General features: G+C 40.2%; 8 protein-coding genes across 19 annotated transcripts in view; all 8 read right to left on the reverse strand.

Moving 5' to 3' along the window:
* The window catches only part of LOC143501972 (uncharacterized), a 55,329-nt gene extending 45,325 nt beyond the window's left edge, over positions 1-10,004 (reverse strand). Inside the window, exon 1 of the mRNA XM_076995143.1 lies at positions 9,876-10,004. The gene's annotated coding sequence lies outside the window, so the exon portion shown is untranslated. The remainder of the gene's footprint in view (positions 1-9,875) is intronic.
* Positions 7,060-10,924, reverse strand: LOC143501969 (uncharacterized). 2 transcript variants are annotated; one of them, XM_076995141.1, is made up of 5 exons: positions 10,837-10,924; positions 9,536-9,770; positions 8,323-8,517; positions 8,170-8,246; positions 7,060-7,964 (listed from the first exon to the last, which is right to left on the reverse strand). In XM_076995141.1, the coding sequence occupies exons 2-5, from the start codon at positions 9,632-9,634 to the stop codon at positions 7,310-7,312; spliced, it is 1,026 nt and encodes a 341-aa protein (XP_076851256.1). In that variant the 5' UTR covers positions 9,635-9,770; positions 10,837-10,924; the 3' UTR covers positions 7,060-7,309. The 2 variants fall into 2 exon arrangements, with proteins under 2 accessions (XP_076851256.1, XP_076851255.1); XM_076995140.1 differs by lacking the exon at positions 10,837-10,924 and adding an exon at positions 9,880-9,999.
* A 4,445-nt stretch (positions 10,925-15,369) lies between these two features.
* Positions 15,370-18,362, reverse strand: LOC143501986 (uncharacterized). 3 transcript variants are annotated; one of them, XM_076995162.1, is made up of 5 exons: positions 18,146-18,362; positions 17,802-18,036; positions 16,589-16,783; positions 16,436-16,512; positions 15,370-16,230 (listed from the first exon to the last, which is right to left on the reverse strand). In XM_076995162.1, the coding sequence occupies exons 2-5, from the start codon at positions 17,898-17,900 to the stop codon at positions 15,576-15,578; spliced, it is 1,026 nt and encodes a 341-aa protein (XP_076851277.1). In that variant the 5' UTR covers positions 17,901-18,036; positions 18,146-18,362; the 3' UTR covers positions 15,370-15,575. The 3 variants fall into 3 exon arrangements, 2 of the variants coding, with proteins under 2 accessions (XP_076851277.1, XP_076851276.1); XM_076995161.1 differs by having other exon boundaries at positions 18,142-18,362; XR_013127043.1 differs by lacking the exons at positions 15,370-16,230; positions 16,436-16,512; positions 16,589-16,783 and adding an exon at positions 17,406-17,667 and having other exon boundaries at positions 18,142-18,362.
* A 5,271-nt stretch (positions 18,363-23,633) lies between these two features.
* On the reverse strand, positions 23,634-26,626 carry LOC143501984 (uncharacterized). 3 transcript variants are annotated; one of them, XM_076995160.1, is made up of 5 exons: positions 26,410-26,626; positions 26,066-26,300; positions 24,853-25,047; positions 24,700-24,776; positions 23,634-24,494 (listed from the first exon to the last, which is right to left on the reverse strand). In XM_076995160.1, the coding sequence occupies exons 2-5, from the start codon at positions 26,162-26,164 to the stop codon at positions 23,840-23,842; spliced, it is 1,026 nt and encodes a 341-aa protein (XP_076851275.1). In that variant the 5' UTR covers positions 26,165-26,300; positions 26,410-26,626; the 3' UTR covers positions 23,634-23,839. The 3 variants fall into 3 exon arrangements, 2 of the variants coding, with proteins under 2 accessions (XP_076851275.1, XP_076851274.1); XM_076995159.1 differs by having other exon boundaries at positions 26,406-26,626; XR_013127042.1 differs by lacking the exons at positions 23,634-24,494; positions 24,700-24,776; positions 24,853-25,047 and adding an exon at positions 25,670-25,931 and having other exon boundaries at positions 26,406-26,626.
* A 5,712-nt stretch (positions 26,627-32,338) lies between these two features.
* Positions 32,339-34,892, reverse strand: LOC143501975 (uncharacterized). The gene is made up of 6 exons (XM_076995146.1): positions 34,676-34,892; positions 34,332-34,566; positions 33,119-33,313; positions 32,966-33,042; positions 32,416-32,760; positions 32,339-32,366 (listed from the first exon to the last, which is right to left on the reverse strand). Exons 2-6 carry the CDS (start codon positions 34,428-34,430, stop codon positions 32,339-32,341), a joined length of 744 nt encoding a protein of 247 aa, XP_076851261.1. The 5' UTR covers positions 34,431-34,566; positions 34,676-34,892.
* A 5,579-nt stretch (positions 34,893-40,471) lies between these two features.
* On the reverse strand, positions 40,472-43,464 carry LOC143501983 (uncharacterized). 3 transcript variants are annotated; one of them, XM_076995158.1, is made up of 5 exons: positions 43,248-43,464; positions 42,904-43,138; positions 41,691-41,885; positions 41,538-41,614; positions 40,472-41,332 (listed from the first exon to the last, which is right to left on the reverse strand). In XM_076995158.1, the coding sequence occupies exons 2-5, from the start codon at positions 43,000-43,002 to the stop codon at positions 40,678-40,680; spliced, it is 1,026 nt and encodes a 341-aa protein (XP_076851273.1). In that variant the 5' UTR covers positions 43,003-43,138; positions 43,248-43,464; the 3' UTR covers positions 40,472-40,677. The 3 variants fall into 3 exon arrangements, 2 of the variants coding, with proteins under 2 accessions (XP_076851273.1, XP_076851272.1); XM_076995157.1 differs by having other exon boundaries at positions 43,244-43,464; XR_013127041.1 differs by lacking the exons at positions 40,472-41,332; positions 41,538-41,614; positions 41,691-41,885 and adding an exon at positions 42,508-42,769 and having other exon boundaries at positions 43,244-43,464.
* Positions 43,465-48,736: 5,272 nt separating this feature from the next.
* LOC143501980 (uncharacterized) lies at positions 48,737-51,729 on the reverse strand. 3 transcript variants are annotated; one of them, XM_076995156.1, is made up of 5 exons: positions 51,513-51,729; positions 51,169-51,403; positions 49,956-50,150; positions 49,803-49,879; positions 48,737-49,597 (listed from the first exon to the last, which is right to left on the reverse strand). In XM_076995156.1, the coding sequence occupies exons 2-5, from the start codon at positions 51,265-51,267 to the stop codon at positions 48,943-48,945; spliced, it is 1,026 nt and encodes a 341-aa protein (XP_076851271.1). In that variant the 5' UTR covers positions 51,268-51,403; positions 51,513-51,729; the 3' UTR covers positions 48,737-48,942. The 3 variants fall into 3 exon arrangements, 2 of the variants coding, with proteins under 2 accessions (XP_076851271.1, XP_076851270.1); XM_076995155.1 differs by having other exon boundaries at positions 51,509-51,729; XR_013127040.1 differs by lacking the exons at positions 48,737-49,597; positions 49,803-49,879; positions 49,956-50,150 and adding an exon at positions 50,773-51,034 and having other exon boundaries at positions 51,509-51,729.
* Positions 51,730-57,013: 5,284 nt separating this feature from the next.
* Positions 57,014-60,006, reverse strand: LOC143501979 (uncharacterized). Of its 3 annotated transcripts, none has more exons than XM_076995154.1 (5): positions 59,790-60,006; positions 59,446-59,680; positions 58,233-58,427; positions 58,080-58,156; positions 57,014-57,874 (listed from the first exon to the last, which is right to left on the reverse strand). In XM_076995154.1, exons 2-5 carry the CDS (start codon positions 59,542-59,544, stop codon positions 57,220-57,222), a joined length of 1,026 nt encoding a protein of 341 aa, XP_076851269.1. In that variant the 5' UTR covers positions 59,545-59,680; positions 59,790-60,006; the 3' UTR covers positions 57,014-57,219. The 3 variants fall into 3 exon arrangements, 2 of the variants coding, with proteins under 2 accessions (XP_076851269.1, XP_076851268.1); XM_076995153.1 differs by having other exon boundaries at positions 59,786-60,006; XR_013127039.1 differs by lacking the exons at positions 57,014-57,874; positions 58,080-58,156; positions 58,233-58,427 and adding an exon at positions 59,050-59,311 and having other exon boundaries at positions 59,786-60,006.
* Between the last annotated feature and the right edge of the window lie 6,056 nt (positions 60,007-66,062).

Below are 66,062 nucleotides of genomic sequence, written 5' to 3' on the forward strand. Positions count from 1 at the left end.
TTTTCTTAATTGTTTTTTTGTGTGTACTAATACTCGGCTGTTATCCACGGGCGTGCGGCATCAGATTACAATACCCTGTTGTCAGTTATTGGTGTTTTTATTGCCCAGCTGTGCGTGTTCTAAGTTATATGAAGCCTGCAACTTATGCTAGCTTTGGTTTTTCTTGGGTTTGAGTGTTTTACATGGGTTTTACTGTGTTAGGTTTATTTTGGCTTTAAGCTTTCGTGTTGTGATATTTTCTTGTGTATGCACAGCTAGTGCAGTATGTTCATATAGCGACATCATAGGCAAAGCAATCTTATTGACCATTACTGACGAGAAAGCGGTGAATTTATCTGATTGCCCACGCGCCGGTGTATAAATACTGGCTTTATGTACCTTTTTAGTTTGATGTTTTATGTCTTATCATAATATTTTAATACTTGTTACTAAATAAAATCTTTTGACGTGTGGAACAGCTTGCCTACTCATTTATTTGGGTATCTGTGGTGTGGGAATCTAACCCCCGGTCACACTATTCTTGTTAAAGAGGCATAAGGGCTACACATTTATCAGTTATATTACCCTGAATACATTAAGTAAACTGCATGTAAGAAATAAATCATCTAATGTATCTGTTATTAGGCTAGGCTTAAGGTATTAGGTTACAAGCATAGTAAGTAATTGGAGGAGGAGTAGTATTTTCCAAAATATACAAAGGTGTTGTTATTTACCGGTCATTTTGCCGTAAAACTTTAAAAACCACATGACCTATAAGAGTCCGTAAATGCTATGCGCTTCATGCTAAAGCTAAAAATGTAACATGTAAGTCGTTCCAATATACTCACCAATAACAAGCTGTCCACAGGCTGTCTATTTTAATACTCGCTTGTGTCCCCTGCCACACCAGTTAAGGCTTTTTGCCAGGTTTGGGGTGAAGATCTTGCTGGAGATCCACCATATCGTTCTCTTTATTGTGTGGCCTCCACTTAGTGACAGCATGTTGGTCTGAAATAAAGCACAATAAAAATAGAAATGGATAAACAGCAATCTCACTGCACCAACTGCACCTTCATAACATATGTCCTAGGAAATGTACATTCTGTTTTGCATTTTGTAATCAGGGTTCTTATTTAAAATCAGTTCCTATCTTATTCATTGTATTGACTTAAAGTAAGTGATTAGAACGTTTTTGACTAATAATATAAAACTGTATACAGTCTTGGCTAAAATATTTGCACTTCTTTTTAGAAAATATTTAGATGCAATATTGACAGATTGGTGAACCTCTACCCATCTCTGGAGAGAGAGAGAGAGAGAGAGAGAGATAGATAGATAGATAGATAGATAAAGAGAGGGAGAGAGAGAGAGAGATAGATAGTCAAGTCAAATTTATTTATATAGTGCATTTTACAAAACATGTTGTCACAAAGCAGCTTTACAATCATATGGGTCAAGATCCCTAATGAGCAAGCCAAAGGCAACAGTGGCGAGGAAAAACATGATGGTGGAGATTAGGAAGAAACCTCGGGAGGACCAAGACTCTAAAGAGAACCCATCCTCCACTGGGCGGCCCTTTAGCACAAGTCCATATTTGTGGAGATAGAGAGTTGGTGGTAGCTAGATTTGATTTACAGTTTTTCTCAATCGATTTGGTACATTTCTTTCATCATGATTTTCAAAACAGTTGCAAAGCACATAATTCACTCAAAATTCTTTGTTTTTGCTTCAAAAGCAAATATTTAGGTAAGTCAATTTGTCAGTGCCATCAGAGTATCTAGTCTGTGTGCCATTGCCTATGAACAAGGCAGTCAAAATAATTAGTCATGTTGTCAGTGCAACTATAAGTCAAAGTCAAATTTATTTATATAACGCTTTTCACAACACATGTTGTCACAAAGCAGCTTTACAGGATTTACATGGTTAACAATACTATGGGTCCATATCCCTAATGAGCAAGCCAAAGGCGACAGTGGTGAGAAAAAACTCCCTATGATGGTGGGGAATAGGAAGAAACCTCGGGAGGACCAAGACTCAAAAGGGAACCCATCCATTGGGCGGCCCGTTACACTCACAAGTCACAGTCAGTGCAGACTGTAAGTACATTCTGATGGAAACTAGCTAAGCTTTTGATTTCAAGAATGCTGCACATGCTGTGGTATATCAAATGAAACAATACATTTTACACACAAAATACAAAGTTACACAGAACACAAAGTTACACATGACTGTATGTGGGAGACTGATAGAAAGAAATTGGGCTGGAATCAATTTTGTACAGCAATATTGTTTGACTGTATTGTTTGCACTGCAATTTGTTGACAAAAACAAATCTGATTGAAATTCAGAAAAGACAGACAGCTGACTGGAAAAACTGCAAAATTAGAAGAAACTTATTCTACACATTCAAAACAACCTGAGCACATACAGCCTCCAGAGAATATACACATTTCTGAATTTACATACATTTTCTCTATGAAATGTTTGAACAATTGAACACAGACACAGTTGTTCTTCCAATATTCAGCTGCACCCAGTGACCAGCTTCAGCCATTGTAAAACCATGACTTACATGTACAACATGGTCCACAATTGTTGCCCTTATTTCACTGTTTTGTCCCCTCAGCCTTACACCACACAGTCTTACTCCTCTTCTTGGCTGTTCACCCTGCACATGGCCTTGTGTTTCCATTATGAGACTGTGATACTGCAGTGTTTAGCCTCTATAAATGTTTGCCAATTACAGTAAAGGTTCATGAGACGCACCTCTGACCTGTAGTTGAGACCATTGGTTGATCTAAACCTTCACAAATTCCCTTTTTTACTGTATCTGAATGTTCACCTGCGAATAATTTAATCAAGTTAGGAAAAAATTACCAAAATGTAACGACAAAAAAAAGAAGTAAAATGATGCCTTAGAGATTATGACGACATGTTCAGCACTTTTGCATCTAATGACCCAGGCGTTGGGTCTAAATGTTTTGGAGAGTAAGACAATACGTACAACACATTTTGATAAACATGACATAAGCAATAATGTATTTGTTCTGTCCCGCACACTTGCAGCGGGATTTGTTAGTTTGTTTAATCCCAGTTGGTGAACATTTTAATTCTCTTTTGCGCCACAAGGGGGCAGCCTTGCTAAATTTGTGCTCCTGTTTTTGCTTAAATCGCGCCATCTAACGGTTAGTGGCTATAAGCAGCAAGGAGATTAGGAAACAGCCATTCGAGCACAAAAAATCCAACTAGAGATAGAAGGGCACCAAATTACCTAGGTGACTACGTAACTGAAGACGAGGATAGTGATGGAATGCATATCACAGTAGACTACTGCTGTAGAGCAGTGTGTGGCATTCCACAGACTTATGATGAAGCAATGCAATCAGACAATTCAAAAGAATGGAGAAAAGCAATGGATGAAGAAATCCAATCTCTAAATGAGAACAAAACCTTCACCCCGACAACACTAGCAGTGGGCAAGAAACCCGTGGGGGGTAGGTGGGTTTACGCAATCAAGTCTGGTGTAGATGGGAATGACCAATACAAGGCTCGATTTACCGCTAAGGGCTACAGCCAGAAAATGGGAGTAGACTATGGGGAAACGTTTTCACCAACAGCAGACCTAACGAGTAATAAGAGTTGTGTTACAAAAGGCAGTACAGGAAAATTTACTGGTCCACCAGATGGATGTGAAAACGGCGTTCTTACAGTATATAAGCTGGAGAAATCACTTTATGGACTCAAACAGTCTGGACGAAATTGGAATAGGGTTTTACATAATTGTTTAACAGAAAATGGATTCACACAAAACCAAGCTGACCATTGTGTATATTCTCAAGAGCCAAAAGAAGGGAAAGTGATCATAATTTTATGGTTCTATGATCTAATCATCGCTGCAAGGGATGGAAATTAATTGAAAAGAGTGAAAGGGATGCTTGCACAGCAATTCAAGATGAAGGATTTGGGGCAACTCAAGCATTTTCTTGGTATACATTTTGATTTTTCTGGTGGGTGTATTAAGATGTCACAAGAAAAGTACACGAACAAAACTCTACAGCGTTTTAACATGTCAGAATGTAGGGTAAGAGAAACTCCTTGTGAGCAAAAGCTTGAATACAGTGATGATGCAGTTAAAATGACAGACATCAGAATGTACAGAGAGGCCGTGGGCAGTCTGATATACCTGACAACCTGCACTAGGCCTGATCTGAGTTTTGTGGTGAGCAGGCTGTCACAGTACCTAGCTGAGCCTACACAGGAGCAATGGGTCACTGTGAAACATGTCCTGCGATACCTTAAAGTTACATCAAACAAAGGTTTAACCTTTAGGAGAAACAACACTGAGAATCTTGGTATACAAGCCTACAGCGATGCAGACTGGGCGGCTGATACCAGTGATCGCCGCAGTACAACAGGATACTGTGTGAGCCTAAGTGAGAACAGCGCACTTATTTCATGGAAGACGAAGAAGCAACCTACTGTTGCACTTTCCACATGCGAAGCAGAGTATATGGCACTTGCTTCTACTGTTCAAGAGTGTCTTTACCTAGAACAATTACTGGGGAATATGGAAAGTTACAAATACACACAAACAATAATACATGAGGACAATCAGGGGACAATGGCATATGTGCACGCTGTTAAGTGACGTAATTTCTGCTAAAAGTTTAGGATGGTTGTTGACATCCGGTAGCCATTGAAAGCGTACACTGTGCTAGCTATTCACCTCACCAGTCTTGTAACGAGCATATTTACCGTTATTTACTTGGAAGTTTCCTTCATCTCCTGTCCGTTTACGTGTCCTAAACATGACAGTTAAACAAAAAAAAGTATCGTTTCAACAACGTACAGACAGCAGGTCCAACCACCACTGCTGTGTACCATTGTGCACAGCATCGACAAGGTGTAATTCCTACCTGAGCTTCCACACCTTTCCAAAGGACTCAGAACTGCAGAAACAATGGATCAGGAGAGATCATTTTATTATCACGAGTACTTCCCGTGTGTGTTTGCGATATTTTATCGCTGCTCGAACCTCCCAATCCTACTGGACGACGACGACTGCGACCTGGAGCTTTTCCTGTGCTATTTCAATGGAATAACTATACTATTCCAACTCCACGACCTGGAGTATGGGAAAGAACAGAGCGTCCACCCAACACTGATCTAACAGAGATGCAGACTGACCATGATGATGATGATGACCCCTTACCGTGTCATGAACATGACTACTGCGTCAGTAATGAGCCTGCTGCGCTTGATCTCTCCCTCAATGAAAATGAAGAGCTACGCGAGGAGATACCAAGGCTCCGAAAACAAATCGAAGACTTAACTGTCAGCAGCAAGTTCTGTTTGGAGCGGTTTTCTGCCTCTGATGATGACATACGATTCTTTACCAGGTAAATAAAAAATATGGCAGGACACAGTACACGGATGGGCCTTCTCTGGTGTCTGAAATACATTGTGAATGAATTAGCCATTATATAACTTTATATATAACTTTTATATTCCACAGATTTGCAAGCCATGCACACCTGATGGGCTTTTGGAAGCAAATAGAGCCAGCCACCCACATCATACGGGTTACAAGAGCACAGACTGTTGAGAAGACTGATCAGGTCCCTCACTCTGCCAGTGCAACGGTAAATGTTTTCGTCTTGTCCATACAAAGCATGTTATGTCATCATTTTCAAATTAATCTTTACATCAAAAGAAGTTTTGATAGTCATAATGTAATATGACAATAGGATAATGTATTTTTTCCCCAGGTTCTTCAACCAATTGATGAGTTTTTTCTCTTCATGAACTACCTGTCATTGGGACTGATGCAAAAGGATTTGGCCCACAGATTTAGAATACATCGGTCAACTGTTAGTCGTATTATTAACACCTGGGCCAACCTCCTTTATACTGTATTGGGAGCTGTTTCTATTTGGTTAGATGTGGACACTGTGAAAACTCACCTCCCAGATGTGTTTCAGGACTACGCTGACACTCAAATAATTTTAGATTGCACAGAACTGAGATGTCAAACTCCAAATTCCCTTCTCCTCCAGAGTGAAGTGTTTTCCACTTATAAATCACACTGTACATTCAAAGGGTTGATTGGGATAGCCCCTCATGGCGCAGTGACCTTTGTGTCTTCTCTTTATCAAGGTGCTATCAGTGATAAAGAGATCTTAAAGCAGTCTGGCATTGTGGCCCTCCTTGACCCATCTATGGCCATCATGGTGGACAAGGGTTTCCTTGTTGAAGACTGCGTTCCATGCAAAGTCCACATACCCACGTTTCTGTCAAAGAGAGCTCAACTGTCTAGGTCAGAGATCAGAACGTCACAGTCCATTGCAAGACTGAGAGTCCATGTTGAGCGTGTGATTCGCAGAGTCAAAGAACATAAAATATTCAGCACAGTGATCACCCTTTCAATCACAGGGAGCATAAACCAAATTTTTTACTGTTGCCTGTCTTTTGGTGAATTATCAAAATGGCCCCTTGGTAAAAGCCTGGGCAAACAATGGCTAATCTCAATCCAGAATTAGACAGATGATGTAATATGAATCATGGTGATTTATTATTATTTTATATTTTCTCCAACCTTAAAATGATCCCTTTAAGGTCAGGGGTCGGCAAGCCGCGGCTCCAGAGCCGCATGCAGCTCAGCTTTTGAATAGAATTAATGAGTATTTAATTAACGTATAATATTTTTGAGACTTAAAAAATGTTCGGATGGAATTTCACAAATGTCCAGTATTTAGTTTCGGTTCGCTTGAGTGACATGTCATCGTCACTGAAATAAATTTCCAATTATTTTGCTTTTGTGGCTCCGAGTCAAAAAGCTTGCCGACCCCTGCTTTAGGTCATGCTAGTCTGTAAATATTGGCTGCAATGTTAAGGTTTAGTGCAATATGATAAATAGTATAAAATGCTTTCACTTTTATATGTAAAATTGACAACACAATACAACATTATGTATTTCTTAACTTTTACTGTATTTGTAAAAATGAAATGAATACAATAGTAATACAATTGACAGAATAATTTGAAATTGTTTTAATTGTTCATGAGTTCATTATGATTTTCTATTGCTTGGGCATAGAGGGGTATTTTGGCATGTAAGTGTTAAAGAAAAACATGTCACACCTCCTTTTCACCTCTTCTAATACACTGCTATCTCTGTAAACTCGCTGCACAAAAATATCATCATGGGCACAGATAACTAAATCACACCACTGCATACCAGTAATCAATAACTGGCCCTGGATTTGCCAATAATAACAATGGCTCTCCTTCAATCTGTGTAGGCCTTGTGCCACTTTGAGGAATTTGCAGTCTACATAGCTTTGTGCATTTGGGCACTTAATTTCAACAAGCCCAAATGATGGACGCTCAAGTGGTTCAAGTTCAAGTTTTTCAGAACTGCATAGTCCTTTAAGGCCCCCGTTTCCATTTCAAGTCCCCTCTTCATGTGTGCTGTTTGTCGTGTCCCTCGGATTATCCTTTCTGCCAGGCTTTCTGCAGCACCTGGACCTCTAACGTGGCTCACCTCTCTGAAATGTGAGGCAGTCACTCTTTCTCTCCTAAGTGAATGCCACTCAGGTGTAGCACTTTGGGATCTTGTTGCCTCCTCAATAAGGTGTGACTGTGACAAGGTCACAGAAAGTGAGCTTAGGTGTAGCTGTTCTTGGTGTGTTGGCACAAATGAATATTCAGGTGGGCTTAGATGGTAACATTCTAGTGGCAGACTCGGGAATGGGGGTGCATCCTCATGTATGACAACACTGTCAGATGGAGGTGGTGGTTGTTGATAGGACAATACACTGCCAACTTGTACCTTCCCAAAGATGGAGTCCACAAGTGGCTTGTCAGGCGAGATGTTCATTGTGCAGATGAGTGGAAGAGAATCTGCTTTCATTCCAGCGTAGACTGGTCCAGGATTGAGGGTGGCCCGGTGTGGGAGCTCACCGCTGTAGCCCTTGAAAAGTGTACTAAAAGAAGAGTGAATAACATTTATTTTTACACATTGTAATCTGTTCACCAGCACAACTGATTGGGAATCACATATCACATGTCATCTGAAGTACAACGAGGCTAAATTAAATTTTGAAGAGAACAGGGTCTTATCAGATGATCAAAAGCATTTATTTTTTTACCACACACTGTAATCTGCCTATTAAATTTGGTACTACATACCTAACTCCACTGGCTGTAGTAGCACCTGGTTTTGGCTTTAGGACAACCATGGCATCCACGGGTCCAGGCTTCACCCCCTATTAATTTAAAAGATGGTGTTAGTAAAGTGACTGTGATACAGTAACTAACATTAAATAATGAAATAAGACAAACCATTGTTGGTGGTTTATGCCACTTCTGTTCTGTCTGTGTGCATGAAAGGACAGGAGGCACGACAGACATGCCAGATTCAGAATAATGAGCAGTCTGGAAAAGCAATGCAACCAAGTGGTTGCAGATTCCGCAACCAGCAACACAAGAGCAGTTGCTGTTAATGAGCACAACTGGCATTGAATCACGTAATGTCATCTGAAATACACAAGAGGCAAAATGTAATATCTTGAAAAGAAGACTTCAGCAATGTCAATAGGCGCAATTTCTGTCCCATCATGTTGTTAGTGGTGAATGTCACTTGTCTATTGTCTCATGTAACGTTTGTGCTGTTTTGCATCACTCTTAAAACACTTGGCTATACTGTCGTTCTATTCTACAGTGTTGTGCATGGTTCAATCTACTAGTTCACTGAGCAACTATAAACTATAAAATATATTTTAGATTTAAACTTCATTTTCACTCCAGATGAAATGCTTACACATAGGAGTGAAACAGGCCTACTTATATTTATATTATTTTGTTGTTTCCACCACCAACAACAGAACAGTGCAGGTTTTACTTCAACTGCTTCTTGAAGAGTGTTATCAGAATATGTTAATAGGTGTAAGTGTTGAAGCCATATGTTAATAAAGAAGATAAAAGTTTTGAAAGACAGATTGGCAGATTTTAGAAAATGCAGTTTGAAGAATAGCTGAGGTGGACTATATTCTGCTTTTGAGTCATAGAGGTAGATAACAATAGCTCGAACTGTAAAATAAACTCCCATTTGTTTACTATAGGCAAAACAGACTGCTAATGATTCCCACTCAGCTACTCTGCATTTGGCTACCATTGTAAGCTTTGAAAACCAATGCCTATGGCTATCACAGCTTACGTGAAGTAAGAGCAAGGATAAAAGATTGAACTTGTGTTGAACTAACTTTTGAACTTGTTCAACAGAACTTTGAACGTGACACTGAACAGAACTCGTGTCATTTTAACCAGTCCTGCTCTCAGCTGGTGTGGCGTATCTGTTTTCTTCATAGATCTGTAGCAGTGAGCCCTCACTGTTATCTCGTTAGCCTTACTTTTGCCTGATACTTCCATCAGAAATACAAACATGTTTTTAAAAGGCATTTCTAGTACTAGGACAGGTCGGTTCGTTACTAAAAACAACATCACTTCATTAGACTGCCACCTCAGGCTAGCTAGCTAACTAGCGTCAGCCACTTACCTTCAAAATTGCAGAGGTAGGATGAAACGTAGAACTTGAAACCCTTTTCAAGTTTACTCTGTGGCGTTGTACTTGATGCTCTGACAATACGACGCACATCGTTGACGGTAAACTTCGGAAACTCCAACAGGCACCTTGTGAATTTCATAGACTCGGCCATAAACATCTGCACTTCCGCATACCAACCGGAAATATGGTACCATCCTTACACCAAACGACGAAGTGGTGCGTGCACCTAAGCCATTAAAAAATAATAAATAATAAAAATTGAGACGACATTACAGCTTTAAAAACGCAATAAACCAATAACATATGTACTAGATAAGCAAAAATAAGGTACCAACAAAATAAGGTTCACAGCTCCGTGTTCCTCGGGAGCGGAATATGTAAACAACGCGAGTGGAAACTATCTAACGGTGGTACGCTAACGACAGCTAGCGTCGCCACAGCGGGCTACAGTTAAGCTCGCCCATTAAGACGGAAGATATGATTAGTCAATTTAGCTGTCATTTGAAACTGGTATTGAGCTGAATTATAACTGCGTGGCCCTCTGTAAACGAACAGCGGGCATCACAGTTAGCTCGTTAGTTTCCTGTTTACTTTCTAGAAACGTCAGAGGGCGTAATATGGCGACTTCAAGCTGATTGGTTTAGTAGCCTCAATATGCAAAATAGTAACGCATTCTGGTAGCGAAATCTTATTTTGCACAGGGAAAAAATAAAATAACGTTTGAACAGTTAATGTAGAACTAAAATATATGTAATATAGAACTATTCTGTTTCCTAATATATATTTAGGTTAATATATTTTTTGGCATACCGTCATCGAGACATATATTAATTTATAGTGCTATATATATTGTACAAATGGCCAACGTTAAATGTGTTGTTAGGAAGCACTAGATGTTGCGCTCCCTTGGAAAGGAATCGTATGGTAATGGCATGCGATTGAAGGGTTGAAGGGCTCCTAGTGACCTGCAACCGATTTTTTTTACAACCTTTAGCACCACCTGACACAGTGCTCTCCTATTTTGTCCGCCTAAGCATGAAAGCCTCATATTGGACCTTTGGGTTTACCCTAAGGTGTTTAACAAGATTTCTTGTGTTGCCACAACTCCTTATAGTTTTTTTTTTTACACAAATCACAAACAGCATCTTGGCTCTTTGTGGGGCTGAAATAGCTCCACACATGACTTCTCTTGCGTTCCGCCATAGCGTACGTACAGCGCCCTAGTACACTGAGTGAGCGTCTGTGTGTGTGTGTGTGTGTGTGTGTGTGTGTGAGCGTGCCGCAGTACTTACGCATTATGCACTGACCCAGGCGGAAGAAAAAGTAGTTCCCACCAACCGCATATCATTTAGACAAGATCTCAATATTTTTGTTACTTCCACAGTGTTCCTGTTAGTGCTTTGCATTACCTCAAATGACTGAAGTATCAAAAGTATGGATATTCTGATTTGAAAATCGATTTTACAACATAAAGACCTGGTATCGATGGAATGGATATTTCAGTATCGATCCGCGCATCACTAACTAGAGCTGCGTCAACAAGCCTAATTACAGGATTAGGGCTGCATGTATGAACATCACACACTGACAGAGGTGGGTAGAGTATTCAACAATTTTACTCAAGTTAAAATACTGTTACTTGAACCAAATGTTACTCAAGTAAAAGTAAAAGTATGCATCCAAAAATTTACTTGAGTAAAAGTAAAAAAGCACTTTGATAAAAAGCTACTCAAGTAGTGAGTAAATGCATGAGTACTGTCTCATGTCAATAAATTACATCATGGGAAATTGAATTACTGGAAACTGACTTTTAATGATAACAAAAATAATTTATTATAAAAAAAATATAATATATAAAATGTATTTATTATAAATAATTTGTATTTTAGTTTGTTCCTAATTATTAGACCTGTGTAACTTTATATCCTGAGAGTAGGCGGTATCCAACTAGAGATAGAAGGGCACCAAATTACCTAGGTGACTACGTAACTGAAGACGAGGATAGTGATGGAATGCATATCACAGTAGACTACTGCTGTAGAGCAGTGTGTGGCATTCCACAGACTTATGATGAAGCAATGCAATCAGACAATTCAAAAGAATGGAGAAAAGCAATGGATGAAGAAATCCAATCTCTAAATGAGAACAAAACCTTCACCCCGACAACACTAGCAGTGGGCAAGAAACCCGTGGGGGGTAGGTGGGTTTACGCAATCAAGTCTGGTGTAGATGGGAATGACCAATACAAGGCTCGATTTACCGCTAAGGGCTACAGCCAGAAAATGGGAGTAGACTATGGGGAAACGTTTTCACCAACAGCAGACCTAACGAGTAATAAGAGTTGTGTTACAAAAGGCAGTACAGGAACATTTACTGGTCCACCAGATGGATGTGAAAACGGCGTTCTTACAGTATATAAGCTGGAGAAATCACTTTATGGACTCAAACAGTCTGGACGAAATTGGAATAGGGTTTTACATAATTGTTTAACAGAAAATGGATTCACACAAAACCAAGCTGACCATTGTGTATATTCTCAAGAGTCAAAAGAAGGGAAAGTGATCATAATTTTATGGTTCTATGATCTAATCATCGCTGCAAGGGATGGAAATTAATTGAAAAGAGTGAAAGGGATGCTTGCACAGCAATTCAAGATGAAGGATTTGGGGCAACTCAAGCATTTTCTTGGTATACATTTTGATTTTTCTGGTGGGTGTATTAAGATGTCACAAGAAAAGTACACGAACAAAACTCTACAGCGTTTTAACATGTCAGAATGTAGGGTAAGAGAAACTCCTTGTGAGCAAAAGCTTGAATACAGTGATGATGCAGTTAAAATGACAGACATCAGAATGTACAGAGAGGCCGTGGGCAGTCTGATATACCTGACAACCTGCACTAGGCCTGATCTGAGTTTTGTGGTGAGCAGGCTGTCACAGTACCTAGCTGAGCCTACACAGGAGCAATGGGTCACTGTGAAACATGTCCTGCGATACCTTAAAGGTACATCAAACAAAGGTTTAACCTTTAGGAGAAACAACACTGAGAATCTTGGTATACAAGCCTACAGCGATGCAGACTGGGCGGCTGATACCAGTGATCGCCGCAGTACAACAGGATACTGTGTGAGCCTAAGTGAGAACAGCGCACTTATTTCATGGAAGACGAAGAAGCAACCTACTGTTGCACTTTCCACATGCGAAGCAGAGTATATGGCACTTGCTTCTACTGTTCAAGAGTGTCTTTACCTAGAACAATTACTGGGGAATATGGAAAGTTACAAATACACACAAACAATAATACATGAGGACAATCAGGGGACAATGGCATATGTGCACGCTGTTAAGTGACGTAATTTCTGCTAAAAGTTTAGGATGGTTGTTGACATCCGGTAGCCATTGAAAGCGTACACTGTGCTAGCTATTCACCTCACCAGTCTTGTAACGAGCATATTTACCGTTATTTACTTGGAAGTTTCCTTCATCTCCTGTCCGTTTACGTGTCCTAAACATGACAGTTAAACAAAAAAAGTATCGTTTCAACAACGTACAGACAGCAGGTCCAACCACCACTGCTGTGTACCATTGTGCACAGCATCGACAAGGTGTAATTCCTACCTGAGCTTCCACACCTTTCCAAAGGACTCAGAACTGCAGAAACAATGGATCAGGAGAGATCATTTTATTATCACGAGTACTTCCCGTGTGTGTTTGCGATATTTTATCGCTGCTCGAACCTCCCAATCCTACTGGACGACGACGACTGCGACCTGGAGCTTTTCCTGTGCTATTTCAATGGAATAACTATACTATTCCAACTCCACGACCTGGAGTATGGGAAAGAACAGAGCGTCCACCCAACACTGATCTAACAGAGATGCAGACTGACCATGATGATGATGATGACCCCTTACCGTGTCATGAACATGACTACTGCGTCAGTAATGAGCCTGCTGCGCTTGATCTCTCCCTCAATGAAAATGAAGAGCTACGCGAGGAGATACCAAGGCTCCGAAAACAAATCGAAGACTTAACTGTCAGCAGCAAGTTCTGTTTGGAGCGGTTTTCTGCCTCTGATGATGACATACGATTCTTTACCAGGTAAATAAAAAATATGGCAGGACACAGTACAAGGATGGGCCTTCTCTGGTGTCTGAAATACATTGTGAATGAATTAGCCATTATATAACTTTATATATAACTTTTATATTCCACAGATTTGCAAGCCATGCACACCTGATGGGCTTTTGGAAGCAAATAGAGCCAGCCACCCACATCATACGGGTTACAAGAGCACAGACTGTTGAGAAGACTGATCAGGTCCCTCACTCTGCCAGTGCAACGGTAAATGTTTTCGTCTTGTCCATACAAAGCATGTTATGTCATCATTTTCAAATTAATCTTTACATCAAAAGAAGTTTTGATAGTCATAATGTAATATGACAATAGGATAATGTATTTTTTCCCCAGGTTCTTCAACCAATTGATGAGTTTTTTCTCTTCATGAACTACCTGTCATTGGGACTGATGCAAAAGGATTTGGCCCACAGATTTAGAATACATCGGTCAACTGTTAGTCGTATTATTAACACCTGGGCCAACCTCCTTTATACTGTATTGGGAGCTGTTTCTATTTGGTTAGATGTGGACACTGTGAAAACTCACCTCCCAGATGTGTTTCAGGACTACGCTGACACTCAAATAATTTTAGATTGCACAGAACTGAGATGTCAAACTCCAAATTCCCTTCTCCTCCAGAGTGAAGTGTTTTCCACTTATAAATCACACTGTACATTCAAAGGGTTGATTGGGATAGCCCCTCATGGCGCAGTGACCTTTGTGTCTTCTCTTTATCAAGGTGCTATCAGTGATAAAGAGATCTTAAAGCAGTCTGGCATTGTGGCCCTCCTTGACCCATCTATGGCCATCATGGTGGACAAGGGTTTCCTTGTTGAAGACTGCGTTCCATGCAAAGTCCACATACCCACGTTTCTGTCAAAGAGAGCTCAACTGTCTAGGTCAGAGATCAGAACGTCACAGTCCATTGCAAGACTGAGAGTCCATGTTGAGCGTGTGATTCGCAGAGTCAAAGAACATAAAATATTCAGCACAGTGATCACCCTTTCAATCACAGGGAGCATAAACCAAATTTTTTACTGTTGCCTGTCTTTTGGTGAATTATCAAAATGGCCCCTTGGTAAAAGCCTGGGCAAACAATGGCTAATCTCAATCCAGAATTAGACAGATGATGTAATATGAATCATGGTGATTTATTATTATTTTATATTTTCTCCAACCTTAAAATGATCCCTTTAAGGTCAGGGGTCGGCAAGCCGCGGCTCCAGAGCCGCATGCAGCTCAGCTTTTGAATAGAATTAATGAGTATTTAATTAACGTATAATATTTTTGAGACTTAAAAAATGTTCGGATGGAATTTCACAAATGTCCAGTATTTAGTTTCGGTTCGCTTGAGTGACATGTCATCGTCACTGAAATAAATTTCCAATTATTTTGCTTTTGTGGCTCCGAGTCAAAAAGCTTGCCGACCCCTGCTTTAGGTCATGCTAGTCTGTAAATATTGGCTGCAATGTTAAGGTTTAGTGCAATATGATAAATAGTATAAAATGCTTTCACTTTTATATGTAAAATTGACAACACAATACAACATTATGTATTTCTTAACTTTTACTGTATTTGTAAAAATGAAATGAATACAATAGTAATACAATTGACAGAATAATTTGAAATTGTTTTAATTGTTCATGAGTTCATTATGATTTTCTATTGCTTGGGCATAGAGGGGTATTTTGGCATGTAAGTGTTAAAGAAAAACATGTCACACCTCCTTTTCACCTCTTCTAATACACTGCTATCTCTGTAAACTCGCTGCACAAAAATATCATCATGGGCACAGATAACTAAATCACACCACTGCATACCAGTAATCAATAACTGGCCCTGGATTTGCCAATAATAACAATGGCTCTCCTTCAATCTGTGTAGGCCTTGTGCCACTTTGAGGAATTTGCAGTCTACATAGCTTTGTGCATTTGGGCACTTAATTTCAACAAGCCCAAATGATGGACGCTGAAGTGGTTCAAGTTCAAGTTTTTCAGAACTGCATAGTCCTTTAAGGCCCCCGTTTCCATTTCAAGTCCCCTCTTCATGTGTGCTGTTTGTCGTGTCCCTCGGATTATCCTTTCTGCCAGGCTTTCTGCAGCACCTGGACCTCTAACGTGGCTCACCTCTCTGAAATGTGAGGCAGTCACTCTTTCTCTCCTAAGTGAATGCCACTCAGGTGTAGCACTTTGGGATCTTGTTGCCTCCTCAATAAGGTGTGACTGTGACAAGGTCACAGAAAGTGAGCTTAGGTGTAGCTGTTCTTGGTGTGTTGGCACAAATGAATATTCAGGTGGGCTTAGATGGTAACATTCTAGTGGCAGACTCGGGAATGGGGGTGCATCCTCATGTATGACAACACTGTCAGATGGAGGTGGTGGTTGTTGATAGGACAATACACTGCCAACTTGTACCTTCCCAAAGATGGAGTCCACAAGTGGCTTGTCAGGCGAGATGTTCATTGTGCAGATGAGTGGAAGAGAATCTGCTTTCATTCCAGCGTAGACTGGTCCAGGATTGAGGGTGGCCCGGTGTGGGAGCTCACCGCTGTAGCCCTTGAAAAGTGTACTAAAAGAAGAGTGAATAACATTTATTTTTACACATTGTAATCTGTTCACCAGCACAACTGATTGGGAATCACATATCACATGTCATCTGAAGTACAACGAGGCTAAATTAAATTTTGAAGAGAACAGGGTCTTATCAGATGATCAAAAGCATTTATTTTTTTACCACACACTGTAATCTGCCTATTAAATTTGGTACTACATACCTAACTCCACTGGCTGTAGTAGCACCTGGTTTTGGCTTTAGGACAACCATGGCATCCACGGGTCCAGGCTTCACCCCCTATTAATTTAAAAGATGGTGTTAGTAAAGTGACTGTGATACAGTAACTAACATTAAATAATGAAATAAGACAAACCATTGTTGGTGGTTTATGCCACTTCTGTTCTGTCTGTGTGCATGAAAGGACAGGAGGCACGACAGACATGCCAGATTCAGAATAATGAGCAGTCTGGAAAAGCAATGCAACCAAGTGGTTGCAGATTCCGCAACCAGCAACACAAGAGCAGTTGCTGTTAATGAGCACAACTGGCATTGAATCACGTAATGTCATCTGAAATACACAAGAGGCAAAATGTAATATCTTGAAAAGAAGACTTCAGCAATGTCAATAGGCGCAATTTCTGTCCCATCATGTTGTTAGTGGTGAATGTCACTTGTCTATTGTCTCATGTAACGTTTGTGCTGTTTTGCATCACTCTTAAAACACTTGGCTATACTGTCGTTCTATTCTACAGTGTTGTGCATGGTTCAATCTACTAGTTCACTGAGCAACTATAAACTATAAAATATATTTTAGATTTAAACTTCATTTTCACTCCAGATGAAATGCTTACACATAGGAGTGAAACAGGCCTACTTATATTTATATTATTTTGTTGTTTCCACCACCAACAACAGAACAGTGCAGGTTTTACTTCAACTGCTTCTTGAAGAGTGTTATCAGAATATGTTAATAGGTGTAAGTGTTGAAGCCATATGTTAATAAAGAAGATAAAAGTTTTGAAAGACAGATTGGCAGATTTTAGAAAATGCAGTTTGAAGAATAGCTGAGGTGGACTATATTCTGCTTTTGAGTCATAGAGGTAGATAACAATAGCTCGAACTGTAAAATAAACTCCCATTTGTTTACTATAGGCAAAACAGACTGCTAATGATTCCCACTCAGCTACTCTGCATTTGGCTACCATTGTAAGCTTTGAAAACCAATGCCTATGGCTATCACAGCTTACGTGAAGTAAGAGCAAGGATAAAAGATTGAACTTGTGTTGAACTAACTTTTGAACTTGTTCAACAGAACTTTGAACGTGACACTGAACAGAACTCGTGTCATTTTAACCAGTCCTGCTCTCAGCTGGTGTGGCGTATCTGTTTTCTTCATAGATCTGTAGCAGTGAGCCCTCACTGTTATCTCGTTAGCCTTACTTTTGCCTGATACTTCCATCAGAAATACAAACATGTTTTTAAAAGGCATTTCTAGTACTAGGACAGGTCGGTTCGTTACTAAAAACAACATCACTTCATTAGACTGCCACCTCAGGCTAGCTAGCTAACTAGCGTCAGCCACTTACCTTCAAAATTGCAGAGGTAGGATGAAACGTAGAACTTGAAACCCTTTTCAAGTTTACTCTGTGGCGTTGTACTTGATGCTCTGACAATACGACGCACATCGTTGACGGTAAACTTCGGAAACTCCAACAGGCACCTTGTGAATTTCATAGACTCGGCCATAAACATCTGCACTTCCGCATACCAACCGGAAATATGGTACCATCCTTACACCAAACGACGAAGTGGTGCGTGCACCTAAGCCATTAAAAAATAATAAATAATAAAAATTGAGACGACATTACAGCTTTAAAAACGCAATAAACCAATAACATATGTACTAGATAAGCAAAAATAAGGTACCAACAAAATAAGGTTCACAGCTCCGTGTTCCTCGGGAGCGGAATATGTAAACAACGCGAGTGGAAACTATCTAACGGTGGTACGCTAACGACAGCTAGCGTCGCCACAGCGGGCTACAGTTAAGCTCGCCCATTAAGACGGAAGATATGATTAGTCAATTTAGCTGTCATTTGAAACTGGTATTGAGCTGAATTATAACTGCGTGGCCCTCTGTAAACGAACAGCGGGCATCACAGTTAGCTCGTTAGTTTCCTGTTTACTTTCTAGAAACGTCAGAGGGCGTAATATGGCGACTTCAAGCTGATTGGTTTAGTAGCCTCAATATGCAAAATAGTAACGCATTCTGGTAGCGAAATCTTATTTTGCACAGGGAAAAAATAAAATAACGTTTGAACAGTTAATGTAGAACTAAAATATATGTAATATAGAACTATTCTGTTTCCTAATATATATTTAGGTTAATATATTTTTTGGCATACCGTCATCGAGACATATATAAATTTATAGTGCTATATATATTGTACAAATGGCCAACGTTAAATGTGTTGTTAGGAAGCACTAGATGTTGCGCTCCCTTGGAAAGGAATCGTATGGTAATGGCATGCGATTGAAGGGTTGAAGGGCTCCTAGTGACCTGCAACCGATTTTTTTTACAACCTTTAGCACCACCTGACACAGTGCTCTCCTATTTTGTCCGCCTAAGCATGAAAGCCTCATATTGGACCTTTGGGTTTACCCTAAGGTGTTTAACAAGATTTCTTGTGTTGCCACAACTCCTTATAGTTTTTTTTTTTACACAAATCACAAACAGCATCTTGGCTCTTTGTGGGGCTGAAATAGCTCCACACATGACTTCTCTTGCGTTCCGCCATAGCGTACGTACAGCGCCCTAGTACACTGAGTGAGCGTCTGTGTGTGTGTGTGTGTGTGTGTGTGTGTGAGCGTGCCGCAGTACTTACGCATTATGCACTGACCCAGGCGGAAGAAAAAGTAGTTCCCACCAACCGCATATCATTTAGACAAGATCTCAATATTTTTGTTACTTCCACAGTGTTCCTGTTAGTGCTTTGCATTACCTCAAATGACTGAAGTATCAAAAGTATGGATATTCTGATTTGAAAATCGATTTTACAACATAAAGACCTGGTATCGATGGAATGGATATTTCAGTATCGATCCGCGCATCACTAACTAGAGCTGCGTCAACAAGCCTAATTACAGGATTAGGGCTGCATGTATGAACATCACACACTGACAGAGGTGGGTAGAGTATTCAACAATTTTACTCAAGTTAAAATACTGTTACTTGAACCAAATGTTACTCAAGTAAAAGTAAAAGTATGCATCCAAAAATTTACTTGAGTAAAAGTAAAAAAGCACTTTGATAAAAAGCTACTCAAGTAGTGAGTAAATGCATGAGTACTGTCTCATGTCAATAAATTACATCATGGGAAATTGAATTACTGGAAACTGACTTTTAATGATAACAAAAATAATTTATTATAAAAAAAATATAATATATAAAATGTATTTATTATAAATAATTTGTATTTTAGTTTGTTCCTAATTATTAGACCTGTGTAACTTTATATCCTGAGAGTAGGCGGTATCCAACTAGAGATAGAAGGGCACCAAATTACCTAGGTGACTACGTAACTGAAGACGAGGATAGTGATGGAATGCATATCACAGTAGACTACTGCTGTAGAGCAGTGTGTGGCATTCCACAGACTTATGATGAAGCAATGCAATCAGACAATTCAAAAGAATGGAGAAAAGCAATGGATGAAGAAATCCAATCTCTAAATGAGAACAAAACCTTCACCCCGACAACACTAGCAGTGGGCAAGAAACCCGTGGGGGGTAGGTGGGTTTACGCAATCAAGTCTGGTGTAGATGGGAATGACCAATACAAGGCTCGATTTACCGCTAAGGGCTACAGCCAGAAAATGGGAGTAGACTATGGGGAAACGTTTTCACCAACAGCAGACCTAACGAGTAATAAGAGTTGTGTTACAAAAGGCAGTACAGGAACATTTACTGGTCCACCAGATGGATGTGAAAACGGCGTTCTTACAGTATATAAGCTGGAGAAATCACTTTATGGACTCAAACAGTCTGGACGAAATTGGAATAGGGTTTTACATAATTGTTTAACAGAAAATGGATTCACACAAAACCAAGCTGACCATTGTGTATATTCTCAAGAGTCAAAAGAAGGGAAAGTGATCATAATTTTATGGTTCTATGATCTAATCATCGCTGCAAGGGATGGAAATTAATTGAAAAGAGTGAAAGGGATGCTTGCACAGCAATTCAAGATGAAGGATTTGGGGCAACTCAAGCATTTTCTTGGTATACATTTTGATTTTTCTGGTGGGTGTATTAAGATGTCACAAGAAAAGTACACGAACAAAACTCTACAGCGTTTTAACATGTCAGAATGTAGGGTAAGAGAAACTCCTTGTGAGCAAAAGCTTGAATACAGTGATGATGCAGTTAAAATGACAGACATCAGAATGTACAGAGAGGCCGTGGGCAGTCTGATATACCTGACAACCTGCACTAGGCCTGATCTGAGTTTTGTGGTGAGCAGGCTGTCACAGTACCTAGCTGAGCCTACACAGGAGCAATGGGTCACTGTGAAACATGTCCTGCGATACCTTAAAGGTACATCAAACAAAGGTTTAACCTTTAGGAGAAACAACACTGAGAATCTTGGTATACAAGCCTACAGCGATGCAGACTGGGCGGCTGATACCAGTGATCGCCGCAGTACAACAGGATACTGTGTGAGCCTAAGTGAGAACAGCGCACTTATTTCATGGAAGACGAAGAAGCAACCTACTGTTGCACTTTCCACATGCGAAGCAGAGTATATGGCACTTGCTTCTACTGTTCAAGAGTGTCTTTACCTAGAACAATTACTGGGGAATATGGAAAGTTACAAATACACACAAACAATAATACATGAGGACAATCAGGGGACAATGGCATATGTGCACGCTGTTAAGTGACGTAATTTCTGCTAAAAGTTTAGGATGGTTGTTGACATCCGGTAGCCATTGAAAGCGTACACTGTGCTAGCTATTCACCTCACCAGTCTTGTAACGAGCATATTTACCGTTATTTACTTGGAAGTTTCCTTCATCTCCTGTCCGTTTACGTGTCCTAAACATGACAGTTAAACAAAAAAAGTATCGTTTCAACAACGTACAGACAGCAGGTCCAACCACCACTGCTGTGTACCATTGTGCACAGCATCGACAAGGTGTAATTCCTACCTGAGCTTCCACACCTTTCCAAAGGACTCAGAACTGCAGAAACAATGGATCAGGAGAGATCATTTTATTATCACGAGTACTTCCCGTGTGTGTTTGCGATATTTTATCGCTGCTCGAACCTCCCAATCCTACTGGACGACGACGACTGCGACCTGGAGCTTTTCCTGTGCTATTTCAATGGAATAACTATACTATTCCAACTCCACGACCTGGAGTATGGGAAAGAACAGAGCGTCCACCCAACACTGATCTAATAGAGATGCAGACTGACCATGATGATGATGATGACCCCTTACCGTGTCATGAACATGACTACTGCGTCAGTAATGAGCCTGCTGCGCTTGATCTCTCCCTCAATGAAAATGAAGAGCTACGCGAGGAGATACCAAGGCTCCGAAAACAAATCGAAGACTTAACTGTCAGCAGCAAGTTCTGTTTGGAGCGGTTTTCTGCCTCTGATGATGACATACGATTCTTTACCAGGTAAATAAAAAATATGGCAGGACACAGTACAAGGATGGGCCTTCTCTGGTGTCTGAAATACATTGTGAATGAATTAGCCATTATATAACTTTATATATAACTTTTATATTCCACAGATTTGCAAGCCATGCACACCTGATGGGCTTTTGGAAGCAAATAGAGCCAGCCACCCACATCATACGGGTTACAAGAGCACAGACTGTTGAGAAGACTGATCAGGTCCCTCACTCTGCCAGTGCAACGGTAAATGTTTTCGTCTTGTCCATACAAAGCATGTTATGTCATCATTTTCAAATTAATCTTTACATCAAAAGAAGTTTTGATAGTCATAATGTAATATGACAATAGGATAATGTATTTTTTCCCCAGGTTCTTCAACCAATTGATGAGTTTTTTCTCTTCATGAACTACCTGTCATTGGGACTGATGCAAAAGGATTTGGCCCACAGATTTAGAATACATCGGTCAACTGTTAGTCGTATTATTAACACCTGGGCCAACCTCCTTTATACTGTATTGGGAGCTGTTTCTATTTGGTTAGATGTGGACACTGTGAAAACTCACCTCCCAGATGTGTTTCAGGACTACGCTGACACTCAAATAATTTTAGATTGCACAGAACTGAGATGTCAAACTCCAAATTCCCTTCTCCTCCAGAGTGAAGTGTTTTCCACTTATAAATCACACTGTACATTCAAAGGGTTGATTGGGATAGCCCCTCATGGCGCAGTGACCTTTGTGTCTTCTCTTTATCAAGGTGCTATCAGTGATAAAGAGATCTTAAAGCAGTCTGGCATTGTGGCCCTCCTTGACCCATCTATGGCCATCATGGTGGACAAGGGTTTCCTTGTTGAAGACTGCGTTCCATGCAAAGTCCACATACCCACGTTTCTGTCAAAGAGAGCTCAACTGTCTAGGTCAGAGATCAGAACGTCACAGTCCATTGCAAGACTGAGAGTCCATGTTGAGCGTGTGATTCGCAGAGTCAAAGAACATAAAATATTCAGCACAGTGATCACCCTTTCAATCACAGGGAGCATAAACCAAATTTTTTACTGTTGCCTGTCTTTTGGTGAATTATCAAAATGGCCCCTTGGTAAAAGCCTGGGCAAACAATGGCTAATCTCAATCCAGAATTAGACAGATGATGTAATATGAATCATGGTGATTTATTATTATTTTATATTTTCTCCAACCTTAAAATGATCCCTTTAAGGTCAGGGGTCGGCAAGCCGCGGCTCCAGAGCCGCATGCAGCTCAGCTTTTGAATAGAATTAATGAGTATTTAATTAACGTATAATATTTTTGAGACTTAAAAAATGTTCGGATGGAATTTCACAAATGTCCAGTATTTAGTTTCGGTTCGCTTGAGTGACATGTCATCGTCACTGAAATAAATTTCCAATTATTTTGCTTTTGTGGCTCCGAGTCAAAAAGCTTGCCGACCCCTGCTTTAGGTCATGCTAGTCTGTAAATATTGGCTGCAATGTTAAGGTTTAGTGCAATATGATAAATAGTATAAAATGCTTTCACTTTTATATGTAAAATTGACAACACAATACAACATTATGTATTTCTTAACTTTTACTGTATTTGTAAAAATGAAATGAATACAATAGTAATACAATTGACAGAATAATTTGAAATTGTTTTAATTGTTCATGAGTTCATTATGATTTTCTATTGCTTGGGCATAGAGGGGTATTTTGGCATGTAAGTGTTAAAGAAAAACATGTCACACCTCCTTTTCACCTCTTCTAATACACTGCTATCTCTGTAAACTCGCTGCACAAAAATATCATCATGGGCACAGATAACTAAATCACACCACTGCATACCAGTAATCAATAACTGGCCCTGGATTTGCCAATAATAACAATGGCTCTCCTTCAATCTGTGTAGGCCTTGTGCCACTTTGAGGAATTTGCAGTCTACATAGCTTTGTGCATTTGGGCACTTAATTTCAACAAGCCCAAATGATGGACGCTGAAGTGGTTCAAGTTCAAGTTTTTCAGAACTGCATAGTCCTTTAAGGCCCCCGTTTCCATTTCAAGTCCCCTCTTCATGTGTGCTGTTTGTCGTGTCCCTCGGATTATCCTTTCTGCCAGGCTTTCTGCAGCACCTGGACCTCTAACGTGGCTCACCTCTCTGAAATGTGAGGCAGTCACTCTTTCTCTCCTAAGTGAATGCCACTCAGGTGTAGCACTTTGGGATCTTGTTGCCTCCTCAATAAGGTGTGACTGTGACAAGGTCACAGAAAGTGAGCTTAGGTGTAGCTGTTCTTGGTGTGTTGGCACAAATGAATATTCAGGTGGGCTTAGATGGTAACATTCTAGTGGCAGACTCGGGAATGGGGGTGCATCCTCATGTATGACAACACTGTCAGATGGAGGTGGTGGTTGTTGATAGGACAATACACTGCCAACTTGTACCTTCCCAAAGATGGAGTCCACAAGTGGCTTGTCAGGCGAGATGTTCATTGTGCAGATGAGTGGAAGAGAATCTGCTTTCATTCCAGCGTAGACTGGTCCAGGATTGAGGGTGGCCCGGTGTGGGAGCTCACCGCTGTAGCCCTTGAAAAGTGTACTAAAAGAAGAGTGAATAACATTTATTTTTACACATTGTAATCTGTTCACCAGCACAACTGATTGGGAATCACATATCACATGTCATCTGAAGTACAACGAGGCTAAATTAAATTTTGAAGAGAACAGGGTCTTATCAGATGATCAAAAGCATTTATTTTTTTACCACACACTGTAATCTGCCTATTAAATTTGGTACTACATACCTAACTCCACTGGCTGTAGTAGCACCTGGTTTTGGCTTTAGGACAACCATGGCATCCACGGGTCCAGGCTTCACCCCCTATTAATTTAAAAGATGGTGTTAGTAAAGTGACTGTGATACAGTAACTAACATTAAATAATGAAATAAGACAAACCATTGTTGGTGGTTTATGCCACTTCTGTTCTGTCTGTGTGCATGAAAGGACAGGAGGCACGACAGACATGCCAGATTCAGAATAATGAGCAGTCTGGAAAAGCAATGCAACCAAGTGGTTGCAGATTCCGCAACCAGCAACACAAGAGCAGTTGCTGTTAATGAGCACAACTGGCATTGAATCACGTAATGTCATCTGAAATACACAAGAGGCAAAATGTAATATCTTGAAAAGAAGACTTCAGCAATGTCAATAGGCGCAATTTCTGTCCCATCATGTTGTTAGTGGTGAATGTCACTTGTCTATTGTCTCATGTAACGTTTGTGCTGTTTTGCATCACTCTTAAAACACTTGGCTATACTGTCGTTCTATTCTACAGTGTTGTGCATGGTTCAATCTACTAGTTCACTGAGCAACTATAAACTATAAAATATATTTTAGATTTAAACTTCATTTTCACTCCAGATGAAATGCTTACACATAGGAGTGAAACAGGCCTACTTATATTTATATTATTTTGTTGTTTCCACCACCAACAACAGAACAGTGCAGGTTTTACTTCAACTGCTTCTTGAAGAGTGTTATCAGAATATGTTAATAGGTGTAAGTGTTGAAGCCATATGTTAATAAAGAAGATAAAAGTTTTGAAAGACAGATTGGCAGATTTTAGAAAATGCAGTTTGAAGAATAGCTGAGGTGGACTATATTCTGCTTTTGAGTCATAGAGGTAGATAACAATAGCTCGAACTGTAAAATAAACTCCCATTTGTTTACTATAGGCAAAACAGACTGCTAATGATTCCCACTCAGCTACTCTGCATTTGGCTACCATTGTAAGCTTTGAAAACCAATGCCTATGGCTATCACAGCTTACGTGAAGTAAGAGCAAGGATAAAAGATTGAACTTGTGTTGAACTAACTTTTGAACTTGTTCAACAGAACTTTGAACGTGACACTGAACAGAACTCGTGTCATTTTAACCAGTCCTGCTCTCAGCTGGTGTGGCGTATCTGTTTTCTTCATAGATCTGTAGCAGTGAGCCCTCACTGTTATCTCGTTAGCCTTACTTTTGCCTGATACTTCCATCAGAAATACAAACATGTTTTTAAAAGGCATTTCTAGTACTAGGACAGGTCGGTTCGTTACTAAAAACAACATCACTTCATTAGACTGCCACCTCAGGCTAGCTAGCTAACTAGCGTCAGCCACTTACCTTCAAAATTGCAGAGGTAGGATGAAACGTAGAACTTGAAACCCTTTTCAAGTTTACTCTGTGGCGTTGTACTTGATGCTCTGACAATACGACGCACATCGTTGACGGTAAACTTCGGAAACTCCAACAGGCACCTTGTGAATTTCATAGACTCGGCCATAAACATCTGCACTTCCGCATACCAACCGGAAATATGGTACCATCCTTACACCAAACGACGAAGTGGTGCGTGCACCTAAGCCATTAAAAAATAATAAATAATAAAAATTGAGACGACATTACAGCTTTAAAAACGCAATAAACCAATAACATATGTACTAGATAAGCAAAAATAAGGTACCAACAAAATAAGGTTCACAGCTCCGTGTTCCTCGGGAGCGGAATATGTAAACAACGCGAGTGGAAACTATCTAACGGTGGTACGCTAACGACAGCTAGCGTCGCCACAGCGGGCTACAGTTAAGCTCGCCCATTAAGACGGAAGATATGATTAGTCAATTTAGCTGTCATTTGAAACTGGTATTGAGCTGAATTATAACTGCGTGGCCCTCTGTAAACGAACAGCGGGCATCACAGTTAGCTCGTTAGTTTCCTGTTTACTTTCTAGAAACGTCAGAGGGCGTAATATGGCGACTTCAAGCTGATTGGTTTAGTAGCCTCAATATGCAAAATAGTAACGCATTCTGGTAGCGAAATCTTATTTTGCACAGGGAAAAAATAAAATAACGTTTGAACAGTTAATGTAGAACTAAAATATATGTAATATAGAACTATTCTGTTTCCTAATATATATTTAGGTTAATATATTTTTTGGCATACCGTCATCGAGACATATATAAATTTATAGTGCTATATATATTGTACAAATGGCCAACGTTAAATGTGTTGTTAGGAAGCACTAGATGTTGCGCTCCCTTGGAAAGGAATCGTATGGTAATGGCATGCGATTGAAGGGTTGAAGGGCTCCTAGTGACCTGCAACCGATTTTTTTTACAACCTTTAGCACCACCTGACACAGTGCTCTCCTATTTTGTCCGCCTAAGCATGAAAGCCTCATATTGGACCTTTGGGTTTACCCTAAGGTGTTTAACAAGATTTCTTGTGTTGCCACAACTCCTTATAGTTTTTTTTTTTACACAAATCACAAACAGCATCTTGGCTCTTTGTGGGGCTGAAATAGCTCCACACATGACTTCTCTTGCGTTCCGCCATAGCGTACGTACAGCGCCCTAGTACACTGAGTGAGCGTCTGTGTGTGTGTGTGTGTGTGTGTGTGTGTGTGAGCGTGCCGCAGTACTTACGCATTATGCACTGACCCAGGCGGAAGAAAAAGTAGTTCCCACCAACCGCATATCATTTAGACAAGATCTCAATATTTTTGTTACTTCCACAGTGTTCCTGTTAGTGCTTTGCATTACCTCAAATGACTGAAGTATCAAAAGTATGGATATTCTGATTTGAAAATCGATTTTACAACATAAAGACCTGGTATCGATGGAATGGATATTTCAGTATCGATCCGCGCATCACTAACTAGAGCTGCGTCAACAAGCCTAATTACAGGATTAGGGCTGCATGTATGAACATCACACACTGACAGAGGTGGGTAGAGTATTCAACAATTTTACTCAAGTTAAAATACTGTTACTTGAACCAAATGTTACTCAAGTAAAAGTAAAAGTATGCATCCAAAAATTTACTTGAGTAAAAGTAAAAAAGCACTTTGATAAAAAGCTACTCAAGTAGTGAGTAAATGCATGAGTACTGTCTCATGTCAATAAATTACATCATGGGAAATTGAATTACTGGAAACTGACTTTTAATGATAACAAAAATAATTTATTATAAAAAAAATATAATATATAAAATGTATTTATTATAAATAATTTGTATTTTAGTTTGTTCCTAATTATTAGACCTGTGTAACTTTATATCCTGAGAGTAGGCGGTATCCAACTAGAGATAGAAGGGCACCAAATTACCTAGGTGACTACGTAACTGAAGACGAGGATAGTGATGGAATGCATATCACAGTAGACTACTGCTGTAGAGCAGTGTGTGGCATTCCACAGACTTATGATGAAGCAATGCAATCAGACAATTCAAAAGAATGGAGAAAAGCAATGGATGAAGAAATCCAATCTCTAAATGAGAACAAAACCTTCACCCCGACAACACTAGCAGTGGGCAAGAAACCCGTGGGGGGTAGGTGGGTTTACGCAATCAAGTCTGGTGTAGATGGGAATGACCAATACAAGGCTCGATTTACCGCTAAGGGCTACAGCCAGAAAATGGGAGTAGACTATGGGGAAACGTTTTCACCAACAGCAGACCTAACGAGTAATAAGAGTTGTGTTACAAAAGGCAGTACAGGAACATTTACTGGTCCACCAGATGGATGTGAAAACGGCGTTCTTACAGTATATAAGCTGGAGAAATCACTTTATGGACTCAAACAGTCTGGACGAAATTGGAATAGGGTTTTACATAATTGTTTAACAGAAAATGGATTCACACAAAACCAAGCTGACCATTGTGTATATTCTCAAGAGTCAAAAGAAGGGAAAGTGATCATAATTTTATGGTTCTATGATCTAATCATCGCTGCAAGGGATGGAAATTAATTGAAAAGAGTGAAAGGGATGCTTGCACAGCAATTCAAGATGAAGGATTTGGGGCAACTCAAGCATTTTCTTGGTATACATTTTGATTTTTCTGGTGGGTGTATTAAGATGTCACAAGAAAAGTACACGAACAAAACTCTACAGCGTTTTAACATGTCAGAATGTAGGGTAAGAGAAACTCCTTGTGAGCAAAAGCTTGAATACAGTGATGATGCAGTTAAAATGACAGACATCAGAATGTACAGAGAGGCCGTGGGCAGTCTGATATACCTGACAACCTGCACTAGGCCTGATCTGAGTTTTGTGGTGAGCAGGCTGTCACAGTACCTAGCTGAGCCTACACAGGAGCAATGGGTCACTGTGAAACATGTCCTGCGATACCTTAAAGGTACATCAAACAAAGGTTTAACCTTTAGGAGAAACAACACTGAGAATCTTGGTATACAAGCCTACAGCGATGCAGACTGGGCGGCTGATACCAGTGATCGCCGCAGTACAACAGGATACTGTGTGAGCCTAAGTGAGAACAGCGCACTTATTTCATGGAAGACGAAGAAGCAACCTACTGTTGCACTTTCCACATGCGAAGCAGAGTATATGGCACTTGCTTCTACTGTTCAAGAGTGTCTTTACCTAGAACAATTACTGGGGAATATGGAAAGTTACAAATACACACAAACAATAATACATGAGGACAATCAGGGGACAATGGCATATGTGCACGCTGTTAAGTGACGTAATTTCTGCTAAAAGTTTAGGATGGTTGTTGACATCCGGTAGCCATTGAAAGCGTACACTGTGCTAGCTATTCACCTCACCAGTCTTGTAACGAGCATATTTACCGTTATTTACTTGGAAGTTTCCTTCATCTCCTGTCCGTTTACGTGTCCTAAACATGACAGTTAAACAAAAAAAGTATCGTTTCAACAACGTACAGACAGCAGGTCCAACCACCACTGCTGTGTACCATTGTGCACAGCATCGACAAGGTGTAATTCCTACCTGAGCTTCCACACCTTTCCAAAGGACTCAGAACTGCAGAAACAATGGATCAGGAGAGATCATTTTATTATCACGAGTACTTCCCGTGTGTGTTTGCGATATTTTATCGCTGCTCGAACCTCCCAATCCTACTGGACGACGACGACTGCGACCTGGAGCTTTTCCTGTGCTATTTCAATGGAATAACTATACTATTCCAACTCCACGACCTGGAGTATGGGAAAGAACAGAGCGTCCACCCAACACTGATCTAACAGAGATGCAGACTGACCATGATGATGATGATGACCCCTTACCGTGTCATGAACATGACTACTGCGTCAGTAATGAGCCTGCTGCGCTTGATCTCTCCCTCAATGAAAATGAAGAGCTACGCGAGGAGATACCAAGGCTCCGAAAACAAATCGAAGACTTAACTGTCAGCAGCAAGTTCTGTTTGGAGCGGTTTTCTGCCTCTGATGATGACATACGATTCTTTACCAGGTAAATAAAAAATATGGCAGGACACAGTACAAGGATGGGCCTTCTCTGGTGTCTGAAATACATTGTGAATGAATTAGCCATTATATAACTTTATATATAACTTTTATATTCCACAGATTTGCAAGCCATGCACACCTGATGGGCTTTTGGAAGCAAATAGAGCCAGCCACCCACATCATACGGGTTACAAGAGCACAGACTGTTGAGAAGACTGATCAGGTCCCTCACTCTGCCAGTGCAACGGTAAATGTTTTCGTCTTGTCCATACAAAGCATGTTATGTCATCATTTTCAAATTAATCTTTACATCAAAAGAAGTTTTGATAGTCATAATGTAATATGACAATAGGATAATGTATTTTTTCCCCAGGTTCTTCAACCAATTGATGAGTTTTTTCTCTTCATGAACTACCTGTCATTGGGACTGATGCAAAAGGATTTGGCCCACAGATTTAGAATACATCGGTCAACTGTTAGTCGTATTATTAACACCTGGGCCAACCTCCTTTATACTGTATTGGGAGCTGTTTCTATTTGGTTAGATGTGGACACTGTGAAAACTCACCTCCCAGATGTGTTTCAGGACTACGCTGACACTCAAATAATTTTAGATTGCACAGAACTGAGATGTCAAACTCCAAATTCCCTTCTCCTCCAGAGTGAAGTGTTTTCCACTTATAAATCACACTGTACATTCAAAGGGTTGATTGGGATAGCCCCTCATGGCGCAGTGACCTTTGTGTCTTCTCTTTATCAAGGTGCTATCAGTGATAAAGAGATCTTAAAGCAGTCTGGCATTGTGGCCCTCCTTGACCCATCTATGGCCATCATGGTGGACAAGGGTTTCCTTGTTGAAGACTGCGTTCCATGCAAAGTCCACATACCCACGTTTCTGTCAAAGAGAGCTCAACTGTCTAGGTCAGAGATCAGAACGTCACAGTCCATTGCAAGACTGAGAGTCCATGTTGAGCGTGTGATTCGCAGAGTCAAAGAACATAAAATATTCAGCACAGTGATCACCCTTTCAATCACAGGGAGCATAAACCAAATTTTTTACTGTTGCCTGTCTTTTGGTGAATTATCAAAATGGCCCCTTGGTAAAAGCCTGGGCAAACAATGGCTAATCTCAATCCAGAATTAGACAGATGATGTAATATGAATCATGGTGATTTATTATTATTTTATATTTTCTCCAACCTTAAAATGATCCCTTTAAGGTCAGGGGTCGGCAAGCCGCGGCTCCAGAGCCGCATGCAGCTCAGCTTTTGAATAGAATTAATGAGTATTTAATTAACGTATAATATTTTTGAGACTTAAAAAATGTTCGGATGGAATTTCACAAATGTCCAGTATTTAGTTTCGGTTCGCTTGAGTGACATGTCATCGTCACTGAAATAAATTTCCAATTATTTTGCTTTTGTGGCTCCGAGTCAAAAAGCTTGCCGACCCCTGCTTTAGGTCATGCTAGTCTGTAAATATTGGCTGCAATGTTAAGGTTTAGTGCAATATGATAAATAGTATAAAATGCTTTCACTTTTATATGTAAAATTGACAACACAATACAACATTATGTATTTCTTAACTTTTACTGTATTTGTAAAAATGAAATGAATACAATAGTAATACAATTGACAGAATAATTTGAAATTGTTTTAATTGTTCATGAGTTCATTATGATTTTCTATTGCTTGGGCATAGAGGGGTATTTTGGCATGTAAGTGTTAAAGAAAAACATGTCACACCTCCTTTTCACCTCTTCTAATACACTGCTATCTCTGTAAACTCGCTGCACAAAAATATCATCATGGGCACAGATAACTAAATCACACCACTGCATACCAGTAATCAATAACTGGCCCTGGATTTGCCAATAATAACAATGGCTCTCCTTCAATCTGTGTAGGCCTTGTGCCACTTTGAGGAATTTGCAGTCTACATAGCTTTGTGCATTTGGGCACTTAATTTCAACAAGCCCAAATGATGGACGCTGAAGTGGTTCAAGTTCAAGTTTTTCAGAACTGCATAGTCCTTTAAGGCCCCCGTTTCCATTTCAAGTCCCCTCTTCATGTGTGCTGTTTGTCGTGTCCCTCGGATTATCCTTTCTGCCAGGCTTTCTGCAGCACCTGGACCTCTAACGTGGCTCACCTCTCTGAAATGTGAGGCAGTCATTCTTTCTCTCCTAAGTGAATGCCACTCAGGTGTAGCACTTTGGGATCTTGTTGCCTCCTCAATAAGGTGTGACTGTGACAAGGTCACAGAAAGTGAGCTTAGGTGTAGCTGTTCTTGGTGTGTTGGCACAAATGAATATTCAGGTGGGCTTAGATGGTAACATTCTAGTGGCAGACTCGGGAATGGGGGTGCATCCTCATGTATGACAACACTGTCAGATGGAGGTGGTGGTTGTTGATAGGACAATACACTGCCAACTTGTACCTTCCCAAAGATGGAGTCCACAAGTGGCTTGTCAGGCGAGATGTTCATTGTGCAGATGAGTGGAAGAGAATCTGCTTTCATTCCAGCGTAGACTGGTCCAGGATTGAGGGTGGCCCGGTGTGGGAGCTCACCGCTGTAGCCCTTGAAAAGTGTACTAAAAGAAGAGTGAATAACATTTATTTTTACACATTGTAATCTGTTCACCAGCACAACTGATTGGGAATCACATATCACATGTCATCTGAAGTACAACGAGGCTAAATTAAATTTTGAAGAGAACAGGGTCTTATCAGATGATCAAAAGCATTTATTTTTTTACCACACACTGTAATCTGCCTATTAAATTTGGTACTACATACCTAACTCCACTGGCTGTAGTAGCACCTGGTTTTGGCTTTAGGACAACCATGGCATCCACGGGTCCAGGCTTCACCCCCTATTAATTTAAAAGATGGTGTTAGTAAAGTGACTGTGATACAGTAACTAACATTAAATAATGAAATAAGACAAACCATTGTTGGTGGTTTATGCCACTTCTGTTCTGTCTGTGTGCATGAAAGGACAGGAGGCACGACAGACATGCCAGATTCAGAATAATGAGCAGTCTGGAAAAGCAATGCAACCAAGTGGTTGCAGATTCCGCAACCAGCAACACAAGAGCAGTTGCTGTTAATGAGCACAACTGGCATTGAATCACGTAATGTCATCTGAAATACACAAGAGGCAAAATGTAATATCTTGAAAAGAAGACTTCAGCAATGTCAATAGGCGCAATTTCTGTCCCATCATGTTGTTAGTGGTGAATGTCACTTGTCTATTGTCTCATGTAACGTTTGTGCTGTTTTGCATCACTCTTAAAACACTTGGCTATACTGTCGTTCTATTCTACAGTGTTGTGCATGGTTCAATCTACTAGTTCACTGAGCAACTATAAACTATAAAATATATTTTAGATTTAAACTTCATTTTCACTCCAGATGAAATGCTTACACATAGGAGTGAAACAGGCCTACTTATATTTATATTATTTTGTTGTTTCCACCACCAACAACAGAACAGTGCAGGTTTTACTTCAACTGCTTCTTGAAGAGTGTTATCAGAATATGTTAATAGGTGTAAGTGTTGAAGCCATATGTTAATAAAGAAGATAAAAGTTTTGAAAGACAGATTGGCAGATTTTAGAAAATGCAGTTTGAAGAATAGCTGAGGTGGACTATATTCTGCTTTTGAGTCATAGAGGTAGATAACAATAGCTCGAACTGTAAAATAAACTCCCATTTGTTTACTATAGGCAAAACAGACTGCTAATGATTCCCACTCAGCTACTCTGCATTTGGCTACCATTGTAAGCTTTGAAAACCAATGCCTATGGCTATCACAGCTTACGTGAAGTAAGAGCAAGGATAAAAGATTGAACTTGTGTTGAACTAACTTTTGAACTTGTTCAACAGAACTTTGAACGTGACACTGAACAGAACTCGTGTCATTTTAACCAGTCCTGCTCTCAGCTGGTGTGGCGTATCTGTTTTCTTCATAGATCTGTAGCAGTGAGCCCTCACTGTTATCTCGTTAGCCTTACTTTTGCCTGATACTTCCATCAGAAATACAAACATGTTTTTAAAAGGCATTTCTAGTACTAGGACAGGTCGGTTCGTTACTAAAAACAACATCACTTCATTAGACTGCCACCTCAGGCTAGCTAGCTAACTAGCGTCAGCCACTTACCTTCAAAATTGCAGAGGTAGGATGAAACGTAGAACTTGAAACCCTTTTCAAGTTTACTCTGTGGCGTTGTACTTGATGCTCTGACAATACGACGCACATCGTTGACGGTAAACTTCGGAAACTCCAACAGGCACCTTGTGAATTTCATAGACTCGGCCATAAACATCTGCACTTCCGCATACCAACCGGAAATATGGTACCATCCTTACACCAAACGACGAAGTGGTGCGTGCACCTAAGCCATTAAAAAATAATAAATAATAAAAATTGAGACGACATTACAGCTTTAAAAACGCAATAAACCAATAACATATGTACTAGATAAGCAAAAATAAGGTACCAACAAAATAAGGTTCACAGCTCCGTGTTCCTCGGGAGCGGAATATGTAAACAACGCGAGTGGAAACTATCTAACGGTGGTACGCTAACGACAGCTAGCGTCGCCACAGCGGGCTACAGTTAAGCTCGCCCATTAAGACGGAAGATATGATTAGTCAATTTAGCTGTCATTTGAAACTGGTATTGAGCTGAATTATAACTGCGTGGCCCTCTGTAAACGAACAGCGGGCATCACAGTTAGCTCGTTAGTTTCCTGTTTACTTTCTAGAAACGTCAGAGGGCGTAATATGGCGACTTCAAGCTGATTGGTTTAGTAGCCTCAATATGCAAAATAGTAACGCATTCTGGTAGCGAAATCTTATTTTGCACAGGGAAAAAATAAAATAACGTTTGAACAGTTAATGTAGAACTAAAATATATGTAATATAGAACTATTCTGTTTCCTAATATATATTTAGGTTAATATATTTTTTGGCATACCGTCATCGAGACATATATAAATTTATAGTGCTATATATATTGTACAAATGGCCAACGTTAAATGTGTTGTTAGGAAGCACTAGATGTTGCGCTCCCTTGGAAAGGAATCGTATGGTAATGGCATGCGATTGAAGGGTTGAAGGGCTCCTAGTGACCTGCAACCGATTTTTTTTACAACCTTTAGCACCACCTGACACAGTGCTCTCCTATTTTGTCCGCCTAAGCATGAAAGCCTCATATTGGACCTTTGGGTTTACCCTAAGGCAGGGGTACTCAACTAAATTTGTCCGCGGTCCAATTTTGGCAGATAGCTGTCACCTGAGGTCCGGGGGGTGGCGAACGCAAGTTGTTGAGCTGGGGTGGTGAACGTAACACTCGTGACGGAGTGTTTTTTTCAATAGCCCTGAAATAAATACTCCGGTTTAAAATTAATTCTCCCGTCAAAATGAATAAATATGGTTTTTTTGGGTCCGTATCCAGTTAATCAGGAATGAGATTGGGTCCGGACAGGACTGCGTTCGGGTCCGGATACGGACCGCGGTCCGCCAGTTGCCGACCCCTGCCCTAAGGTGTTTAACAAGATTTCTTGTGTTGCCACAACTCCTTATAGTTTTTTTTTTTACACAAATCACAAACAGCATCTTGGCTCTTTGTGGGGCTGAAATAGCTCCACACATGACTTCTCTTGCGTTCCGCCATAGCGTACGTACAGCGCCCTAGTACACTGAGTGAGCGTCTGTGTGTGTGTGTGTGTGTGTGTGTGTGTGTGAGCGTGCCGCAGTACTTACGCATTATGCACTGACCCAGGCGGAAGAAAAAGTAGTTCCCACCAACCGCATATCATTTAGACAAGATCTCAATATTTTTGTTACTTCCACAGTGTTCCTGTTAGTGCTTTGCATTACCTCAAATGACTGAAGTATCAAAAGTATGGATATTCTGATTTGAAAATCGATTTTACAACATAAAGACCTGGTATCGATGGAATGGATATTTCAGTATCGATCCGCGCATCACTAACTAGAGCTGCGTCAACAAGCCTAATTACAGGATTAGGGCTGCATGTATGAACATCACACACTGACAGAGGTGGGTAGAGTATTCAACAATTTTACTCAAGTTAAAATACTGTTACTTGAACCAAATGTTACTCAAGTAAAAGTAAAAGTATGCATCCAAAAATTTACTTGAGTAAAAGTAAAAAAGCACTTTGATAAAAAGCTACTCAAGTAGTGAGTAAATGCATGAGTACTGTCTCATGTCAATAAATTACATCATGGGAAATTGAATTACTGGAAACTGACTTTTAATGATAACAAAAATAATTTATTATAAAAAAAATATAATATATAAAATGTATTTATTATAAATAATTTGTATTTTAGTTTGTTCCTAATTATTAGACCTGTGTAACTTTATATCCTGAGAGTAGGCGGTATCCAACTAGAGATAGAAGGGCACCAAATTACCTAGGTGACTACGTAACTGAAGACGAGGATAGTGATGGAATGCATATCACAGTAGACTACTGCTGTAGAGCAGTGTGTGGCATTCCACAGACTTATGATGAAGCAATGCAATCAGACAATTCAAAAGAATGGAGAAAAGCAATGGATGAAGAAATCCAATCTCTAAATGAGAACAAAACCTTCACCCCGACAACACTAGCAGTGGGCAAGAAACCCGTGGGGGGTAGGTGGGTTTACGCAATCAAGTCTGGTGTAGATGGGAATGACCAATACAAGGCTCGATTTACCGCTAAGGGCTACAGCCAGAAAATGGGAGTAGACTATGGGGAAACGTTTTCACCAACAGCAGACCTAACGAGTAATAAGAGTTGTGTTACAAAAGGCAGTACAGGAACATTTACTGGTCCACCAGATGGATGTGAAAACGGCGTTCTTACAGTATATAAGCTGGAGAAATCACTTTATGGACTCAAACAGTCTGGACGAAATTGGAATAGGGTTTTACATAATTGTTTAACAGAAAATGGATTCACACAAAACCAAGCTGACCATTGTGTATATTCTCAAGAGTCAAAAGAAGGGAAAGTGATCATAATTTTATGGTTCTATGATCTAATCATCGCTGCAAGGGATGGAAATTAATTGAAAAGAGTGAAAGGGATGCTTGCACAGCAATTCAAGATGAAGGATTTGGGGCAACTCAAGCATTTTCTTGGTATACATTTTGATTTTTCTGGTGGGTGTATTAAGATGTCACAAGAAAAGTACACGAACAAAACTCTACAGCGTTTTAACATGTCAGAATGTAGGGTAAGAGAAACTCCTTGTGAGCAAAAGCTTGAATACAGTGATGATGCAGTTAAAATGACAGACATCAGAATGTACAGAGAGGCCGTGGGCAGTCTGATATACCTGACAACCTGCACTAGGCCTGATCTGAGTTTTGTGGTGAGCAGGCTGTCACAGTACCTAGCTGAGCCTACACAGGAGCAATGGGTCACTGTGAAACATGTCCTGCGATACCTTAAAGGTACATCAAACAAAGGTTTAACCTTTAGGAGAAACAACACTGAGAATCTTGGTATACAAGCCTACAGCGATGCAGACTGGGCGGCTGATACCAGTGATCGCCGCAGTACAACAGGATACTGTGTGAGCCTAAGTGAGAACAGCGCACTTATTTCATGGAAGACGAAGAAGCAACCTACTGTTGCACTTTCCACATGCGAAGCAGAGTATATGGCACTTGCTTCTACTGTTCAAGAGTGTCTTTACCTAGAACAATTACTGGGGAATATGGAAAGTTACAAATACACACAAACAATAATACATGAGGACAATCAGGGGACAATGGCATATGTGCACGCTGTTAAGTGACGTAATTTCTGCTAAAAGTTTAGGATGGTTGTTGACATCCGGTAGCCATTGAAAGCGTACACTGTGCTAGCTATTCACCTCACCAGTCTTGTAACGAGCATATTTACCGTTATTTACTTGGAAGTTTCCTTCATCTCCTGTCCGTTTACGTGTCCTAAACATGACAGTTAAACAAAAAAAGTATCGTTTCAACAACGTACAGACAGCAGGTCCAACCACCACTGCTGTGTACCATTGTGCACAGCATCGACAAGGTGTAATTCCTACCTGAGCTTCCACACCTTTCCAAAGGACTCAGAACTGCAGAAACAATGGATCAGGAGAGATCATTTTATTATCACGAGTACTTCCCGTGTGTGTTTGCGATATTTTATCGCTGCTCGAACCTCCCAATCCTACTGGACGACGACGACTGCGACCTGGAGCTTTTCCTGTGCTATTTCAATGGAATAACTATACTATTCCAACTCCACGACCTGGAGTATGGGAAAGAACAGAGCGTCCACCCAACACTGATCTAACAGAGATGCAGACTGACCATGATGATGATGATGACCCCTTACCGTGTCATGAACATGACTACTGCGTCAGTAATGAGCCTGCTGCGCTTGATCTCTCCCTCAATGAAAATGAAGAGCTACGCGAGGAGATACCAAGGCTCCGAAAACAAATCGAAGACTTAACTGTCAGCAGCAAGTTCTGTTTGGAGCGGTTTTCTGCCTCTGATGATGACATACGATTCTTTACCAGGTAAATAAAAAATATGGCAGGACACAGTACAAGGATGGGCCTTCTCTGGTGTCTGAAATACATTGTGAATGAATTAGCCATTATATAACTTTATATATAACTTTTATATTCCACAGATTTGCAAGCCATGCACACCTGATGGGCTTTTGGAAGCAAATAGAGCCAGCCACCCACATCATACGGGTTACAAGAGCACAGACTGTTGAGAAGACTGATCAGGTCCCTCACTCTGCCAGTGCAACGGTAAATGTTTTCGTCTTGTCCATACAAAGCATGTTATGTCATCATTTTCAAATTAATCTTTACATCAAAAGAAGTTTTGATAGTCATAATGTAATATGACAATAGGATAATGTATTTTTTCCCCAGGTTCTTCAACCAATTGATGAGTTTTTTCTCTTCATGAACTACCTGTCATTGGGACTGATGCAAAAGGATTTGGCCCACAGATTTAGAATACATCGGTCAACTGTTAGTCGTATTATTAACACCTGGGCCAACCTCCTTTATACTGTATTGGGAGCTGTTTCTATTTGGTTAGATGTGGACACTGTGAAAACTCACCTCCCAGATGTGTTTCAGGACTACGCTGACACTCAAATAATTTTAGATTGCACAGAACTGAGATGTCAAACTCCAAATTCCCTTCTCCTCCAGAGTGAAGTGTTTTCCACTTATAAATCACACTGTACATTCAAAGGGTTGATTGGGATAGCCCCTCATGGCGCAGTGACCTTTGTGTCTTCTCTTTATCAAGGTGCTATCAGTGATAAAGAGATCTTAAAGCAGTCTGGCATTGTGGCCCTCCTTGACCCATCTATGGCCATCATGGTGGACAAGGGTTTCCTTGTTGAAGACTGCGTTCCATGCAAAGTCCACATACCCACGTTTCTGTCAAAGAGAGCTCAACTGTCTAGGTCAGAGATCAGAACGTCACAGTCCATTGCAAGACTGAGAGTCCATGTTGAGCGTGTGATTCGCAGAGTCAAAGAACATAAAATATTCAGCACAGTGATCACCCTTTCAATCACAGGGAGCATAAACCAAATTTTTTACTGTTGCCTGTCTTTTGGTGAATTATCAAAATGGCCCCTTGGTAAAAGCCTGGGCAAACAATGGCTAATCTCAATCCAGAATTAGACAGATGATGTAATATGAATCATGGTGATTTATTATTATTTTATATTTTCTCCAACCTTAAAATGATCCCTTTAAGGTCAGGGGTCGGCAAGCCGCGGCTCCAGAGCCGCATGCAGCTCAGCTTTTGAATAGAATTAATGAGTATTTAATTAACGTATAATATTTTTGAGACTTAAAAAATGTTCGGATGGAATTTCACAAATGTCCAGTATTTAGTTTCGGTTCGCTTGAGTGACATGTCATCGTCACTGAAATAAATTTCCAATTATTTTGCTTTTGTGGCTCCGAGTCAAAAAGCTTGCCGACCCCTGCTTTAGGTCATGCTAGTCTGTAAATATTGGCTGCAATGTTAAGGTTTAGTGCAATATGATAAATAGTATAAAATGCTTTCACTTTTATATGTAAAATTGACAACACAATACAACATTATGTATTTCTTAACTTTTACTGTATTTGTAAAAATGAAATGAATACAATAGTAATACAATTGACAGAATAATTTGAAATTGTTTTAATTGTTCATGAGTTCATTATGATTTTCTATTGCTTGGGCATAGAGGGGTATTTTGGCATGTAAGTGTTAAAGAAAAACATGTCACACCTCCTTTTCACCTCTTCTAATACACTGCTATCTCTGTAAACTCGCTGCACAAAAATATCATCATGGGCACAGATAACTAAATCACACCACTGCATACCAGTAATCAATAACTGGCCCTGGATTTGCCAATAATAACAATGGCTCTCCTTCAATCTGTGTAGGCCTTGTGCCACTTTGAGGAATTTGCAGTCTACATAGCTTTGTGCATTTGGGCACTTAATTTCAACAAGCCCAAATGATGGACGCTGAAGTGGTTCAAGTTCAAGTTTTTCAGAACTGCATAGTCCTTTAAGGCCCCCGTTTCCATTTCAAGTCCCCTCTTCATGTGTGCTGTTTGTCGTGTCCCTCGGATTATCCTTTCTGCCAGGCTTTCTGCAGCACCTGGACCTCTAACGTGGCTCACCTCTCTGAAATGTGAGGCAGTCACTCTTTCTCTCCTAAGTGAATGCCACTCAGGTGTAGCACTTTGGGATCTTGTTGCCTCCTCAATAAGGTGTGACTGTGACAAGGTCACAGAAAGTGAGCTTAGGTGTAGCTGTTCTTGGTGTGTTGGCACAAATGAATATTCAGGTGGGCTTAGATGGTAACATTCTAGTGGCAGACTCGGGAATGGGGGTGCATCCTCATGTATGACAACACTGTCAGATGGAGGTGGTGGTTGTTGATAGGACAATACACTGCCAACTTGTACCTTCCCAAAGATGGAGTCCACAAGTGGCTTGTCAGGCGAGATGTTCATTGTGCAGATGAGTGGAAGAGAATCTGCTTTCATTCCAGCGTAGACTGGTCCAGGATTGAGGGTGGCCCGGTGTGGGAGCTCACCGCTGTAGCCCTTGAAAAGTGTACTAAAAGAAGAGTGAATAACATTTATTTTTACACATTGTAATCTGTTCACCAGCACAACTGATTGGGAATCACATATCACATGTCATCTGAAGTACAACGAGGCTAAATTAAATTTTGAAGAGAACAGGGTCTTATCAGATGATCAAAAGCATTTATTTTTTTACCACACACTGTAATCTGCCTATTAAATTTGGTACTACATACCTAACTCCACTGGCTGTAGTAGCACCTGGTTTTGGCTTTAGGACAACCATGGCATCCACGGGTCCAGGCTTCACCCCCTATTAATTTAAAAGATGGTGTTAGTAAAGTGACTGTGATACAGTAACTAACATTAAATAATGAAATAAGACAAACCATTGTTGGTGGTTTATGCCACTTCTGTTCTGTCTGTGTGCATGAAAGGACAGGAGGCACGACAGACATGCCAGATTCAGAATAATGAGCAGTCTGGAAAAGCAATGCAACCAAGTGGTTGCAGATTCCGCAACCAGCAACACAAGAGCAGTTGCTGTTAATGAGCACAACTGGCATTGAATCACGTAATGTCATCTGAAATACACAAGAGGCAAAATGTAATATCTTGAAAAGAAGACTTCAGCAATGTCAATAGGCGCAATTTCTGTCCCATCATGTTGTTAGTGGTGAATGTCACTTGTCTATTGTCTCATGTAACGTTTGTGCTGTTTTGCATCACTCTTAAAACACTTGGCTATACTGTCGTTCTATTCTACAGTGTTGTGCATGGTTCAATCTACTAGTTCACTGAGCAACTATAAACTATAAAATATATTTTAGATTTAAACTTCATTTTCACTCCAGATGAAATGCTTACACATAGGAGTGAAACAGGCCTACTTATATTTATATTATTTTGTTGTTTCCACCACCAACAACAGAACAGTGCAGGTTTTACTTCAACTGCTTCTTGAAGAGTGTTATCAGAATATGTTAATAGGTGTAAGTGTTGAAGCCATATGTTAATAAAGAAGATAAAAGTTTTGAAAGACAGATTGGCAGATTTTAGAAAATGCAGTTTGAAGAATAGCTGAGGTGGACTATATTCTGCTTTTGAGTCATAGAGGTAGATAACAATAGCTCGAACTGTAAAATAAACTCCCATTTGTTTACTATAGGCAAAACAGACTGCTAATGATTCCCACTCAGCTACTCTGCATTTGGCTACCATTGTAAGCTTTGAAAACCAATGCCTATGGCTATCACAGCTTACGTGAAGTAAGAGCAAGGATAAAAGATTGAACTTGTGTTGAACTAACTTTTGAACTTGTTCAACAGAACTTTGAACGTGACACTGAACAGAACTCGTGTCATTTTAACCAGTCCTGCTCTCAGCTGGTGTGGCGTATCTGTTTTCTTCATAGATCTGTAGCAGTGAGCCCTCACTGTTATCTCGTTAGCCTTACTTTTGCCTGATACTTCCATCAGAAATACAAACATGTTTTTAAAAGGCATTTCTAGTACTAGGACAGGTCGGTTCGTTACTAAAAACAACATCACTTCATTAGACTGCCACCTCAGGCTAGCTAGCTAACTAGCGTCAGCCACTTACCTTCAAAATTGCAGAGGTAGGATGAAACGTAGAACTTGAAACCCTTTTCAAGTTTACTCTGTGGCGTTGTACTTGATGCTCTGACAATACGACGCACATCGTTGACGGTAAACTTCGGAAACTCCAACAGGCACCTTGTGAATTTCATAGACTCGGCCATAAACATCTGCACTTCCGCATACCAACCGGAAATATGGTACCATCCTTACACCAAACGACGAAGTGGTGCGTGCACCTAAGCCATTAAAAAATAATAAATAATAAAAATTGAGACGACATTACAGCTTTAAAAACGCAATAAACCAATAACATATGTACTAGATAAGCAAAAATAAGGTACCAACAAAATAAGGTTCACAGCTCCGTGTTCCTCGGGAGCGGAATATGTAAACAACGCGAGTGGAAACTATCTAACGGTGGTACGCTAACGACAGCTAGCGTCGCCACAGCGGGCTACAGTTAAGCTCGCCCATTAAGACGGAAGATATGATTAGTCAATTTAGCTGTCATTTGAAACTGGTATTGAGCTGAATTATAACTGCGTGGCCCTCTGTAAACGAACAGCGGGCATCACAGTTAGCTCGTTAGTTTCCTGTTTACTTTCTAGAAACGTCAGAGGGCGTAATATGGCGACTTCAAGCTGATTGGTTTAGTAGCCTCAATATGCAAAATAGTAACGCATTCTGGTAGCGAAATCTTATTTTGCACAGGGAAAAAATAAAATAACGTTTGAACAGTTAATGTAGAACTAAAATATATGTAATATAGAACTATTCTGTTTCCTAATATATATTTAGGTTAATATATTTTTTGGCATACCGTCATCGAGACATATATAAATTTATAGTGCTATATATATTGTACAAATGGCCAACGTTAAATGTGTTGTTAGGAAGCACTAGATGTTGCGCTCCCTTGGAAAGGAATCGTATGGTAATGGCATGCGATTGAAGGGTTGAAGGGCTCCTAGTGACCTGCAACCGATTTTTTTTTACAACCTTTAGCACCACCTGACACAGTGCTCTCCTATTTTGTCCGCCTAAGCATGAAAGCCTCATATTGGACCTTTGGGTTTACCCTAAGGTGTTTAACAAGATTTCTTGTGTTGCCACAACTCCTTATAGTTTTTTTTTTTACACAAATCACAAACAGCATCTTGGCTCTTTGTGGGGCTGAAATAGCTCCACACATGACTTCTCTTGCGTTCCGCCATAGCGTACGTACAGCGCCCTAGTACACTGAGTGAGCGTCTGTGTGTGTGTGTGTGTGTGTGTGTGTGTGAGCGTGCCGCAGTACTTACGCATTATGCACTGACCCAGGCGGAAGAAAAAGTAGTTCCCACCAACCGCATATCATTTAGACAAGATCTCAATATTTTTGTTACTTCCACAGTGTTCCTGTTAGTGCTTTGCATTACCTCAAATGACTGAAGTATCAAAAGTATGGATATTCTGATTTGAAAATCGATTTTACAACATAAAGACCTGGTATCGATGGAATGGATATTTCAGTATCGATCCGCGCATCACTAACTAGAGCTGCGTCAACAAGCCTAATTACAGGATTAGGGCTGCATGTATGAACATCACACACTGACAGAGGTGGGTAGAGTATTCAACAATTTTACTCAAGTTAAAATACTGTTACTTGAACCAAATGTTACTCAAGTAAAAGTAAAAGTATGCATCCAAAAATTTACTTGAGTAAAAGTAAAAAAGCACTTTGATAAAAAGCTACTCAAGTAGTGAGTAAATGCATGAGTACTGTCTCATGTCAATAAATTACATCATGGGAAATTGAATTACTGGAAACTGACTTTTAATGATAACAAAAATAATTTATTATAAAAAAAATATAATATATAAAATGTATTTATTATAAATAATTTGTATTTTAGTTTGTTCCTAATTATTAGACCTGTGTAACTTTATATCCTGAGAGTAGGCGGTATCCAACTAGAGATAGAAGGGCACCAAATTACCTAGGTGACTACGTAACTGAAGACGAGGATAGTGATGGAATGCATATCACAGTAGACTACTGCTGTAGAGCAGTGTGTGGCATTCCACAGACTTATGATGAAGCAATGCAATCAGACAATTCAAAAGAATGGAGAAAAGCAATGGATGAAGAAATCCAATCTCTAAATGAGAACAAAACCTTCACCCCGACAACACTAGCAGTGGGCAAGAAACCCGTGGGGGGTAGGTGGGTTTACGCAATCAAGTCTGGTGTAGATGGGAATGACCAATACAAGGCTCGATTTACCGCTAAGGGCTACAGCCAGAAAATGGGAGTAGACTATGGGGAAACGTTTTCACCAACAGCAGACCTAACGAGTAATAAGAGTTGTGTTACAAAAGGCAGTACAGGAACATTTACTGGTCCACCAGATGGATGTGAAAACGGCGTTCTTACAGTATATAAGCTGGAGAAATCACTTTATGGACTCAAACAGTCTGGACGAAATTGGAATAGGGTTTTACATAATTGTTTAACAGAAAATGGATTCACACAAAACCAAGCTGACCATTGTGTATATTCTCAAGAGTCAAAAGAAGGGAAAGTGATCATAATTTTATGGTTCTATGATCTAATCATCGCTGCAAGGGATGGAAATTAATTGAAAAGAGTGAAAGGGATGCTTGCACAGCAATTCAAGATGAAGGATTTGGGGCAACTCAAGCATTTTCTTGGTATACATTTTGATTTTTCTGGTGGGTGTATTAAGATGTCACAAGAAAAGTACACGAACAAAACTCTACAGCGTTTTAACATGTCAGAATGTAGGGTAAGAGAAACTCCTTGTGAGCAAAAGCTTGAATACAGTGATGATGCAGTTAAAATGACAGACATCAGAATGTACAGAGAGGCCGTGGGCAGTCTGATATACCTGACAACCTGCACTAGGCCTGATCTGAGTTTTGTGGTGAGCAGGCTGTCACAGTACCTAGCTGAGCCTACACAGGAGCAATGGGTCACTGTGAAACATGTCCTGCGATACCTTAAAGGTACATCAAACAAAGGTTTAACCTTTAGGAGAAACAACACTGAGAATCTTGGTATACAAGCCTACAGCGATGCAGACTGGGCGGCTGATACCAGTGATCGCCGCAGTACAACAGGATACTGTGTGAGCCTAAGTGAGAACAGCGCACTTATTTCATGGAAGACGAAGAAGCAACCTACTGTTGCACTTTCCACATGCGAAGCAGAGTATATGGCACTTGCTTCTACTGTTCAAGAGTGTCTTTACCTAGAACAATTACTGGGGAATATGGAAAGTTACAAATACACACAAACAATAATACATGAGGACAATCAGGGGACAATGGCATATGTGCACGCTGTTAAGTGACGTAATTTCTGCTAAAAGTTTAGGATGGTTGTTGACATCCGGTAGCCATTGAAAGCGTACACTGTGCTAGCTATTCACCTCACCAGTCTTGTAACGAGCATATTTACCGTTATTTACTTGGAAGTTTCCTTCATCTCCTGTCCGTTTACGTGTCCTAAACATGACAGTTAAACAAAAAAAGTATCGTTTCAACAACGTACAGACAGCAGGTCCAACCACCACTGCTGTGTACCATTGTGCACAGCATCGACAAGGTGTAATTCCTACCTGAGCTTCCACACCTTTCCAAAGGACTCAGAACTGCAGAAACAATGGATCAGGAGAGATCATTTTATTATCACGAGTACTTCCCGTGTGTGTTTGCGATATTTTATCGCTGCTCGAACCTCCCAATCCTACTGGACGACGACGACTGCGACCTGGAGCTTTTCCTGTGCTATTTCAATGGAATAACTATACTATTCCAACTCCACGACCTGGAGTATGGGAAAGAACAGAGCGTCCACCCAACACTGATCTAACAGAGATGCAGACTGACCATGATGATGATGATGACCCCTTACCGTGTCATGAACATGACTACTGCGTCAGTAATGAGCCTGCTGCGCTTGATCTCTCCCTCAATGAAAATGAAGAGCTACGCGAGGAGATACCAAGGCTCCGAAAACAAATCGAAGACTTAACTGTCAGCAGCAAGTTCTGTTTGGAGCGGTTTTCTGCCTCTGATGATGACATACGATTCTTTACCAGGTAAATAAAAAATATGGCAGGACACAGTACAAGGATGGGCCTTCTCTGGTGTCTGAAATACATTGTGAATGAATTAGCCATTATATAACTTTATATATAACTTTTATATTCCACAGATTTGCAAGCCATGCACACCTGATGGGCTTTTGGAAGCAAATAGAGCCAGCCACCCACATCATACGGGTTACAAGAGCACAGACTGTTGAGAAGACTGATCAGGTCCCTCACTCTGCCAGTGCAACGGTAAATGTTTTCGTCTTGTCCATACAAAGCATGTTATGTCATCATTTTCAAATTAATCTTTACATCAAAAGAAGTTTTGATAGTCATAATGTAATATGACAATAGGATAATGTATTTTTTCCCCAGGTTCTTCAACCAATTGATGAGTTTTTTCTCTTCATGAACTACCTGTCATTGGGACTGATGCAAAAGGATTTGGCCCACAGATTTAGAATACATCGGTCAACTGTTAGTCGTATTATTAACACCTGGGCCAACCTCCTTTATACTGTATTGGGAGCTGTTTCTATTTGGTTAGATGTGGACACTGTGAAAACTCACCTCCCAGATGTGTTTCAGGACTACGCTGACACTCAAATAATTTTAGATTGCACAGAACTGAGATGTCAAACTCCAAATTCCCTTCTCCTCCAGAGTGAAGTGTTTTCCACTTATAAATCACACTGTACATTCAAAGGGTTGATTGGGATAGCCCCTCATGGCGCAGTGACCTTTGTGTCTTCTCTTTATCAAGGTGCTATCAGTGATAAAGAGATCTTAAAGCAGTCTGGCATTGTGGCCCTCCTTGACCCATCTATGGCCATCATGGTGGACAAGGGTTTCCTTGTTGAAGACTGCGTTCCATGCAAAGTCCACATACCCACGTTTCTGTCAAAGAGAGCTCAACTGTCTAGGTCAGAGATCAGAACGTCACAGTCCATTGCAAGACTGAGAGTCCATGTTGAGCGTGTGATTCGCAGAGTCAAAGAACATAAAATATTCAGCACAGTGATCACCCTTTCAATCACAGGGAGCATAAACCAAATTTTTTACTGTTGCCTGTCTTTTGGTGAATTATCAAAATGGCCCCTTGGTAAAAGCCTGGGCAAACAATGGCTAATCTCAATCCAGAATTAGACAGATGATGTAATATGAATCATGGTGATTTATTATTATTTTATATTTTCTCCAACCTTAAAATGATCCCTTTAAGGTCAGGGGTCGGCAAGCCGCGGCTCCAGAGCCGCATGCAGCTCAGCTTTTGAATAGAATTAATGAGTATTTAATTAACGTATAATATTTTTGAGACTTAAAAAATGTTCGGATGGAATTTCACAAATGTCCAGTATTTAGTTTCGGTTCGCTTGAGTGACATGTCATCGTCACTGAAATAAATTTCCAATTATTTTGCTTTTGTGGCTCCGAGTCAAAAAGCTTGCCGACCCCTGCTTTAGGTCATGCTAGTCTGTAAATATTGGCTGCAATGTTAAGGTTTAGTGCAATATGATAAATAGTATAAAATGCTTTCACTTTTATATGTAAAATTGACAACACAATACAACATTATGTATTTCTTAACTTTTACTGTATTTGTAAAAATGAAATGAATACAATAGTAATACAATTGACAGAATAATTTGAAATTGTTTTAATTGTTCATGAGTTCATTATGATTTTCTATTGCTTGGGCATAGAGGGGTATTTTGGCATGTAAGTGTTAAAGAAAAACATGTCACACCTCCTTTTCACCTCTTCTAATACACTGCTATCTCTGTAAACTCGCTGCACAAAAATATCATCATGGGCACAGATAACTAAATCACACCACTGCATACCAGTAATCAATAACTGGCCCTGGATTTGCCAATAATAACAATGGCTCTCCTTCAATCTGTGTAGGCCTTGTGCCACTTTGAGGAATTTGCAGTCTACATAGCTTTGTGCATTTGGGCACTTAATTTCAACAAGCCCAAATGATGGACGCTGAAGTGGTTCAAGTTCAAGTTTTTCAGAACTGCATAGTCCTTTAAGGCCCCCGTTTCCATTTCAAGTCCCCTCTTCATGTGTGCTGTTTGTCGTGTCCCTCGGATTATCCTTTCTGCCAGGCTTTCTGCAGCACCTGGACCTCTAACGTGGCTCACCTCTCTGAAATGTGAGGCAGTCACTCTTTCTCTCCTAAGTGAATGCCACTCAGGTGTAGCACTTTGGGATCTTGTTGCCTCCTCAATAAGGTGTGACTGTGACAAGGTCACAGAAAGTGAGCTTAGGTGTAGCTGTTCTTGGTGTGTTGGCACAAATGAATATTCAGGTGGGCTTAGATGGTAACATTCTAGTGGCAGACTCGGGAATGGGGGTGCATCCTCATGTATGACAACACTGTCAGATGGAGGTGGTGGTTGTTGATAGGACAATACACTGCCAACTTGTACCTTCCCAAAGATGGAGTCCACAAGTGGCTTGTCAGGCGAGATGTTCATTGTGCAGATGAGTGGAAGAGAATCTGCTTTCATTCCAGCGTAGACTGGTCCAGGATTGAGGGTGGCCCGGTGTGGGAGCTCACCGCTGTAGCCCTTGAAAAGTGTACTAAAAGAAGAGTGAATAACATTTATTTTTACACATTGTAATCTGTTCACCAGCACAACTGATTGGGAATCACATATCACATGTCATCTGAAGTACAACGAGGCTAAATTAAATTTTGAAGAGAACAGGGTCTTATCAGATGATCAAAAGCATTTATTTTTTTACCACACACTGTAATCTGCCTATTAAATTTGGTACTACATACCTAACTCCACTGGCTGTAGTAGCACCTGGTTTTGGCTTTAGGACAACCATGGCATCCACGGGTCCAGGCTTCACCCCCTATTAATTTAAAAGATGGTGTTAGTAAAGTGACTGTGATACAGTAACTAACATTAAATAATGAAATAAGACAAACCATTGTTGGTGGTTTATGCCACTTCTGTTCTGTCTGTGTGCATGAAAGGACAGGAGGCACGACAGACATGCCAGATTCAGAATAATGAGCAGTCTGGAAAAGCAATGCAACCAAGTGGTTGCAGATTCCGCAACCAGCAACACAAGAGCAGTTGCTGTTAATGAGCACAACTGGCATTGAATCACGTAATGTCATCTGAAATACACAAGAGGCAAAATGTAATATCTTGAAAAGAAGACTTCAGCAATGTCAATAGGCGCAATTTCTGTCCCATCATGTTGTTAGTGGTGAATGTCACTTGTCTATTGTCTCATGTAACGTTTGTGCTGTTTTGCATCACTCTTAAAACACTTGGCTATACTGTCGTTCTATTCTACAGTGTTGTGCATGGTTCAATCTACTAGTTCACTGAGCAACTATAAACTATAAAATATATTTTAGATTTAAACTTCATTTTCACTCCAGATGAAATGCTTACACATAGGAGTGAAACAGGCCTACTTATATTTATATTATTTTGTTGTTTCCACCACCAACAACAGAACAGTGCAGGTTTTACTTCAACTGCTTCTTGAAGAGTGTTATCAGAATATGTTAATAGGTGTAAGTGTTGAAGCCATATGTTAATAAAGAAGATAAAAGTTTTGAAAGACAGATTGGCAGATTTTAGAAAATGCAGTTTGAAGAATAGCTGAGGTGGACTATATTCTGCTTTTGAGTCATAGAGGTAGATAACAATAGCTCGAACTGTAAAATAAACTCCCATTTGTTTACTATAGGCAAAACAGACTGCTAATGATTCCCACTCAGCTACTCTGCATTTGGCTACCATTGTAAGCTTTGAAAACCAATGCCTATGGCTATCACAGCTTACGTGAAGTAAGAGCAAGGATAAAAGATTGAACTTGTGTTGAACTAACTTTTGAACTTGTTCAACAGAACTTTGAACGTGACACTGAACAGAACTCGTGTCATTTTAACCAGTCCTGCTCTCAGCTGGTGTGGCGTATCTGTTTTCTTCATAGATCTGTAGCAGTGAGCCCTCACTGTTATCTCGTTAGCCTTACTTTTGCCTGATACTTCCATCAGAAATACAAACATGTTTTTAAAAGGCATTTCTAGTACTAGGACAGGTCGGTTCGTTACTAAAAACAACATCACTTCATTAGACTGCCACCTCAGGCTAGCTAGCTAACTAGCGTCAGCCACTTACCTTCAAAATTGCAGAGGTAGGATGAAACGTAGAACTTGAAACCCTTTTCAAGTTTACTCTGTGGCGTTGTACTTGATGCTCTGACAATACGACGCACATCGTTGACGGTAAACTTCGGAAACTCCAACAGGCACCTTGTGAATTTCATAGACTCGGCCATAAACATCTGCACTTCCGCATACCAACCGGAAATATGGTACCATCCTTACACCAAACGACGAAGTGGTGCGTGCACCTAAGCCATTAAAAAATAATAAATAATAAAAATTGAGACGACATTACAGCTTTAAAAACGCAATAAACCAATAACATATGTACTAGATAAGCAAAAATAAGGTACCAACAAAATAAGGTTCACAGCTCCGTGTTCCTCGGGAGCGGAATATGTAAACAACGCGAGTGGAAACTATCTAACGGTGGTACGCTAACGACAGCTAGCGTCGCCACAGCGGGCTACAGTTAAGCTCGCCCATTAAGACGGAAGATATGATTAGTCAATTTAGCTGTCATTTGAAACTGGTATTGAGCTGAATTATAACTGCGTGGCCCTCTGTAAACGAACAGCGGGCATCACAGTTAGCTCGTTAGTTTCCTGTTTACTTTCTAGAAACGTCAGAGGGCGTAATATGGCGACTTCAAGCTGATTGGTTTAGTAGCCTCAATATGCAAAATAGTAACGCATTCTGGTAGCGAAATCTTATTTTGCACAGGGAAAAAATAAAATAACGTTTGAACAGTTAATGTAGAACTAAAATATATGTAATATAGAACTATTCTGTTTCCTAATATATATTTAGGTTAATATATTTTTTGGCATACCGTCATCGAGACATATATAAATTTATAGTGCTATATATATTGTACAAATGGCCAACGTTAAATGTGTTGTTAGGAAGCACTAGATGTTGCGCTCCCTTGGAAAGGAATCGTATGGTAATGGCATGCGATTGAAGGGTTGAAGGGCTCCTAGTGACCTGCAACCGATTTTTTTTACAACCTTTAGCACCACCTGACACAGTGCTCTCCTATTTTGTCCGCCTAAGCATGAAAGCCTCATATTGGACCTTTGGGTTTACCCTAAGGTGTTTAACAAGATTTCTTGTGTTGCCACAACTCCTTATAGTTTTTTTTTTTACACAAATCACAAACAGCATCTTGGCTCTTTGTGGGGCTGAAATAGCTCCACACATGACTTCTCTTGCGTTCCGCCATAGCGTACGTACAGCGCCCTAGTACACTGAGTGAGCGTCTGTGTGTGTGTGTGTGTGTGTGTGTGTGTGTGTGAGCGTGCCGCAGTACTTACGCATTATGCACTGACCCAGGCGGAAGAAAAAGTAGTTCCCACCAACCGCATATCATTTAGACAAGATCTCAATATTTTTGTTACTTCCACAGTGTTCCTGTTAGTGCTTTGCATTACCTCAAATGACTGAAGTATCAAAAGTATGGATATTCTGATTTGAAAATCGATTTTACAACATAAAGACCTGGTATCGATGGAATGGATATTTCAGTATCGATCCGCGCATCACTAACTAGAGCTGCGTCAACAAGCCTAATTACAGGATTAGGGCTGCATGTATGAACATCACACACTGACAGAGGTGGGTAGAGTATTCAACAATTTTACTCAAGTTAAAATACTGTTACTTGAACCAAATGTTACTCAAGTAAAAGTAAAAGTATGCATCCAAAAATTTACTTGAGTAAAAGTAAAAAAGCACTTTGATAAAAAGCTACTCAAGTAGTGAGTAAATGCATGAGTACTGTCTCATGTCAATAAATTACATCATGGGAAATTGAATTACTGGAAACTGACTTTTAATGATAACAAAAATAATTTATTATAAAAAAAATATAATATATAAAATGTATTTATTATAAATAATTTGTATTTTAGTTTGTTCCTAATTATTAGACCTGTGTAACTTTATATCCTGAGAGTAGGCGGTATCCAACTAGAGATAGAAGGGCACCAAATTACCTAGGTGACTACGTAACTGAAGACGAGGATAGTGATGGAATGCATATCACAGTAGACTACTGCTGTAGAGCAGTGTGTGGCATTCCACAGACTTATGATGAAGCAATGCAATCAGACAATTCAAAAGAATGGAGAAAAGCAATGGATGAAGAAATCCAATCTCTAAATGAGAACAAAACCTTCACCCCGACAACACTAGCAGTGGGCAAGAAACCCGTGGGGGGTAGGTGGGTTTACGCAATCAAGTCTGGTGTAGATGGGAATGACCAATACAAGGCTCGATTTACCGCTAAGGGCTACAGCCAGAAAATGGGAGTAGACTATGGGGAAACGTTTTCACCAACAGCAGACCTAACGAGTAATAAGAGTTGTGTTACAAAAGGCAGTACAGGAACATTTACTGGTCCACCAGATGGATGTGAAAACGGCGTTCTTACAGTATATAAGCTGGAGAAATCACTTTATGGACTCAAACAGTCTGGACGAAATTGGAATAGGGTTTTACATAATTGTTTAACAGAAAATGGATTCACACAAAACCAAGCTGACCATTGTGTATATTCTCAAGAGTCAAAAGAAGGGAAAGTGATCATAATTTTATGGTTCTATGATCTAATCATCGCTGCAAGGGATGGAAATTAATTGAAAAGAGTGAAAGGGATGCTTGCACAGCAATTCAAGATGAAGGATTTGGGGCAACTCAAGCATTTTCTTGGTATACATTTTGATTTTTCTGGTGGGTGTATTAAGATGTCACAAGAAAAGTACACGAACAAAACTCTACAGCGTTTTAACATGTCAGAATGTAGGGTAAGAGAAACTCCTTGTGAGCAAAAGCTTGAATACAGTGATGATGCAGTTAAAATGACAGACATCAGAATGTACAGAGAGGCCGTGGGCAGTCTGATATACCTGACAACCTGCACTAGGCCTGATCTGAGTTTTGTGGTGAGCAGGCTGTCACAGTACCTAGCTGAGCCTACACAGGAGCAATGGGTCACTGTGAAACATGTCCTGCGATACCTTAAAGGTACATCAAACAAAGGTTTAACCTTTAGGAGAAACAACACTGAGAATCTTGGTATACAAGCCTACAGCGATGCAGACTGGGCGGCTGATACCAGTGATCGCCGCAGTACAACAGGATACTGTGTGAGCCTAAGTGAGAACAGCGCACTTATTTCATGGAAGACGAAGAAGCAACCTACTGTTGCACTTTCCACATGCGAAGCAGAGTATATGGCACTTGCTTCTACTGTTCAAGAGTGTCTTTACCTAGAACAATTACTGGGGAATATGGAAAGTTACAAATACACACAAACAATAATACATGAGGACAATCAGGGGACAATGGCATATGTGCACGCTGTTAAGTGACGTAATTTCTGCTAAAAGTTTAGGATGGTTGTTGACATCCGGTAGCCATTGAAAGCGTACACTGTGCTAGCTATTCACCTCACCAGTCTTGTAACGAGCATATTTACCGTTATTTACTTGGAAGTTTCCTTCATCTCCTGTCCGTTTACGTGTCCTAAACATGACAGTTAAACAAAAAAAGTATCGTTTCAACAACGTACAGACAGCAGGTCCAACCACCACTGCTGTGTACCATTGTGCACAGCATCGACAAGGTGTAATTCCTACCTGAGCTTCCACACCTTTCCAAAGGACTCAGAACTGCAGAAACAATGGGTGGTTAAGATCAGGAGAGATCATTTTATTATCACGAGTACTTCCCGTGTGTGTTTGCGATATTTTATCGCTGCTCGAACCTCCCAATCCTACTGGACGACGACGACTGCGACCTGGAGCTTTTCCTGTGCTATTTCAATGGAATAACTATACTATTCCAACTCCACGACCTGGAGTATGGGAAAGAACAGAGCGTCCACCCAACACTGATCTAACAGAGATGCAGACTGACCATGATGATGATGATGACCCCTTACCGTGTCATGAACATGACTACTGCGTCAGTAATGAGCCTGCTGCGCTTGATCTCTCCCTCAATGAAAATGAAGAGCTACGCGAGGAGATACCAAGGCTCCGAAAACAAATCGAAGACTTAACTGTCAGCAGCAAGTTCTGTTTGGAGCGGTTTTCTGCCTCTGATGATGACATACGATTCTTTACCAGGTAAATAAAAAATATGGCAGGACACAGTACAAGGATGGGCCTTCTCTGGTGTCTGAAATACATTGTGAATGAATTAGCCATTATATAACTTTATATATAACTTTTATATTCCACAGATTTGCAAGCCATGCACACCTGATGGGCTTTTGGAAGCAAATAGAGCCAGCCACCCACATCATACGGGTTACAAGAGCACAGACTGTTGAGAAGACTGATCAGGTCCCTCACTCTGCCAGTGCAACGGTAAATGTTTTCGTCTTGTCCATACAAAGCATGTTATGTCATCATTTTCAAATTAATCTTTACATCAAAAGAAGTTTTGATAGTCATAATGTAATATGACAATAGGATAATGTATTTTTTCCCCAGGTTCTTCAACCAATTGATGAGTTTTTTCTCTTCATGAACTACCTGTCATTGGGACTGATGCAAAAGGATTTGGCCCACAGATTTAGAATACATCGGTCAACTGTTAGTCGTATTATTAACACCTGGGCCAACCTCCTTTATACTGTATTGGGAGCTGTTTCTATTTGGTTAGATGTGGACACTGTGAAAACTCACCTCCCAGATGTGTTTCAGGACTACGCTGACACTCAAATAATTTTAGATTGCACAGAACTGAGATGTCAAACTCCAAATTCCCTTCTCCTCCAGAGTGAAGTGTTTTCCACTTATAAATCACACTGTACATTCAAAGGGTTGATTGGGATAGCCCCTCATGGCGCAGTGACCTTTGTGTCTTCTCTTTATCAAGGTGCTATCAGTGATAAAGAGATCTTAAAGCAGTCTGGCATTGTGGCCCTCCTTGACCCATCTATGGCCATCATGGTGGACAAGGGTTTCCTTGTTGAAGACTGCGTTCCATGCAAAGTCCACATACCCACGTTTCTGTCAAAGAGAGCTCAACTGTCTAGGTCAGAGATCAGAACGTCACAGTCCATTGCAAGACTGAGAGTCCATGTTGAGCGTGTGATTCGCAGAGTCAAAGAACATAAAATATTCAGCACAGTGATCACCCTTTCAATCACAGGGAGCATAAACCAAATTTTTTACTGTTGCCTGTCTTTTGGTGAATTATCAAAATGGCCCCTTGGTAAAAGCCTGGGCAAACAATGGCTAATCTCAATCCAGAATTAGACAGATGATGTAATATGAATCATGGTGATTTATTATTATTTTATATTTTCTCCAACCTTAAAATGATCCCTTTAAGGTCAGGGGTCGGCAAGCCGCGGCTCCAGAGCCGCATGCAGCTCAGCTTTTGAATAGAATTAATGAGTATTTAATTAACGTATAATATTTTTGAGACTTAAAAAATGTTCGGATGGAATTTCACAAATGTCCAGTATTTAGTTTCGGTTCGCTTGAGTGACATGTCATCGTCACTGAAATAAATTTCCAATTATTTTGCTTTTGTGGCTCCGAGTCAAAAAGCTTGCCGACCCCTGCTTTAGGTCATGCTAGTCTGTAAATATTGGCTGCAATGTTAAGGTTTAGTGCAATATGATAAATAGTATAAAATGCTTTCACTTTTATATGTAAAATTGACAACACAATACAACATTATGTATTTCTTAACTTTTACTGTATTTGTAAAAATGAAATGAATACAATAGTAATACAATTGACAGAATAATTTGAAATTGTTTTAATTGTTCATGAGTTCATTATGATTTTCTATTGCTTGGGCATAGAGGGGTATTTTGGCATGTAAGTGTTAAAGAAAAACATGTCACACCTCCTTTTCACCTCTTCTAATACACTGCTATCTCTGTAAACTCGCTGCACAAAAATATCATCATGGGCACAGATAACTAAATCACACCACTGCATACCAGTAATCAATAACTGGCCCTGGATTTGCCAATAATAACAATGGCTCTCCTTCAATCTGTGTAGGCCTTGTGCCACTTTGAGGAATTTGCAGTCTACATAGCTTTGTGCATTTGGGCACTTAATTTCAACAAGCCCAAATGATGGACGCTGAAGTGGTTCAAGTTCAAGTTTTTCAGAACTGCATAGTCCTTTAAGGCCCCCGTTTCCATTTCAAGTCCCCTCTTCATGTGTGCTGTTTGTCGTGTCCCTCGGATTATCCTTTCTGCCAGGCTTTCTGCAGCACCTGGACCTCTAACGTGGCTCACCTCTCTGAAATGTGAGGCAGTCACTCTTTCTCTCCTAAGTGAATGCCACTCAGGTGTAGCACTTTGGGATCTTGTTGCCTCCTCAATAAGGTGTGACTGTGACAAGGTCACAGAAAGTGAGCTTAGGTGTAGCTGTTCTTGGTGTGTTGGCACAAATGAATATTCAGGTGGGCTTAGATGGTAACATTCTAGTGGCAGACTCGGGAATGGGGGTGCATCCTCATGTATGACAACACTGTCAGATGGAGGTGGTGGTTGTTGATAGGACAATACACTGCCAACTTGTACCTTCCCAAAGATGGAGTCCACAAGTGGCTTGTCAGGCGAGATGTTCATTGTGCAGATGAGTGGAAGAGAATCTGCTTTCATTCCAGCGTAGACTGGTCCAGGATTGAGGGTGGCCCGGTGTGGGAGCTCACCGCTGTAGCCCTTGAAAAGTGTACTAAAAGAAGAGTGAATAACATTTATTTTTACACATTGTAATCTGTTCACCAGCACAACTGATTGGGAATCACATATCACATGTCATCTGAAGTACAACGAGGCTAAATTAAATTTTGAAGAGAACAGGGTCTTATCAGATGATCAAAAGCATTTATTTTTTTACCACACACTGTAATCTGCCTATTAAATTTGGTACTACATACCTAACTCCACTGGCTGTAGTAGCACCTGGTTTTGGCTTTAGGACAACCATGGCATCCACGGGTCCAGGCTTCACCCCCTATTAATTTAAAAGATGGTGTTAGTAAAGTGACTGTGATACAGTAACTAACATTAAATAATGAAATAAGACAAACCATTGTTGGTGGTTTATGCCACTTCTGTTCTGTCTGTGTGCATGAAAGGACAGGAGGCACGACAGACATGCCAGATTCAGAATAATGAGCAGTCTGGAAAAGCAATGCAACCAAGTGGTTGCAGATTCCGCAACCAGCAACACAAGAGCAGTTGCTGTTAATGAGCACAACTGGCATTGAATCACGTAATGTCATCTGAAATACACAAGAGGCAAAATGTAATATCTTGAAAAGAAGACTTCAGCAATGTCAATAGGCGCAATTTCTGTCCCATCATGTTGTTAGTGGTGAATGTCACTTGTCTATTGTCTCATGTAACGTTTGTGCTGTTTTGCATCACTCTTAAAACACTTGGCTATACTGTCGTTCTATTCTACAGTGTTGTGCATGGTTCAATCTACTAGTTCACTGAGCAACTATAAACTATAAAATATATTTTAGATTTAAACTTCATTTTCACTCCAGATGAAATGCTTACACATAGGAGTGAAACAGGCCTACTTATATTTATATTATTTTGTTGTTTCCACCACCAACAACAGAACAGTGCAGGTTTTACTTCAACTGCTTCTTGAAGAGTGTTATCAGAATATGTTAATAGGTGTAAGTGTTGAAGCCATATGTTAATAAAGAAGATAAAAGTTTTGAAAGACAGATTGGCAGATTTTAGAAAATGCAGTTTGAAGAATAGCTGAGGTGGACTATATTCTGCTTTTGAGTCATAGAGGTAGATAACAATAGCTCGAACTGTAAAATAAACTCCCATTTGTTTACTATAGGCAAAACAGACTGCTAATGATTCCCACTCAGCTACTCTGCATTTGGCTACCATTGTAAGCTTTGAAAACCAATGCCTATGGCTATCACAGCTTACGTGAAGTAAGAGCAAGGATAAAAGATTGAACTTGTGTTGAACTAACTTTTGAACTTGTTCAACAGAACTTTGAACGTGACACTGAACAGAACTCGTGTCATTTTAACCAGTCCTGCTCTCAGCTGGTGTGGCGTATCTGTTTTCTTCATAGATCTGTAGCAGTGAGCCCTCACTGTTATCTCGTTAGCCTTACTTTTGCCTGATACTTCCATCAGAAATACAAACATGTTTTTAAAAGGCATTTCTAGTACTAGGACAGGTCGGTTCGTTACTAAAAACAACATCACTTCATTAGACTGCCACCTCAGGCTAGCTAGCTAACTAGCGTCAGCCACTTACCTTCAAAATTGCAGAGGTAGGATGAAACGTAGAACTTGAAACCCTTTTCAAGTTTACTCTGTGGCGTTGTACTTGATGCTCTGACAATACGACGCACATCGTTGACGGTAAACTTCGGAAACTCCAACAGGCACCTTGTGAATTTCATAGACTCGGCCATAAACATCTGCACTTCCGCATACCAACCGGAAATATGGTACCATCCTTACACCAAACGACGAAGTGGTGCGTGCACCTAAGCCATTAAAAAATAATAAATAATAAAAATTGAGACGACATTACAGCTTTAAAAACGCAATAAACCAATAACATATGTACTAGATAAGCAAAAATAAGGTACCAACAAAATAAGGTTCACAGCTCCGTGTTCCTCGGGAGCGGAATATGTAAACAACGCGAGTGGAAACTATCTAACGGTGGTACGCTAACGACAGCTAGCGTCGCCACAGCGGGCTACAGTTAAGCTCGCCCATTAAGACGGAAGATATGATTAGTCAATTTAGCTGTCATTTGAAACTGGTATTGAGCTGAATTATAACTGCGTGGCCCTCTGTAAACGAACAGCGGGCATCACAGTTAGCTCGTTAGTTTCCTGTTTACTTTCTAGAAACGTCAGAGGGCGTAATATGGCGACTTCAAGCTGATTGGTTTAGTAGCCTCAATATGCAAAATAGTAACGCATTCTGGTAGCGAAATCTTATTTTGCACAGGGAAAAAATAAAATAACGTTTGAACAGTTAATGTAGAACTAAAATATATGTAATATAGAACTATTCTGTTTCCTAATATATATTTAGGTTAATATATTTTTTGGCATACCGTCATCGAGACATATATAAATTTATAGTGCTATATATATTGTACAAATGGCCAACGTTAAATGTGTTGTTAGGAAGCACTAGATGTTGCGCTCCCTTGGAAAGGAATCGTATGGTAATGGCATGCGATTGAAGGGTTGAAGGGCTCCTAGTGACCTGCAACCGATTTTTTTTACAACCTTTAGCACCACCTGACACAGTGCTCTCCTATTTTGTCCGCCTAAGCATGAAAGCCTCATATTGGACCTTTGGGTTTACCCTAAGGGTGTTTAACAAGATTTCTTGTGTTGCCACAACTCCTTATAGTTTTTTTTTTTACACAAATCACAAACAGCATCTTGGCTCTTTGTGGGGCTGAAATAGCTCCACACATGACTTCTCTTGCGTTCCGCCATAGCGTACGTACAGCGCCCTAGTACACTGAGTGAGCGTCTGTGTGTGTGTGTGTGTGTGTGTGTGTGTGTGAGCGTGCCGCAGTACTTACGCATTATGCACTGACCCAGGCGGAAGAAAAAGTAGTTCCCACCAACCGCATATCATTTAGACAAGATCTCAATATTTTTGTTACTTCCACAGTGTTCCTGTTAGTGCTTTGCATTACCTCAAATGACTGAAGTATCAAAAGTATGGATATTCTGATTTGAAAATCGATTTTACAACATAAAGACCTGGTATCGATGGAATGGATATTTCAGTATCGATCCGCGCATCACTAACTAGAGCTGCGTCAACAAGCCTAATTACAGGATTAGGGCTGCATGTATGAACATCACACACTGACAGAGGTGGGTAGAGTATTCAACAATTTTACTCAAGTTAAAATACTGTTACTTGAACCAAATGTTACTCAAGTAAAAGTAAAAGTATGCATCCAAAAATTTACTTGAGTAAAAGTAAAAAAGCACTTTGATAAAAAGCTACTCAAGTAGTGAGTAAATGCATGAGTACTGTCTCATGTCAATAAATTACATCATGGGAAATTGAATTACTGGAAACTGACTTTTAATGCTAACAAAAATAATTTATTATAAAAAAAATATAATATATAAAATGTATTTATTATAAATAATTTGTATTTTAGTTTGTTCCTAATTATTAGACCTGTGTAACTTTATATCCTGAGAGTAGGCGGTATCCAACTAGAGATAGAAGGGCACCAAATTACCTAGGTGACTACGTAACTGAAGACGAGGATAGTGATGGAATGCATATCACAGTAGACTACTGCTGTAGAGCAGTGTGTGGCATTCCACAGACTTATGATGAAGCAATGCAATCAGACAATTCAAAGAATGGAGAAAAGCAATGGATGAAGAAATCCAATCTCTAAATGAGAACAAAACCTTCACCCCGACAACACTAGCAGTGGGCAAGAAAACCCGTGGGGGTAGGTGGGTTTACGCAATCAAGTCTGGTGTAGATGGGATATGACCAATACAAGGCTCGATTTACCGCTAAGGGCTACAGCCAGAAAATGGGAGTAGACTATGGGGAAACGTTTTCACCAACAGCAGACCTAACGAGTAATAAGAGTTGTGTTACAAAAGGCAGTACAGGAACATTTACTGGTCCACCAGATGGATGTGAAAACGGCGTTTCTACAGTATATAAGCTGGAGAAATCACTTTATGGACTCAAACAGTCTGGACGAAATTGGAATAGGGTTTTACATAATTGTTTAACAGAAAATGGATTCACACAAAACCAAGCTGACCATTGTGTATATTCTCAACGAGTCAAAAGAAGGAAAGTGATCATAATTTTATGGTTCTATGATCTAATCATCGCTGCAAGGGATGGAAATTAATTGAAAAGAGTGAAAGGGATGCTTGCACAGCAATTCAAGATGAAGGATTTGGGGCAACTCAAGCATTTTTCTTGGTATACATTTTGATTTTTCTGGTGGGTGTATTAAGATGTCACAAGAAAAGTACACGAACAAAACTCTACAGCGTTTTAACATGTCAGAATGTAGGGTAAGAGAAACTCCTTGTGAGCAAAAGCTTGAATACAGTGATGATGCAGTTAAAATGACAGACATCAGAATGTACAGAGAGGCCGTGGGCAGTCTGATATACCTGACAACCTGCACTAGGCCTGATCTGAGTTTTGTGGTGAGCAGGCTGTCACAGTACCTAGCTGAGCCTACACAGGAGCAATGGGTCACTGTGAAACATGTCCTGCGATACCTTAAAGGTACATCAAACAAAGGTTTAACCTTTAGGAGAAACAACACTGAGAATCTTGGTATACAAGCCTACAGCGATGCAGACTGGGCGGCTGATACCAGTGATCGCCGCAGTACAACAGGATACTGTGTGAGCCTAAGTGAGAACAGCGCACTTATTTCATGGAAGACGAAGAAGCAACCTACTGTTGCACTTTCCACATGCGAAGCAGAGTATATGGCACTTGCTTCTACTGTTCAAGAGTGTCTTTACCTAGAACAATTACTGGGGAATATGGAAAGTTACAAATACACACAAACAATAATACATGAGGACAATCAGGGGACAATGGCATATGTGCACGCTGTTAAGTGACGTAATTTCTGCTAAAAGTTTAGGATGGTTGTTGACATCCGGTAGCCATTGAAAGCGTACACTGTGCTAGCTATTCACCTCACCAGTCTTGTAACGAGCATATTTACCGTTATTTACTTGGAAGTTTCCTTCATCTCCTGTCCGTTTACGTGTCCTAAACATGACAGTTAAACAAAAAAAGTATCGTTTCAACAACGTACAGACAGCAGGTCCAACCACCACTGCTGTGTACCATTGTGCACAGCATCGACAAGGTGTAATTCCTACCTGAGCTTCCACACCCTTTCCAAAGGACTCAGAACTGCAGAAACAATGGGTGGTTAAGATCAGGAGAGATCATTTTATTATCACGAGTACTTCCCGTGTGTGTTTGCGATATTTTATCGCTGCTCGAACCTCCCAATCCTACTGGACGACGACGACTGCGACCTGGAGCTTTTCCTGTGCTATTTCAATGGAATAACTATACTATTCCAACTCCACGACCTGGAGTATGGGAAAGAACAGAGCGTCCACCCAACACTGATCTAACAGAGATGCAGACTGACCATGATGATGATGACCCCTTACCAGTGTCATGAACATGACTACTGCGTCAGTAATGAGCCTGCTGCTCTTGATCTCTCCCTCAATGAAAATGAAGAGCTACGCGAGGAGATACCAAGGCTCCGAAAACAAATCGAAGACTTAACTGTCAGCAGCAAGTTCTGTTTGGAGCGGTTTTCTGCCTCTGATGATGACATACGATTCTTTACCAGGTAAATAAAAAATATGGCAGGACACAGTACACGGATGGGCCTTCTCTGGTGTCTGAAATACATTGTGAATGAATTAGCCATTATATAACTTTATATATAACTTTTATATTCCACAGATTTGCAAGCCATGCCCACCTCATGGGCTTTTGGAAGCAAATAGAGCCAGCCACCACCACATCATACGGGTTACAAGAGCACAGACTGTTGAGAAGACTGATCAGGTCCCTCACTCTGCCAGTGCAACGGTAAATGTTTTCGTCTTGTCCATACAAAGCATGTTATGTCATCATTTTCAAATTAATCTTTACATCAAAAGAAGTTTTGATAGTCATAATGTAATATGACAATAGGATAATGTATTTTTTCCCCAGGTTCTTCAACCAATTGATGAGTTTTTTCTCTTCATGAACTACCTGTCATTGGGACTGATGCAAAAGGATTTGGCCCACAGATTTAGAATACATCGGTCAACTGTTAGTCGTATTATTAACACCTGGGCCAACTTCCTTTATACTGTATTGGGAGCTGTTTCTATTTGGTTAGATGTGGACACTGTGAAAACTCACCTCCCAGATGTTGGTTTCAGGACTATGCTGACGACATCAAATAATTTTAGATTGCACAGAACTGAGATGTCAAACTCCAAATTCCCTTCTCCTCCAGAGTGAAGTGTTTTTCCACTTATAAATCACACTGTACATTCAAAGGGTTGATTGGGATAGCCCCTCATGGCGCAGTGACCTTTGTGTCTTCTCTTTATCAAGGTGCTATCAGTGATAAAGAGATCTTAAAGCAGTCTGGCATTGTGGCCCTCCTTGACCCATCTATGGCCATCATGGTGGACAAGGGTTTCCTTGTTGAAGACTGCGTTCCATGCAAAGTCCACATACCCACGTTTCTGTCAAAGAGAGCTCAACTGTCTAGGTCAGAGATCAGAACGTCACAGTCCATTGCAAGACTGAGAGTCCATGTTGAGCGTGTGATTCGCAGAGTCAAAGAACATAAAATATTCAGCACAGTGATCCCCCTTTCAATCACAGGGAGCATAAACCAAATTTTTTACTGTTGCCTGTCTTTTGGTGAATTATCAAAATGGCCCCTTGGTAAAAGCCTGGGCAAACAATGGCTAATCTCAATCCAGAATTAGACAGATGATGTAATGTGAATGATGGTGATTTATTATTATTTTATATTTTCTCCAACCTTAAAAATGATCCCTTTAAGGTCAGGGGTTGGCAAGCCGCGGCTCCAGAGCCGCATGCAGCTAAGCTTTTGAATAGAATTAATGAGTATTTAATTAACGTATATTATTTTTGAGACTTAAAAAATGTTCGGGTGGAATTTCACAAATGTCCAGTATTTAGTTTCGGTTCGCTTGAGTGACATGTCATCGTCACTGAAATAAATTTCCAATTATTTTGCTTTTGTGGCTCTGAGTCAAAAAGCTTGCCGACCCCTGCTTTAGGTCATGCTAGTCTGTAAATATTGGCTGCAATGTTAAGGTACAGTGCAATATGATAAATAGTATAAAATGCTTTCACTTTTATATGTAAAATTGACAACACAATACAAACATTATGTATTTCTTAACTTTACTGTATTTGTAAAAATGAAATGAATACAATAGTAATACAATTGACAGAATAATTTGAAATTGTTTTAATTGTTCATGAGTTCATTATGATTTTCTATTGCTTGGCATAGAGAGGTATTTTGGCATGTAAGTGTTAAAGAAAACATGTGACACCTCCTTTTCACCTCTTCTAATACACTGCTATCTCTGTAAACTCGCTGCACAAAAATATCATCATGGGCACAGATAACTAAATCACACCACTGCATACCAGTAATCAATAACTGGCCCTGGATTTGCCAATAATAACAATGGCTCTCCTTCAATCTGTGTAGGCCTTGTGCCACTTTGAGGAATTTGCAGTCTACATAGCTTTGTGCATTTGGGCACTTAATTTCAACAAGCCCAAATGATGGACGCTCAAGTGGGGTCAAGTTCAAGTTTTTCAGACTGCATAGTCCTTTAAGGCCCCCGTTTCCATTTCAAGTCCCCTCTTCATGTGTGCTGTTTGTCGTGTCCCTCGGATTATCCTTTCTGCCAGGCTTTCTGCAGAATGCAGAGATGTTCATTGTGCAGATGAGTGGAAGAGAATCTGCTTTCATTCCAGCGTAGACTGGTCCAGGATTGAGGGTGGCCCGGTGTGGGAGCTCACCGCTGTAGCCCTTGAAAAGTGTACTAAAAGAAGAGTGAATACATTTATTTTTACACATTGTAATCTGTTCACCAGCACAACTGATTGTGAATCACATATCACATGTCATCTGAAGTACAACGAGGCTAAATTAAATTTTGAAGAGAACAGGGTCTTATCAGATGATCAAAGCATTAATTTTTTTACCACACACTGTAATCTGCCTATTAAATTTGGTACTACATACCTAACTCCACTGGCTGTAGTAGCACCTGGTTTTGGCTTTAGGACAAC

The sequence above is a fragment of the Brachyhypopomus gauderio genome, unplaced genomic scaffold (genome assembly GCF_052324685.1).
Source record: "Brachyhypopomus gauderio isolate BG-103 unplaced genomic scaffold, BGAUD_0.2 sc183, whole genome shotgun sequence".
Taxonomy (NCBI): Eukaryota; Metazoa; Chordata; class Actinopteri; order Gymnotiformes; family Hypopomidae; genus Brachyhypopomus; species Brachyhypopomus gauderio.

Coding starts and splice junctions, on each gene's coding strand:
- LOC143501969 (XM_076995141.1), bottom strand. CDS start 9,634: ATGTGCGTCGTATTGTCAGAGCATCAAGTACAACGCCACAGAGTAAAC. Junction 8,518..9,535: donor CTACCTCTGCAATTTTGAAG/GTAAGTGGCTGA, acceptor TGTGTATTTCAG/ATGACATTACGTGATTCAAT. Junction 8,247..8,322: donor GGCATAAACCACCAACAATG/GTTTGTCTTATT, acceptor TTAAATTAATAG/GGGGTGAAGCCTGGACCCGT.
- LOC143501986 (XM_076995162.1), bottom strand. CDS start 17,900: ATGTGCGTCGTATTGTCAGAGCATCAAGTACAACGCCACAGAGTAAAC. Junction 16,784..17,801: donor CTACCTCTGCAATTTTGAAG/GTAAGTGGCTGA, acceptor TGTGTATTTCAG/ATGACATTACGTGATTCAAT. Junction 16,231..16,435: donor ACTACAGCCAGTGGAGTTAG/GTATGTAGTACC, acceptor CTCTTCTTTTAG/TACACTTTTCAAGGGCTACA.
- LOC143501984 (XM_076995160.1), bottom strand. CDS start 26,164: ATGTGCGTCGTATTGTCAGAGCATCAAGTACAACGCCACAGAGTAAAC. Junction 25,048..26,065: donor CTACCTCTGCAATTTTGAAG/GTAAGTGGCTGA, acceptor TGTGTATTTCAG/ATGACATTACGTGATTCAAT. Junction 24,495..24,699: donor ACTACAGCCAGTGGAGTTAG/GTATGTAGTACC, acceptor CTCTTCTTTTAG/TACACTTTTCAAGGGCTACA.
- LOC143501975 (XM_076995146.1), bottom strand. CDS start 34,430: ATGTGCGTCGTATTGTCAGAGCATCAAGTACAACGCCACAGAGTAAAC. Junction 33,043..33,118: donor GGCATAAACCACCAACAATG/GTTTGTCTTATT, acceptor TTAAATTAATAG/GGGGTGAAGCCTGGACCCGT. Junction 32,761..32,965: donor ACTACAGCCAGTGGAGTTAG/GTATGTAGTACC, acceptor CTCTTCTTTTAG/TACACTTTTCAAGGGCTACA.
- LOC143501983 (XM_076995158.1), bottom strand. CDS start 43,002: ATGTGCGTCGTATTGTCAGAGCATCAAGTACAACGCCACAGAGTAAAC. Junction 41,886..42,903: donor CTACCTCTGCAATTTTGAAG/GTAAGTGGCTGA, acceptor TGTGTATTTCAG/ATGACATTACGTGATTCAAT. Junction 41,333..41,537: donor ACTACAGCCAGTGGAGTTAG/GTATGTAGTACC, acceptor CTCTTCTTTTAG/TACACTTTTCAAGGGCTACA.
- LOC143501980 (XM_076995156.1), bottom strand. CDS start 51,267: ATGTGCGTCGTATTGTCAGAGCATCAAGTACAACGCCACAGAGTAAAC. Junction 49,880..49,955: donor GGCATAAACCACCAACAATG/GTTTGTCTTATT, acceptor TTAAATTAATAG/GGGGTGAAGCCTGGACCCGT. Junction 49,598..49,802: donor ACTACAGCCAGTGGAGTTAG/GTATGTAGTACC, acceptor CTCTTCTTTTAG/TACACTTTTCAAGGGCTACA.
- LOC143501979 (XM_076995154.1), bottom strand. CDS start 59,544: ATGTGCGTCGTATTGTCAGAGCATCAAGTACAACGCCACAGAGTAAAC. Junction 58,428..59,445: donor CTACCTCTGCAATTTTGAAG/GTAAGTGGCTGA, acceptor TGTGTATTTCAG/ATGACATTACGTGATTCAAT. Junction 58,157..58,232: donor GGCATAAACCACCAACAATG/GTTTGTCTTATT, acceptor TTAAATTAATAG/GGGGTGAAGCCTGGACCCGT.